Here is a 72,089-nt window from a genome sequence, read left to right on the forward strand (position 1 = left end):
TTACAGGTTTTGTTTGCCCATTCTTATACTAGCAAAGGAGACCACAATATCCAAGAAATCCTGGAAAGGAAACTGAAGATAGGAATAAATATATAAGCGACTAGAAAAAAGTGACTGAGAGTTGCATAATGGGCAGCGTTGGCAACATGTTCATATTTTAGCCATTGCTGAGCAGTGCTTGCACAGCATAAAGGTCACTTCCATTTTCCACTCAGTTGGCTTGTGGTGGGCAAGATTTTGGGACAGAACTCAGCCAGGACAGCTGACCCAAACCAGCCAAAGATATTCCATACCATAAAGCATCATGCTCAGCAGCAAAACCGGAGTTTTTCCAAAGCTCAGTTTTACCTCAATTTTCCTTTGTATGCTTCATCCATGTAGAGTGAACCTTGCCATCAAACTTAGTTAAGCCACACTTTTATAAATTCAAACTACTCTTGCTAATACATTTGATGTTTTTTCCTTGAGTGACACTAAACCGCTCATTTTGTGACAGATGGGGAGTGACTGAGTGTTCTAAGCAGCAGTTGTTTTTGTTCCTTTTATCATTACAGTTTTTATCTTGACCCAAGAGGTTTTTCTTGCTTTTGCCCTTCCCATTCTCTCTCCCATTCTATTGAGAGGGTGTGAGCAGCCAACTGGGTGGGGCGTAACTGCCAGCTGGAACCAACCCACCACACATCCAAAAACACCTTGAATAAATACAGTTTTATATCATTGTGATGTGATCTGCTGATGTAATCAGCTCCAGCCACTGCAGATCCTTTTATTAATTGAAATTATTTTAAGATATTATTTTAAGATAATTCTTGATTTTTTAAAGTATGTTTTAACACACCATCTCAGCTTTCTTTTAAAAGCTATTTTTAAAATACTCACTATAACAAAGATAACTGTAGATGTTAAACTTTCAAGTCACTTGTCTCCTTTTCAGACTCATACCTCTGTCTTTTATTGGAATTAAATTAATATTTATTGACTCAAACAATTTCAGGAAAAGAGGCATTACTTTCTTAGAAACCATTAAAGAGACAAGGCTTTCTCAAATAGACATGAAAGATTCTAAGAATATTTTAAGGCCATATTGTAAATACAAATTGACTCATTTTTTGAAAAGTAATATAATAGTTCATCTTAGTGGAAAATAGACTTCTTAACTCTGGGCAGATCCCCAGTGAAACTAAGGACAGACTGATAAGAAAGAAGAATTAAAACTTTCTGCTACAGCAGAAGTGAAAACAGATGAAAAAACTTCTGTACTAGTGTACACACATCTATCAGTAGATGTGTGGAGAAGGTTTACATTTGTAAACTGCCTGTAGAAATGACTGATAAAGGTCCTAATCAAATGAAAGAATAACAGCTGATTTCACATCCAGCTAAGACAGAAAACTGGACATTTTCCTCCTTTCATGAAATTAGGTGAAAGCAAAATCATAAAAATTTGGTGAATTAAGCTAGCAACACATTCTACTCCAACTGAACTTCAGAAGCACTTACGCAGGCTCACATCTCTTTTCAGCCTATTTCTTGAAACAGTGAAGAATTCATAGAGAAGTGTAAAAGAGCAGAACTACTTCAGATTATAACAGCTCAACATTTTAGGAAGATGAATCGCAAAGTACACCCTATGAATTAAATTAAAATTCTCTCCTTGTAAATGAAGTAGAGAAAGGATTCATTAAGATGGGTATTGTCCAAAGTTCCCTTCAGGTATTGACTTTAATAGGCAAACATGCCTAATCTTTGTTGCTCTTGCTGCCACCACCAAACAATAGAAATGATGGTAGCAGAGTCAGCCTAGAAGTAGTCCAGAGAGAGGGAAGTTGAAAGTAGAAGGTTTCCCCACATTCAAAAATATTTTTGCTACAGTAATGTACACGGTAACCTCAGAAGTTTTTAAGGTCTATTTCACCTTCCCATGCTAAAGCAGCGTCAAACATAATTAGCAGGATTTTTTACTTACTGGGTTGTAAACCTCTGGTGACTTGTTTTAGGTGACACCTTCTCATGCTTGCCAGTCTTGTAATATGTTGGGGTTTTTTAATAAACAAATGAAATCACCTTTATTTCAAATGAAGCCTATTATGATTTATCTTCTGCCAGATGAGACAAACCTGCTATTGCCATTTGTAACCATTTTGCACAATGGAAAAACATTACACCTTGGTTGTCTCTGTTCTGAACAGGGCCAGTTATTTAATCTTGGTGGGAAGCTTCAAAACATCCCTGTTTCCTCTTCATTTACCTTGCTTTTTGCGAGTAGTTATTCAAGTTGTGAGCTTGGTAAGCTCAGGTTATGAAATTAATCATTGTTGAAAATTGCTTTAGACAGACCAATGCAAAGCAAGAGTGGTCACAGTCCAGCGTTCAACTTTAAGAATTTTAATTATGTTTAACTGGTAAAATTTAAGAAATAAAAACCTAATCTAAAATTTAATACAGATCTAAAATCCAGTAGTTATTTGTTAGGGAAATTACAATAAATGCTTAATTATAGCAATGACAAAATATTGTTTAGCAGATGCATTTGATTTTAAAACTGAGTAATAACTTTATTAGCATAACACAAGAATTAAAAAAATACCCATGCCAGTTAGAGTATTTTGAAGTTTTTTCCTGTTTTACATGCTGACAAATACTGACAAAACAGCATTTTTCAGCAAAAACGTTGCACTGACTTCTTTCAACCATCTTAACATGATTGTGACAGATTGCACAATATAAAAAGCAGTTCTATCAACAAAACAAACTTTGCACATTACACCTACTATTTTTCCTCTTCCAAGTCATCTGCCACTGCTTTTAAAGGTCACATATTTCATATTTCAATGTGCGTGTGTGTGGGGGAAATAACACTTAACTTGAGAGATCAGCAAGGATGCTATACCAGCTTTATTGTTCATTGGATAATTTCATTTATTACTCTTACTGTGGATAGCGCCTGGAATTCATTATTATGTAAAGAAAGATTTCCATGTGTAAAATGCCTATACAGCAATAATGGAAACAAAACACAGTAATTAAATGAATGAGGTCTGATGTTTTGTTTCCACTAATTAAAATACCTTCCTCCTCTTCCTTATGGTACTACTGTGAAGCAAATATGGTATGATAAAAAGATGAAACCCTGTTTCTAATATTGTGAGAAAAATGCCTATGCCCACTGTCAAGCATTTCAGAATTCATTCAGTTCTTGTATTACAGGCCAAAAAAAGAAAGCCCAAGCAAACAATGTAAACAAGGACAAAAGAAAGGAAAATATATGGAAACAGCATAGGGATTACAGGTCATCATATTATTCAAAGCTCTGTTTATGGTCAGTGGAGAGAAATAGGCATTTTTAGGGGTGCTATAAATGCTGATTAATTTGGACAGTGTTACTCTTAAGATCTTCAGCTTTAAAGAATTCCAGGAAAGGAATCACTGCTGGAAGGTGAGGGAGACACAAGTGCTTTCTTTTCCTCTTAGGTGTATATGTTTAATACATAATCCCAGTTTTCAGGAAAACTGAGTTCAAAAATCAGAGTTCAAGAAATAAATGTATTTCTCAGTATATTTATGGAGCTAATGATTGTGAAAATGTTACATGACATTTGACTGGAAAGGCATAAAATTAAGCATCTGGTGTCCTCTTAAGGCTGTTAAGGAAACTACCTTTCTGCCACTAGTCCAGAACAAACCAGGTACCAGAACCTAGTTGTTTCCTTTTGTACATCAAGCACTATCAAAGCTGATTGTTTTTGTTTGTTTTTTTTTTTCCATAAAGGTTTTTGCTCTGGTTTATGTAAGTGTGCCTGAACTACTTGAGCAGTTTTTCCCCAGAATTCATAGAATCATAGAATTGTTAAGATTGGAAAGGACCTCAAGATCATTGAGTTCCAACCTCCCTGTCATGGGCAGGGACACCTGACACTAAACCATGTCATCCAAGGCTCTGTCCAGCCTGGTCTTGAACACTGCTAGGGATGAAGCATTCACAACTTCCCTGGGCAACCCATTCCAGTGCCTCACCACCCTAACAGTAAAGAACTTCTTCCTTATGTCCAATCTAAACTTCCCCTGTTTAAGTTTTAACCCATTACCCCTTGTCCTACCACTACAGTCCCTAATAAACAGTCCCTCCCCAGCAACTCTATAGCCCCCCTTCAGGTACTGGAAGGCTGCTATGAGAGCAACCCATTCCACTGCTGTACCACCCTTAGAGTAAACTTCTTCCTTGCATCTGAACATCCCCTCTTGAAGTTTAAACCCATTACCCCTCGTCCTATCACTACAGTCCCTGATGGAGAGTCCCTCTCTGGCATCTTTGTAGACCCCCCTTCAGATACTGGAAGGCTGCTATGAGGTCTCCATGCAGCCTTCTCTTCTCCAGGCTGAACAAACCCAACTTTCTCAGCCTATCTTCATATGGGAGGTGCTCCAGTCCCCTGATCATCCTTGTGGCCCTCATCTGGACTTTTTCCAACAGTTCCATGTCCTTTTTATGTTGAGACACCAGAACTGTACACAATACTCCAGGTGAGGTCTCACAAGAGCAGAGTAGAGGGGCAGGATCACCTCCTTCGACCTGCTGATCACGCTCCTTTTGATGCAGCTCAGGATACGGTTGGCTTTCTGACCTGTGAGTGCACACTGCTGGTTCATGTTAAGTTTCTCATTGACCAACATCCCCAAGTCCTTCTCCACAGGGCTGCTCTGAATCTCTTCTATGCCCAGCCTGTAGCTGTGTCTGGGATTGCTCCGACCCAGCTGTAGGACCTTGCATTTGTCATGGTTAAACTTCATCAGGTTGGCATCAGCCCACCTCACAAGTGTGCCAAGGTCCCTCTGGATGACATTCCTTTCCTCAAGCGTATCAACCAAACCACACAGCTTGGTATCATCGGGGTGCACTTAATGCCACTGTCTGGCATTGGGTGCACTGAGGGTGCACTTAATGCCACTGTCCATGTCACTGGTGAAGACATTGAACAGGATTGGTCCTGACACAAACTCCTGAGGGACACCACTCATTACCCTTCTCCAGTTGGACACTGAACTGTATTAATTCAATATAAAGAAATTCGAAATAAAGAGATCAGGTTAAGTTTAAGCAACATATTTTAAATGCTGCACATACAAATCAACTCTGCTCTTTAAGAGAGTACTATTTTCAGATTTCTCAACTCCAGATGTGTTTCATAATCCACTCCCCTCCCCTCTAAACTTTTACCCTTTTGATGCTTTCATGTTGAGGTCCCCAAGGCTCTTCACTGACAAATCAGAAACGCGACGATCACATATGAATCTTAAAACAAAGCAGCACTTACGATGAAAAGTTGGTTTACATGGATATCAAGTTGAAGACTATAAGCTTTAAGCGTCTAGTTTATTTGAACCTGTGTTAGGTCAGATGGGCACCCAGCCACTCTCTCACGGCTTTTCCTCAACAAGAAGGGTGCAGGAAATAATGTGACAAAACTCATGAGTTGGCACAGATACAGGGAGATCCTTTACCAATTACCATCACAGGCAAAACATATAAGATTTGGGAAAACTTACTTTATTTTATCTATTACCAATTAAACCCAGAGTTGAACGGTATGAAAAAAAGACAAATTACACCAGACCGGGGGGGGGGGCCCCCCCCCGCACACCCTTTATTCCCAGGATCACCTTTACTTTTATTGCTGCCTCTTTTACCTCTTCCCCACGTGGTGCAGGTGGATGGGGAATGGGGGACTCTGCCGCTCCTTCTTCCTCACACTTTGCTCTGCTCCAGCCTGGGGCCTTCCCAGGAGCTGCAGGGAAACCCCTGCCCCACCGGGGTCCCTCCTGGTGCCGCAGGGGCATCTCTGCCGGGCACCCGGAGCCCCTCCTGCCCTCCTCCCGCTCTGCCCTCGGGGCTCGCAGGGCTGTTTCTCACCCGGCTCCCCTCAGCCCTGGCTGCCGGGGACCGTTTGCCCTTCCTTACCCAGGCTTTCCCCGAGGCGCCCGCCCGTGGCTGAGGGGCTCAGCTCTGCCCTGCGGTGGGGCTGCTGGAGCCGACTGGGACCGGCTGTGTCCGTCACTGGGCAGCACCGGCCTCTCCGCACAGGGGACACAGACGCAGTGCCTCAGGGCTGGTGGTGATGACAGTACATGGGCACCTGCACCCGGTACAGAACCTATCTGTGAAACAAGGTACCAGTCACAGGTCAAAAGATAGTTTCAGAAAGACCTGGCATCTATAAATCTACTCTTTTTAATGTTTCATGAGCTTTGCTCTCTTAAAATTTCATTTAATTTGCTTCATTTACCTGCTATTAAAACCCATTCAGTATGCTTATACCATATTAAAAGCCCACCATTGGGAAAATATTCTGTGCATTCCGGAAGTCCAAATGAAGCAGTGAGGCCACCCAGGTTTCAATGTCTATTTTTAAACAGTCTGTCTCTCTCAGCCTGAAGAATTTACTGTCAATCTAAGATGCATTACCTTCTTTTTCTCCCTTGGTAAATTCACCATGTTCATAGTTGCAAGCCTCAGCATTGAGACAGAAAGTTCGTCACATGAGCATTTTATTTTATGAGCGCTGTGGTCAGAATGTCCTCATCTCGAACTCAGCCAATACAAACTCATTGCCTAGAATACAGCAGTGCTTTAATCTCTGATGCATGCCTTTGCTAGTTTAATTTTTCCTTTAACTTAATTTGTCTGGCTACTTCAAAATGTTTTATGTCTCATTCTCAGTCTGAAATATTATTTCTTTTTAATCTGAAAAAGATGGAGGGGCAGGATTTTTTGAACTGTAAAAATTATGCAGGGCTTGCAAGATTTGGGGGTTGATATAGAAATGTTAAGCATGGGACATTTTAATAGAATGGACTTACCTTATCAGGAAAGAGGTTTACCTGGAAGAATTACTTGTCTTCACTCTATTCCCTTACCTTTCTGTAATGCTGCTACAGTACAACTGGGGTATTAGGTTATAGACATGCTTACTGACATGCAGCTGCCAGTAATGAACTTCCTTCAGACAGTGAAGCTGCAGGTCTCAGAGTAGAAATCTCCAATGCAACTACAGCCAGAGGCATCTTCCTGGCAAAATTTGGTATATATTGCTTATTCTTGTCCTCTGCAGAGAACATTGAAGACTTATTTGCCTGCAAGAGCTATGCAATTACAACAATATTTCCTATCCCAAATGATCAGAACAGTAAGAAAGGGGAGCTGGGGGGGGGAGGGGGGGGGGAAGAGGGGCTGGGGTTTCCATCTTAATATTTCTTTCACAAAACCAGAATTAGTTTCAATGTCTTTTTTGTAAGCGTAGCTTTTGCTTACACGTTATAGCTCTTGAATAACACACAGATTGTCCTCAGCTGCCTAACATAAGTTTAACCTCCAGTTTTACTCACCTACTTCTACCACAAATGAGAGCTAAGCGTAGATTTATGTGATTGTAACAAGTCATTATTTGCTTTCTTATTAGCCATCTCTAATTTTTGCTTTATGGTTAAACAGTTCGTCTTCTGTCATCAGAATAGCTATCTCATTACCCTTTGTTTATTTTAGAGCTCTTGCCAGACATTCTTATATTTGTTTCTAAAATACATAAAGATATTTTACATTCACCTTGTAAAACTTCCCATGCATCTTAGTTACAGAGTTATAAGCATTCTACTTTCAGCTAGATGTAGATGGAAACCACAAGATCCCTTAATCTTATTTTTACTACATTCCCTCACTGAGTTGCCTTTGCTTGTCTTTAACAGATCCCTTTTATTTACCTGTTATATCAAGCTGGAACACATATTTATATCTCTGTGCTTCAGGCTTACCTGAAGAAAGCTGATGTTTTGTGTCAGCCTCCTTTCCCTTCAGCTTCTCCCACTCTCCTACACCCTACACAGCCACTCCGCAATGCTGAGGTGGAGCTTTGCACTGTCCTGGTGGCCTGCCTTTCCAAGAAAGCAGCTTGTTTACAATCATTTTATTGCAATTACAAAATTTCACCATATTCTTTAGCTCAAAATATTGGTGCGAAAGAGGTGAACAGCCTACTGACAGTGCAGTTAAATTATATATTCCCTGTGGAAAAGAAATAATCCTCTTTGTATTTGTTGTATGTCAATAAATGGAAGTCATCTTCTGTCTCTACCTTGTGTGTGCTGTCGAGCATTGTAGCAGGGCCCTGTAATCAGCATATGTTCAGACTGCTGTACCATGGCCTTAAAAATGTGTTTGCAGCAGTGAGGAGTTGAATATTTAAGGGATGGATGTCACAGCCAGGGACTAAATTTGTACCAAGCAGTGGGGGGGCACACATGTGCATCAAACCTCCTTATCCTGTGGTTCCAGCCAGCCCTGAGGGGATGGCATCACTGCTGGAGATAGCCTGCCAGGTGCCATGGAGTCTATCTGCTCCAAGAAGGGGGCACTCATTTCCATGGAGGAGTCAGAACTCCTTGGGAAGCTGCTCAACAAGTCAGGCCTCAACACCCTGCTGGTGCAGGGTCTGCTGGAGAAGGGACAAGGGCCATTGTTCTGGTAGAAACATAACGAGTGTGTCGTTGTCATGTAGCCATGCCAAAGAACAGTGATGAAAAAATCTGAGAGCAATTTCTTCTAAAGAAATTTTAGCTAATTATCAATCAGTCTGTGCTTCTTTTCACCTCCTTTCTTTCTCATTTTTTTGCCTCTTAGAGCTCCCCAAAATCATTTGAGGTAGGTTTTTAAGATCAATACTTGCTTAACTATAGAAACAGTCAGGTACTTTAAAAAAACGCATGCAAACAACAAAACTGAAGAATTGTAAATGGGGGAGGAGAGGTAGGAACCTGCACAATGTCCTGTCATCCTAAGATAAAAGACACTATTTGCTAAGAGGCTGAAATAGCTTTGTACCAAGCAAACTGTTGAAATAAAAGCAAGTCTATGCGGTCTAGTATACTTTTAGTGGTCTTCCACTGATATGCCAGGCTTTAGCATAGTGAAAGCAACTTAAATCTTTCAAGAGCGTTTTGTACTCAAGGATACACAAGCAATGATATTCCTCAGAAATTTAAGAAAGCTATATGAGTGATTCTGGCCAACTCATGTTTTATCTTTATGCATATTCTGCCACACACTATCAAAAACATGTGTCCTCCTTTTCTGGAACTTCTGCTGAACCACAGTATATTACAAGAAATAAAAAGTATGCTATCAAAATAGCATTCTCCTTAATCTTATTTATCAGCCATAGAAAAAGATTCCCTGCAGTACATGTTCTTATATAAAAAATAACACTAAAACTGGGTAAAATACATTTTTTAGTGGTTCTTTCCTGATCTTCCCTATACTATGAATATTGAGTGTATAGCTCATGATGAAGTCTATGGTAGTGCTTTTTAACTGTGAAAGCAAGAAATGTACCCACAGTACAATCATACTCTTATTTTGTTATCAGAGGGAATGTTTCTTTTCTTGTCTCCTGACACAAAATTGAAGTTCCTGGTATAAGACAGGTTATCAAAACACTGCCTGAGAATTTAGAAGTCCCTTCCAACTTCTTTTATTTTGAAATAGCCCAAATAGGTGGCTTCATGGCAAGATACTGTTTATTAGTATCTGTGAGAAGAATTATAATGTGTTTCTGTTTACTCATATCTAACAGCACCTTTAGGCCAGAATAGACGTTGCTGAGAGAAACCCACAGATTTATCAGATGCTATCTATTTGCAATTGGAAGTAAGACTCTATAAAATGCTTACAATGTAAGCACTGGAACTCTACCTCTCCAGTGGGAATTAGGGCTATAAGGAGGTGATCATGGACAACAATATTTGCTGAGAAATATCTTGTGTTTAAATGTAATTATACAGTGGTATCTTTAACAAATAAAAAATTTAAAGTTACAGAATAAGGAGAATTTTATCCTTCCACAGGAGAAGCAAAGGCAATAATACCTTAATTTGAAGGACATTTGCTACTTAGCAGCATACAGTTACTAGAATGTAACAACATAATTCTTATTCTAGGTGCTAGAGGACAATGATACTTTCCCGAACATTAGTTCATTAAGGCATTCCTATGGCATTCAAAGATTCTTATCTGAAAAGTATTAATACATATGGAAAATGATAATATAGAAACAAGACCAAACATTTAATTTAGGGTCTTTTATTCAGTTATAGAATACCATTTGGCTGGAATTCCAGTACTATAGTAATGGGAAACATTTCAAAGCTAACTTGTCTTAATTGCTATACCAAGAGATATTGCTCTCCTCTATTTGCCTTCCTCTCCCCAATATACTTTGTCTTCCATTTAAAGCAGCCATCTGCTAAAATTAGTGATTATATTACTTAATTATGCAGCTTTTGAACACATTTTTATTGTTATGCTGTCTTCCATTAAATGTGGCTAATGGCATCTTTTTCTTATGTGTCAACAGCTCATTTTATCAGATTTATTGTGCAATAACTCAGTATCTTACTAATAATGAATCTCTACTACTAAGATTAATAATTCTTGTAGAAAGCTGTTTACAGAAACATAGAAAAATGCCAGTGTTAATAATATCAAACTCTTAGTTACAGAAGCATCCTAATTATATTTAGTTTCATTTAACTATGAATAAATTACATATACAGGGTGTATCTGAGTTCAAATATGGCATGAAATTGATTTTCTATTCTAGAACAATGAGCTTAGCACTTACAAAGTTCATGCACAGAACTGTTCCTCTGAAAGCAGCAGTAAGAAAACATAAATGTTTTTGTGGGAGTTCACATGTGAATTTGTTCATCTGGAGTGCAGACAAGTCATCTGATAAAAGTCCCTTTCTTTCACTAAATAAATAATACTTATGACTCATATGCAGTTCTTTCCTCTACATATTCAAGCATTTCTAAAATCTTTGAAGCATTTAAAATGACAGCACATTAGTGTAGTGGCAAAGTACTGCCATCAGGTCGTTGGTTTTTTTTTTTTTTTCCTTAATAGGTAAAAAAGCTTGTGGGAGTGAAGGGTCCCTGGGCTACAGAAACATGAGTCTTAGGTACCAGCATCCAGGATGGAAGCCTGAAGCATGTGTTAACACAGAGATAGATGTCTCAGCATGGATTTCACAAGAAGCAAGAGCCAGCTAAGTAATCATTGTTCAGCTCTTTGTAGCTAATACAGAAATTCTGAAGGTTTATCAGGATTCATCTTTTGTATTTTGTCTTTCATGCCTCACTAGACACCACAGGGATGTATCTGCCATGTGGGGTACAAGGCCTAACAGTTGTCTGCTGTTTTAATTTCTTCCATATAACACACCTGGGCTCATCCTTCTTCAAATATGACAAGGGAAGTTTTCCTTCCCATTTTTTTAACACTGTGTTGGTCAGAGACTTGGCCAGACGGTAAGAGATTGAGGTTTAAATTCCTGCCTGCCTAAGGAACTTCAAACACATTCTGTTATTTCCCAGGAAAGACACTTACCTTACAAACTGTTCAGCCCTGCTGAGGCTGTGTAGCTAGGCAGAAGAGAATGAAAAATTAATTAGGCCAGAGAGAAAAATGTTCATGATGCTCTAGAGTGCTGGTTTGGGCATGCAAAATTAATCTATCCGATGAATGTGAGGAAAGACTTGCATGCAGCTTTCTATTGTGTAAAGTAGCCATAGTATATACAGTCGGAAATTACATGCTCCCCAAAATTTGAGCTGGTGACAGAACTGTATTCTTATACTGGCTGTATAAGAAGATGCATGCTAACATTTTTTCTACCTTTTAACAAACTGTCATCTGTGCTATTCTAAATTCTTCTGTTCCTGTGTGCTCCCAACTATTACAAGAAAGCAGAGGTTTTCATAGGTAAAGATGGCCAGAGAGAAAAATAAGTTCTCTCCCACTCTTGTATTACCAGTTCTCCAGTTTGCTTTCTGGATAGGTGGAAATGTATCTGTTTACCATTACAATGTTCTGGAGAAAATTACCCAGTCAGTAAAGTGAGTAGTCAAAAAAGTTACGAAGGTTTTGTAAAGATCCAAGTAGTGAAATTGAAAGAAAGGCACGCTTAAACTGTTTATATTAAGATCAAATCCAAATAATTTCTCTTTCTTTTTCAGTCCAGATAACAAGCTTATTTTTCAACATGGTCGGAGACTCAGTACTGTGCTTAGTCTCTGCAGGAGAGAATCCTGGGTTAGAGAGGCATATTAGATTTTGTATTCAGTCTTTTTCTTGCATCATACACTGTTCAATTCTACCTTTCTACATAGCTTATTGATTACTAAGGTGGCACCAGTAGTCTCACTCACCAATTTTTATCCATCCTCTCCTCTTTAAATGGTAGCATTACTTTGGCAGGCCAGGTGCTATTGCTGGCTCAGTATTAAAGTCAGAGGTAAAGAATGCATTAAATGTCTCTTCTTTGTCTATATCTTTATTTGTGAGGTGACAGAATTAATTAAATAAGAGTCCATTGTTATCTCTGATCTGTCTTTTGCTGCTAGCATATTTTAAAAAGCCCTTTTACCCTTCACAGTGCAATGTTCATTTGTGATCAGGGAGGAAACAAAAGCAATGAAACCAAAATGTCTACTTTTTAGAGTGAAAAAGTCCAAGCTGTGATTCTTAACATCATGCTTAGATCTTTTCTCATCTCTTTAAGCCTAACCTAATAATTTTTAAAGGTGTTAATGGTGGGTATCACAGAAAATAAAACCTCTAAGGAGTATTTTCAGTTTCCTGTTAGAACACCAGGAAAATAGAACTTTTGGGGATTTTTTTTTTTTTCTATGAGATTTCATATCAATAAACCACAAAAAGATCTGAGTTTAGCTTGCCTTAGTAGTAAAGCCAGCTATGCCTAAGCATTTCAGAAGAACCAAGTGCTGGGGAATATGATATTTGAAAGTGAATGAACTTCTATGTTGTGAAGACTCTGTATGGCTTCACAAAGTACTAAAGAACCATAATACTGTGCACAGGACATTCATGGTGCAAGGATATTATCAATGGCTAACTTCTGTTATGACCCACATCCTTGTTCTTCCCCAGCTTTTTATCTTCTTCTCCATAACTGAAGAGCCCTAGTATACACAATGAGAAGGGAAACATGACTAACAATACAGAGCTACTTTTCTCCCTTTGCATTTCTATACCTATGGTTTCCCCATAGATGCCTCTAGTTTTGTCATAGCTATTATTTATTCATGAAAGACAGCTCAGCTTTGTTTCATTTTATGGGAGGAATCTCAAGCAGTTTTCATTATCTCAGGGCTGACAAAGATAACTGTAAAAAATTCCTGCAAAAATATTCTTTGGTGTTCTGCAATCCTTGCACAAGAAGAACGTGAATCTTATGGGACAGTCACTTTCAAACCTTTAGATTCAAAATATCATCAAGGAAATAAAAAAATATTATTTTTTCAAGAAAATGAATACTTTTATAAATTTTGAAAGTGCTTTCATGCAAAACTCATCTTCGTAATGCTAGAGGCAGTTTTAAATGGTTGTGTTTCTGTAGCTCCCTGAAAAAATTGCTGGTAATGAATGCTGTGATTGGGAAGCAAAAATTGGCTACTGTTCCTACTGTGAGACTCCAGAGGTTACACATAGTAATATAATCTGCTACAGCAGCCTATTTTAAAGTCTGTAGAACCATCCCATAAGCACTCCATCCTATTTATACACAATGGATATTTTGTGATTGTCAACACCTCTAGTTGAAACATTCTGCTTATAACTTCTGAAGTATTTTTGTACACCTCATTGTGAATACATTCTTTACCCTACAGCAATTGTTGTTGAACATTATGTGGCAATTGAAGCAAAAATGCACCTGAAATAGACAGTTAGAATTGTTTTTAAGATACCAGGAGAAAAAGAAAGTGTTAACATTTCATTTCCGTATCAGTCAGGTAATGCAATATAGTTTAGATTTGTTTTTCGTCTTTGTTTATTACTTTAGAGTTGCTTTGTAAGTTGGAAGTCTATCTTCAACTATTCAGTTTTCATTTAAATAGTAATGTTGAAATTAATTTAATATGAAATGGGAACATGAGCACCTGACTAGGCAAGTTGAAAACCAGCCAATGCTGTCTTATATTTTGATCTCGAATTTGAAACTAGAAATTCAGACAGCAGCATGAGAAATGCTAACTTTTGAAATTTAGGTATTTAATGTATTGAGGTGATAAGTCCCAGGCTCAAATCGAGGTATGGAATGGAACAGGTGCTGACTTACATTATAGAAGGAAGATTCAAGTGAAATATGCATCAAGTGAAATGTGACAATTGTTTTAAAGCATGACGAGCAAAATGCAAACTTCCTGAGGACACTACAGTGACACCTATTGAATCTTTTCTTGCTTGATATCTTCATTAATGATCTGGAAGAGGGAATAAACAACATTTTCATCTACCTCCTTGTTGAATGATCTAAATACTGATAAAAATAGACGAATATCCAGAAGGTAAATTGAGAATAAACAAGAATATAACATCTGGGGGCTTGAAAAACAAATAGTGGTAGTTTCAATAATATGAAGCATTTTCCACAGAAGTGAGGACCAGGAGGCTGACTAGAAATGATAATGAAGTTTAAGGTAGCAGTAGACACTTTGATAAAGGTGGTTTCACATATGTGGAAAGAAATCTGAAGTTGTTTTGTGGTTCTTGTTTCCTTCATATGCATGAAGACACAGTAATAATTCCATTTATGTGGCTTTGATACAAACACACCTGGAATATACTGTTTGTTTGAGTTTTTTGTTGGGTTTTTTCTTTGCAAGAGAGGTATTGAGAGATAAGCATCTAAATGGAATAGCGACAAGTTTTTAAATAAGGGAGCTGGAAGCATTATCTTATAATGTGTTGATATTGTAAGCAATGCCTGAAGGCAGGAAAGGGAAAAGGAGAGATGGGAGTAGATGGGAAGGGACAAAACAGTATTATGTAAACTCTGATAATTAAAAGTAGTGTCTTTAAAAAGTAAAGAAAAGAACTGGTTGGATAATAAACACATTTTTGTGAGGCTGAAAGCAGTCAGACATCAAAATAATTTCTTCAGTGAAGTGGTGGGCTTTGTGGACCATGAAGTGTGTTGTGGGAAAAATAAAAATCTGTATTAGAATTGCAGAATCTAATATTTTCCCTTGAATTCCTGATTTTTATGATTTATTTCTGTTGCTATTAGTGAATGTGCCATTTTTTTTCACTTATAATTTGAATTAGTATGATGCATGAAACAGTGCTGTTAAATGAAAAGCAAACAATGTCTTACGGGGAAAATCACCAAAATTTATTTTAAAACAGAATTTTCTGCCAGTTAGATCCATATCACCATAACTCAGTGATGGAGTAGATTGTAATTGTCATTATTGTGGGCTTTTGAATACTTCAGTCATTTTCAGAACTTCTTTAGCATACATTTCTTCAGCACTAAAGTGGCAGTCTTTATTGTGTTGTTTGAGATATTTGTATAAAGTATTTTAATACTATTCACCTTGAAGGTCACTGGGGAAGAAAATGGCATTTCTTGATGAGAACTTGAAAAATTAACCATAAAGCATGTTGGGTTTGATTCTTAGGCACTTATTTATACACTAGAATTGTACAAATTCATTTCTTGATGCTATTAATACCACTAAAGTGGTGCAACCACTTCTAGAATGGACACAATTTTATTGGTTTACAGTTCCTTAGAGAGTAGCAATTATTTTCCTATGGAAAACCAATAATGCACTAGACAAAAAATTAAATGTGATTAATGGAGCCATAGCAAGGTTCTGAAGCTACAGGCAATTCAGTGTTGCACAAGATGAATCCAAACCTTCAGGTACGTTGCATTTCCTGGAAGAACATGGAGATTGATTATGAACATGAACAGAATGACTAAATGCTTCACACTGCGTGTGCTCACAAAACAGTCTATGTGCCAAAAATGAGTGAGAAAATGGATGGATGGATGGGTGGGTGGGTGGATGGATGGATGGATGGATGGATGGGTGGATGGATGGAGGGACAGACGGATTTCTAACCTGGATTTGGAGAAGGCTGAGGTTCTTAGTGACTTCTTGGCCTCAGTTTTCACTGGCAAAGGCAAAGACCACACAACCCAGGTCTTGGAAGGCAGACACAGGGACTGTGAGAATGAAGATCTTAGCCCACTGTAGGAGAGGATCTGGTTTGAGACCATCTTAAGAACTGAATGTGCACAAGTCCATGGGACCTGATGAAATCCATCTGCGGGTCCTGAAGGAGCTGGCAAATGAAGTTGCTAAACCACTGACCATCATATTTGAAAAATATCATATTGAAAAATCATGGTAGTCAGGTGAAGTTCCCAAAGACTGGAAAAAGGGAAATATAACCCCTATTTCCAAGAAAGGGAAAATGGATGACCCAGGGAATTGCAGACCAGTCTGTCTCACCTCTGTACCTGGCAAAATCTTGGAGCAGATTCTCCTGCAAGGCATGCTAAGGCACGTGAAAAACAACAAGGTGCTTGGTGACAGCCAGCATGGCTCCACTGAGGGGAAATCCTGCCTGACCAGTTTGGTGGCCTTTTATGATGGGGCTACAGAACTGATGGACAAGGGGAGAGCAGTTGACGTCATCTACCTGGACTTGTGCAAAGTGTTTGACACTGTCCCACATGACATCTTTGTCTCTAAATTGGAGAGACATCAATTTGATAAATGAACCACTCAGTGGCCCTCCTCGGCTGGAGGGCCGCACAAAGACTTGTGGTCAATGGCTCAATGTCCAGCTGGAGACCAATAATGAGTGGTGTCCCTCAGGGATCAGTGTTGGGACTGGTCTTGTTCAAAATCTTCATTGCTGACATGGACAGTGGGATTGAGTGCGCCCTCAGCAAGTTTGCTGATGACACCAAGCTGTGTGGTTTGGTTGATACGCTGGAGGGAAGGAATGCCATCCAGAGGGACCTTGACACGCTTGTGAGGTGGGCTGATGCCAACCTGATGAAGTTTAACCATGACAAATGCAAGGTCCTACACCTGGGTCGGAGCAATCCCAGGCACACCTACAGGCTGGGCAGAGAAGAGATTCAGAGCAGCCCTGCGGAGAAGGACTTGGGGGTGCTGGTCAATGAGAAAATGAACATGAGCTGGCAGTGTGCACTTGCAGCCCAGAAAGCCAACTGTATCCTGGGCTGCATCAAAAGGAGCGTGACCAGAAGGTCCAAGGAGGTGATCCTGCCCCTCTACACTGCTCTTGTGTGACCTCACTTGGAGTATTGTGTGCAGTTCTTGTGCCCTCAACATAAAAAGGACATGGAACTGTTGTAACAAGTCCAGAGGAGGGCTACGAGAATGATCAGGGGACTGGAGCACCTCCCATATGAAGATAGGCTGAGAAAGTTGGGTCTGTTCAGCCTGGAAAAGAGAAGGCTGCGTGGAGACCACATAGCAGACTTCCATATATGAAGGAGGCCTATAAAGATGCCAGAGAGGGATTCTTCATTAGGTACTGTAGTGATAGAACAAGGGGTAATGGGTTCAAACTTAAACAGAAGTTGAGATTGGATATAAACAGGAAGTTTAAACTTCAAGAGGGGATGTTGAGGTTAGATGCAAGGAAGAAGTTCTTCATTGTGATTGTGGTGAGGCACTTGCATGCGTTACCCAAGGAAGTGATAAATTCTCCATCCCTGGCGGAGTTCAAGGCCAGGCTGCACAAAGCATTGTTTGACATGGTTTAGTGTGAGGTGTCCCTACTCTTGGCAGGGGGGTTGGAACTAGATGATCTTAAGGTCTTTTCCGACTCTAACTATTCTATGATTCTGTGGTTCTATGGTGAAGACAGGAAGCTGCAGTTAATGAGGATTTACAGCCAATGAAGAAGAGAGATGTTCCATGTCAGAAAGATAGTGAAAAGTCCAAAAACACATACCTTGTATGTGTAGAAAAATGAAATACTTTTACATTGTGGATGAGTATGACTGAATCAGGCAGAACTTCTTCCCAGAATATTTCTTAAGCTATGAAAACTCACTGATCTTTAGCCACAAGTTGTTGTCCCCATTCTGTCCTGTGTGTTGTGCATAGCTGTAGGAAAAGACGAAAGGATTTGATCAAACTGAGAAAATAACTTTCTTTTTTTTTTTTCCTGATGACAAGTAGGATTACATTTTTTTCTCCAGTAAACAGTAAGTAAACTGAAAAAGAAAGTTATGGGGGACTATGATATATAGACTCATTTCAAGCCATCAGTCCAAGAAAAAAGAAATAAAACAGAATTTTTTTTACTCTTGACTTTTGTTAATTTTTACTTTAGAATACAGGAGTACTGGTGTGTTTATAGTCATTATCATTCAAGCAAAGTACTTTAAAAATATATGTAAAATGAAAAAAGGTTTACTAAGGCTAGTAAAAAAAAATTCCTTTTCTAGTCTTTTCAGAGCAGTCCTTAGTAATGTAAGATTTTATTAAACTTTGAGTGTAGAGTTCACCCAAAGATTTTATTATTTTTTTTAGAAAAAAAAAAAAAAACAAGCACAAGGAAGAAATACTGCTGTCTGCAACGCTGAAAGAATATATTGAGTTGCACACCTGAACTGAAAACAGGTATGTAACTGCTTGCAGTTCTGCCTGTTAAAACATGTTATTAACTCAGGCTTTTGCTTTTGCAGTTATTATTCTGCTAAGAAAAGGTCCTATGAGGAATCAAAATATTTTTAAATATTTAAAAATTATTGTATAAATTTTATATATTTGTCATATATGGACACTAGTAAAGTTTATTGGAAGAATTCAGTGTAGGCTCTTAGGCCTTGGGACTTGGTATGAAGCCAGCTCTTTCATGCAAGGTTTGAGATTGTCTGCAGACATACTTACCAGGTAGGCTTCAAAGTTTTAAGTCCAGGCTCTGTTAAGGCATTTTTGTACTTCTGGTGTATGTCACGAGAGTGACATAGAAAGAGTTCAACAACCTATTGCATAGATTTGGAAAGATAAAAGGTTTTCTTCGTATCTCCAGGGACAAAAATAAGGTGAAGCTGTCAACAGAGTACTCATATGAAAAGGTTTTTAAGGAGTGAAGACTGATCATTTCCAAGACTGGCACTTCTGACTTACGACCCTGCTTGAAATAGGAGTTGAATATATTTCAGCCCTCTACCCCCACAAAGGACTCCTAGGTAGCTAAAATTAACTAAATAAGTAAAGTTAATGGCCTTCAGGAAAGAGCTCAGGCATACTGTTTTTTTTCACATCAAGTCTTTCATACTTCAGTCCCTGCAAATATACTTTATATTTACGAAGCACCTTTAAAAATAAATCTCTAATTTTCCTTCCAGACTTTAGATAGAAATTACTTCAATTATCACTAAACTTGTATAAAATTATTTTAATATATACTTGAAAAATATCTTTACTATTCTACCTGCCTGAAAGGTCTCCTACTAGGTTTCATACATATGCATATACATATACATATACATACATATAAATGAGTAATAATATATATATATGAAATGTATATAAAATGACCTTTGAATTCCAAAGATCACTTTAATCAATAACTTTCACAATAGGCTGATTTATGGCTAAAATATAACTCGGTGTCTGGGAACTATTGTCCAAACTTGCTGAGACTTCATAGTTCACAGCCTATCATGGTCTAACAAGACTTGCCTGTGCAGTTTTTAGTTTTGTTAAGTTACACCTTCAGGGTACATTGTGACTGTGACAGTGTCTGTGAAACATTCCATCATGAGGCCAAGGTACACACCCTAAAAAAGCTTCTGATCTGTGTGAGTAGAAAACTGATTTTTATTGAGTTAGTAAGGGTAAGAGTTAGCACTGAAGTTTACTGTAGTTTTGATAGGTTTTCAGTTTCTTGTGGCTGTGTGAAGTAAGTAAGCATGTACATTTAAAAAGATCAGAAAATAATTCTATAATTCATATTCATATGAATACAATTCATAGGCAGAAAGTTTTGATGATTTTTTTTTCAGTAAAGTCTATGAAGCTACATGAAACAGCAACATAACTGCTGCAGAGGTATCAGAAATGTGGATAATAATTCATGTGGATCATTTGATTGTCTCAGTAAAAGCTGTAGATGTTTTCTTTCTCAAAGGCTGCCATAGCTCCCTACATCTGATTATTTAGTAGGTTTTGGCTGAGAAAGCAATTAAAAATCAGTTGAAACATCCAGTTTATATCTCAAAGGTCAGTGATGACTTGAACCACAGAATTGCTATGTTTCTGAGAAAGATTATGACACAGATTAAAAAGAAATAATACATTGTTTTCTAACTATTTTCAAGTCACCAATAAAACTGCTGTTTTAAATGTAGAGTTATTGTTGATAATTGTTCAATATTTGCCAATATTGACCTTGGGAAACAGCATTGTATCTAGAAATCAGTGAAAACTAGGATATTTTATTCCACTTTTGCACTCAATTTTGAAAAGAGGCTTGTCAGTCATTACACTGCTTTGTAGGTGTTCAAGGCCTAGCTTCAGGAGAAAGATGGGAGGTGTAATCTTACAGAGGCAGAAATACCTTTTTGCAGTTAAGGAAAAAAGTTTCTTCTTTTTTGCTCCTGTAAGAAAAGAAAGATTTAAAATACACCTCTTTGTATCCTACTTTCTGTTGTCAGGGAGCTAAAAATATTTTAGTAAATCTTATTCTCTGATATGTAACTGTTTTAAGTTTCAGGGATATTTTGCCAAGGAAGTCATGGTATTAAATTAAGGTTTACCACTTCCATTATAATGGCAAGGTAGGTAAGAGTTAGTTACTGCAGTTCTGAATGTTGAAAGATTTATGGTCTTTCATCTATGTAGTTCATGTCCATTTCTTTAAATAAACAGGGCTGGAGTTTATAAGAAAATGATTCACTGTAAGATAATACCTCAGTCCATGTTTGTTTCTTATCCAAACGGAAAACAGCCCTGCAGGGAAAAGCCCCAGAATTCTGTATAGCAAACGGATAACTCAGAAAATGACATTATCGCTTGCTACTTAGACTGTGTCTAACCCATGTGCTACAGAAATTTAGATGAATGCTTGCACATCTATAATAGGCTAATTTGATTTTGCTATGTGTTTAAAATACTAATCTCAATGAAAGCGATTTTATCCTGCCTGACTGAAAAAAAAGAGGAAGCACTGGCAGGAGGACAGGCAACTAGAGTGTATCAGAGGTGCCTTATTAAACTTAGTGACACTAATGCTCTCCCATGAGTACAATTAAAGGTAAAGTGAAATGGTGGGACACTATATACAGAAGCAAAGAACTGGCTAATAGGCAAGAAATCATTTCAGTGAAATAATGAGAAACTTGTTCCTTTGAGATGTGATGTGGACCTAACGTGCATAATTTTTCATCTATCTCAGAAATTTTGCAATACTAATAGACTATACAGGAAAAGAAAATCAAGTGTCCGTGAATGAATCCTTGCCTATTTAGCAGTGGTATGAACTGAAAATAATCCTCTTAAACTGTCTCATGTTTATTCTGTTACACTGCTAGTCTTATTAGTATGTTAATCTTAAAGAATGTTATTTTATATTCTGTTTATTGTGAAATTGTGAATTCTAGTTTACTTACTACAGTTTTAAAACCAAATTAAATTAGATTAGGAAATAAAATTAGAATATGCTTTAATACTCAGCTGCAGGTATAACTCACTCTAAAGAGTTTCTGTGTGGGACAGCCAAATTAGGTCATGATTTCTATGCAAAAAAATGATTTAAAGAGGAATATTGATAAATTATCTATGTTCTGTATCTCACCCCACTTCCCTTCCTTACAGATTTGCTTGTATATTCTAGATTTGTTAATAGATCTGCATATGTACACATACATATGTTTATAAAAAAAATCTATAAACATGATACAAATTAATAAATTCTGAGAAGAAATTCTTCTATAGCATTGTAAAAACTGAGTTGTGAAATGAGAGTGAAGCAGTGCTTCTTTTTTACATTTACACTGGAATTAGTCCAAATTTATACCATATAACTCACTGGTAAGTATTTCCTTCAGTCCATATTTGGCAAAAAGCTCAGTGACTGTAAATGAATGTCTGCTTTTAGGTTATTCTGTAATAATTTTCTGAAACAGCAATTGTTCTGGTGGATCTAATATTTCCCTTACTCTCTCTTCTTTTTAAGGAATGTTCAGCTACTGTTACATGGGAAAGCATCTGAACTTCTGCTGGATAGCTCTTTCTCACAGTCCTTTCCTTTTTCTGGCCCAAGTCTTTCAAATTTTCGGTGTCAAGAAAATGTCAGGTTGAAAGTCTGAGTAGCATCTGGCACTTCTCAATAGCATCAGTCAGCTTTTAGTAAAGATGGAATAGAGTGAGATAGCAACACAAATTAAGCTTTCAGAAAGGTACTACATTTCACATTCAGAATTAGTTATGCACTTGTTTGCATACTTCTAATATTTGGTAGCATTAGGCACAGTAAAGTAAGGAGTTCTGTGAAGGTGGCTAGAATATTCAGTTGCTACATGATGTGCAGAGTGCATCACAATGTGAAGATCTGTTTGGAATTATGCATGGAATAATCAAATTTGTTCCAGACATAAGGAAAGCAGAAAATTAGTTATGCTTGATATTTCAGCTGCATTCAGGTGATTTTTTCAGAGACTGTAGGTATGTATAAATATTCGTACCCGATCACTTCTGAAACATGGGAGGATAGTTAGTCCCTTCTATCCTTATTTCTTGCAAACAGAGGATTATGAAGTATGCAAATTTCATGAGACAGCTCATTTTCAGGATTCAGATAAACTTAGGGGATTGTTCTCTGCAGAAGAGCTGTTATAGGCTCTAAAAATAGTGATTGAGCCTTTTTTCCAATATTTGAATCCTAACAGTACCACAACCAAAAGCTTCCAGATTTCACAAGCCAGCAAGACCTATACACAGACAAACTCCCTTTTGAAAATGCATTGCTTCTGCAACAAAGAATTCCCATTATTCCTTGCAATCATATAACCAAAACTGACATTCCTGGTCACTGCTAACTGTGTTTGTTAACCTCACAGGAAGATCAGTGTCACCAAGCAGCAGCCGGGACTCCAGGATATGAGCCTCCAAGAGGCCTTCTTGTACCAGAATTGCCATGGTGGCCCTGTATCTGTGTAGCCGTCCTTTTTTCAGCATCACTGGGCTGTTTGGTTCACTCTGTCTTGTGAAATCACAGCCTCAGAAGTTACTGAAAACATTTCCAAGGCATTCTTTTTTTCCGCTGAAAAACTGTAGTTTCATTAAAATGTGTTGCTGTTATCAACTTGCCAGTTTTAGTGGAGTATGAATAGGGAATGTTTGTCAGAGAGAGAAGGGAAGGAAGATGGGCAAGTAAGAAAAAACTAGCGCAGCATAGTGAAATCTGAAACTCTCACAGGAGTTCCGTGAGAGTTTTATTAAACTCCTGGCTCTTTTGAGTTTGAGCTTCAGGTAAAGCTATTTAATAATTACTGTTACAAAGGGGAAAAAAGCAAAGCACTTGCAAAGAGGTTTGTCCTATAACCTAGGACAGTATTCAAGCAGATTGTCCATTCTAACTGGATAGAAGTAAGACTTGAACATCAAAATTCTTCTGCTAGGAAAGTGCCATGATTTGTTCTCAGTTGCTCTTTTCTCATATACAATGCTCTTGTGCTTTTGGTGGAGAGGACAGGACAGCAAAAAATTCACATCTGTTTTGCACACTCATTTTTTAATGTTATAAATCTGTCATAAATAGGAATGTTTTTTCTCTGGCACATGTCTTTTCTTTCAATACGTTTGGTTTGTGTTTTCTTTCAATATGTGTTTATATTATTATTGTTAGTGGTAGTAGTATTCCACACTGTTTCTCCATTCCATATTCTCTCTACCGTTTTTTCCTATTCCTACACTATTCTTAGTTCTCTGCATTTTTCAAAATCCGTCTTTTTTCCTTCTTTTCCTTTTTCTCCTTTTTCTCCTTTTTCTCCATTCTCCTCCTTTTACGTATCTCCACGTTCTGAAGGAAAGAAGCAATAAAGTAAGCGCAAGTAAAAACATACTGACACATCCATGTGGGACTTTGTAGAAGTAAATGAAATGAGTTTGTGATCTTTGGAAATATAATCAATTACAATTAAAATGCCAACCAGACATTTTTCAATATTGTAACTCAAATATTTATTCAAAATGAACAAGTGATTGCAGTTTATTCCCTTGCCTCTGTCTAGCTTTCAACTGTTACAAAATCCATTCAGTTTCTTTTAATAAAAGATGGATTATATATAGTATTTCATTACTGAAATTCATTATTTTGTGAAATAGTTTTACTTATTTGTAAGCTAGTTTCCTAACTAGAACTACTTTTAAACACTATTAGACTAAGACATGTCTGAAAAACATGTAGAAACGACAACATACTGCTCCAGGTAGTCTTGGAGGGAAGATCCAGTGTGACTTATATTACACTGAGAGATATAATTCTTTGGAATCATTTACATATCAGGATTTTTTACATGGATGTTATTGTTCCTTGGAATAGTTCCAGTCAGACAGGGACTATATTTATCAGCAAGCCAATCAGTTGGTTTAAAATAGAGGTTGGAATAAGGTACAATGGGGTATAAAACCGCTTCTCCAGATGTGGAGTCAATATCTCTCTTGCCTTTATTAACTCTTATTAGCTAAGTACTTGATTAGTAGCTAATAGGCTTGGAGGAAGAGGTTTGGGTTTTGTTTTGTTTTGTTTTTTTTTTTTCCCCAATATTTTCTTTCTTTTGCATAGTAACTTTTTGGTTAGATTTGTCGATAAACCAGCTACAAGAGCAGTCACATGAGTATGAATGCAAGGAAGGGGTAAGAACATGCCAGATGAAGGGTGCCTGAGATTTGGGTAGTTTGTAAAATGTTTTGTCTTAATCGTTACACACTGTCTCTCATCTTTAGGTAAAGGGCTCCTCAAGCCGTTCCTTCCCCTGCTCCAGCACGTGGTCCCTCCCACAGGAGACAGTTTTCCAATAAATTATCCAATATGACTCCTTCACACAGACTGCAGTTCTTCATCAACTGCTCCAGTGTGGATCCCTTCCATGGGGTGCAGTCCTTCAGGAACAGGATGCTCCATCGTGGGTCCTCTGTGGGGTCACAAGCCCTGTAGCAAACTTGCTCCAACGTGGGCTTCTCTCTCCTTGGGGCCACAGGTCCTGCAGCAAACTTGCTCCACTGTGGGCTTCCCACTGGGTCACAGCCTCCTTCGGGCATCCTTTCAGGGCAGCAGGTATACATATGCTCCATCGCGGACCTCCATGAGCTGCAGGCATACAGCCTGCCTCACTATGGGCTGCACCATGGGCTTCAGGGGACTCTGCTCTGGTGCCTGGAACCAGAGTTGCTGCTCTCACATATTCTCACTCCTCTTATGCTGCAATTGCTCCTGTGCAATAACTTTTCTCCTAGTTCTTAAATATCACAGAGGTGCTACCACCACCATTGATGGGCTCAGCAGAAGGTCCTCTTGGAGCTGTCTGGCAGGGGAAGATTCCAGTAGTAGTCTCCCATTACCAAAACCTTGCCATCCAAGACTTTTTAGAGCTAATTTAATTCACTCATTGGCAGGAAAATACAGATTCTTTGTCAATGAGCAGAAATTACTCCTGTAAAGTTTTGAGTAGGTTTAGAGCAGAGTAGGTTGTGTGATGGGAGTGAGTGGTTTGGAGGGTGAAAGGTAGGATGTTTCCATGGAGGCAAGTGAAGAGAAGCAACTTCTCAAGGTTATAGAAGAAGGTTTGATTGCAAAAGACAGTATTTACGTTAGTTCAGGCAGCCGTGAGACCAGAGCCGCCTTGAGTGTACTTCTTTGTGAAGTGTCTGTGTTTTGGGTCAATCTGTAAATTAAAAAACATGCCTAAGATATGATAATTACCTGTTTACTAGCTCCTGAAATAGAGTAATCCTGACATTAGCCAGCACTTGAAGAGACAGAGGATCTGGGGGGGCAGCTTTGTTCTCAGGTTACATCTTTACATTCTTTTTCTCAACAGGTCAAAATGAAACAAAATTTTATGTTTGATTCAAAATATTTTTTTTTTTTGTAGTTTTTTCCACCATAAGAAGTAAGGCATCTGACATTTGGTTTGAGTTAAACTTAAACCTTATTCACTAGTCTCCAAAACAAAAATTTCCCAGTTACTTCTGCTCCTTACCTTTTATTTCCTCTGCATTATAATGTCAAACATCTAAAGGGCAGAAGACTTCTTCTAGCTGTTTTAGCCCTGCTAAAGGCCAGAGAGATCTAGATTAAATATTTACTAAAAAAAAGAATAAAAACCATATTTTTATTTGGGTTTAGATTAAATTTAATTCTGCTAAGGAGTCTAGTGCCCTCTTCAGTATCCTGGCTTCCTATTTAGAACAGAAGAGCTCCTAGCTACTGAATTGTGTATTGCAGGAAAACAGGCTTCTGAAATGTTATGACAAATACAAAATACTGTTTCTTTTCATTATTTTTGTGCTGATAAAAAACAACAAAAGCAAACAAACAAAAAAACCCACAAACCCAGAAGCAAAATAAAAACCTAACACACCAACAAAAAAAAAATAAATCAAAACCCAAACCCTACTTGAGATGTATAATGATAAAGGCAGCAGCCTATGCAGCTGTCTTACTAGATTTCTTTGACCAAATTCAATACAGAATGAGTTATGTGAGCTCATGTCTCTGCTTTCCCCATTGAGATGCCAAAGTCAGGATGAGTGAGTGCATACTTTGAAAGCACGCATTTTAGGGATAAAAATAGCTGTTGCTGGTAAGTTTGCAGATAGATACATAGGCAGAACATGAGCAAACACATTAATGAAGTAAGATCAAGCTTGAATAGAAGAAGTAACCTTCTGTCTTAGGAGAGGCTTTATTTGCAGAGGAGCTGGCAGTTCCTGTGAAATAATGCAGTTACACTGACTTGCACTAATAGCCATGGTCAGAGGAATTTGCGATTGAAAAGTAACTGAAGCTGAAAAAAGTAAGTATGACAAAGGTGTTCCCAAGTTCCCTCCTTTCAAGCACAGAAGGATGTGTCAGTATAAGAATAATGTGTTCAGATCTGCTCAGCTATACCAGGAACACCAAACTTCAGTTTTGATCAGAGATAGAGAAATTCTCTTTACTGAGAGGTTTACTTCTTTATATAATTAAGGCTGAGGCAGGTGACTAGCTTTAGTTGAAGGCTTCTCAGGCTGTCTTGATTTTTAGACAGTTTCTGATAAAAGTTCCTGGATTGTAGCTAATGAAGTAACCTTGCTGAGGGCTTGGATTTTAGTTTCTCCACCAAAGGAAAGCCCAGCAAGGCCTCTGCAATCATCTCTGCACTTGACCCGGAAATTTTATCCCACAGAGAAGAAATAAAATGTTTTTTCTTGTTAAGCACAAGTGAAATCAGCCACCCGGAGAAGGCAGAATCGACAACCTTGTGGACAAAAGTCTTCCCAAGATGGATTTCTCCCCAGGATTCTTTCACATGCTGTATATGTTAGTCTGTAATGCTAAATCAACCCCAGTTGTCAGCAGCAGGATATAACCACAACTGACATTTTATACCAAACACCCAGGAAGTATGCAGAAAACTGAGCTTTAGTGACAATTCTAAGAAATATTGGTGACCCTTCTCATTTGCTATGTACTGTCTTTGTGTTGCCATTTAGTTCTTTTCCTTTGAAGAATGAGTTAAAAGTAAGTTACACAACCCTTGATAAAGAAAGGAGGGGTTGTTTTTTTTTTTGTTTGTTTGTTTTATTAGTATATTTGCTTTGAAACAAATGGTGCTGATGTTTACTCCATATATTACTCAAGGATTAAAACTGCATGTATATTATAATGCTGAAAAATAAGCTACCTCTGAATCAAGGAGATTCCCTGACATTCAGAAGTTTTCATCACTGTATTGCACTAGGAGGTGTTGGTTCATTATGATCCTAGTATGAAAGTCACTCAGACTCTGCAAAGCGTTCGTTAAAACAGTGTTTGTTAGAGCTAATGCTGTAAAGTAAAAGAGAGTAGTGGAGACAGCTTTATGTCTCTTCAAATGCTTGGGACCCCGAGGTGTGCAGCATTTAATGGGCCTCTAATCAGTGCTCAGAAAGCTGTGCAGACCTTGTTCAAAGTGTTTCCCTTATTTTAGTAATTTGAGGTGCCACAAGATTTTTCTCACAAGCAATCAGCTCTATTAATTATGTCAGCTGTCAACTAAAGAAAAAGGGCATTCATATGAACACTTATTGCTGAAATGATATGCCAGAAGGTCATACTGCCACTCAGAGGGACCTCGACAGGCTGCACAGATATTCTAACAGAAACTTTATGAAATCCAACCAGGATTGTTCAGCCAAGTCTAGTGGAAGCTGTCTCTGCCCATAGCAGGGAGGGTAGAACTAGATGATCTTTAAGGTCCCCAAACCATTCTGTAAGTACAAAGTCCTGCACCTCAGAAGGAACAACCTCATGCCCAAATATATGCCGGGGGTCACCCAGGGCTACCCAGCTGGAAAACAGCTTTTCAGAAAAAGACCTAAGGAGTCCTGATGGACATCAAGTTGAACAGAAGCCTTTTGGTAAAGGTGGCTAATGGTATCCTGGGCTGCATTAGGTAAAGTATCGCCAGCAGGTTGGGGAAGTGATCCTTCTTCTCTGCTCAGTCATAGTAAGGCCATACCTGGAGTCCTCTGTACAGTTCTGGGCTTCCCACGTCGAACGATATATGGACATAGCTGGAAAGAGTCCAGCAAAGGGTCACAAAGATGAGGAAGGAAATGGAGCATCTCTCCTATGAGGAAAGGCTGATTGATCTGTGAATGTTCAGCTTGGAGAAGAGAAAGCTCAGGAGAACCTTACCAAGTTGCTCAGAGGGGTTGTGGAGTCTCCATACTTGTAAACACTCAAAAACTGCCTGGACATGGTCCTGGGCAACATGCTTTAAATGGCCCTGCTTGAGGAGAGTTGGGCCAGATGACCTCCAGAGGTCCCTTCCAAGCTCAACCATTCTGTGATACTGTGTTTCTGAGCTGGCTGAGTTTATACTGCAGATGAGGTATTTGTGCAGCACAGGCCTGGAGTACTGTTCTTGCAAACTGTTATGTGTATCTCTTAACTCCTCACTGTACAACGGTCTTCGGGTCAAGATCTCTACAACATTTTAACCTTGTCAGATTCAGATACAATATTCTATGACTTGGAAGTTCTTCAAGAAACATTCGGTTGTGACCGTACATTTTTATTTGTAGGACTAATACCTTTTATATTCACCTTGTGAAGTGTAAAGATTTATATTGGGAACACATACGGCCTCTAGCAAAGCAAGATACCTTGTTCTAGTTGAACCTCTACATTCCTGAACAACACTTAATTTATAAGAATGTGGAACTTATTATAGCCAAACTTTCATAAATTACTGTCTTTTTCTTTTATCCTCAGAGGAAAGGAATACTGAGTAGCACGAAGAAAAGCAGATCTGGAGTAATATTTTATTCCTGTGAAGTCACTATTAATCTGATGTGATTTTTCATTTACTTTAATTTGTTCAGTGATCTGAAGAAGAATGTATTAATTTATCTTTTCTATTTTTCATGGAAAATCTGGTAAAAATTATTCTTTGGATTATGGGACAAGTAGTTCTTAACACATGTTTTTATGTATCCCATGAGTTGTTTGTTAACAAGAGAAAGAAGCCATAGATGTATTGTGTTTTGTTTGTTTATTTGTTTTTCTGAGTTCAAATATGAATACAAGAGTATTTGAGGGCTTTTGTCTTTTTGGAGCTTTTAACAGGGCGGTTACTCTATCATACTCAATCAGTGTTCTTTTCAGTAAGAAATGTGTAAGAACTTCAATTTTCTTCCCTGCAAAAGGAAAATGTTGAGACTTGGCATTGTCTTCACTTTTTTGTGTGTGTCTGTGCAAGAGATGAAGCTGTCATGCTCCATCCTGGCTTTTGTAGACTGCAATAGCTTTTCTTAATTTAGCTGTAAGGTATGCAGACATGATATTGGTGTTCAGTTTCCTTAACAAAAATTACAATTATTGTTGTTTCATCTGGGTTTTAAATACCTCTTGTGTTTCTTCAGGATTAGTTACTAAAACTTGAGAATTTGAGTCTCTACCTCTTGAGTTTTCTTCTACTTCCACGTGAAAGAATGAATACTCAAGTTTTTTATTGTTGTGCAGTAGAGTGGTGATTACCTTTCATTGATTTCCTTACTCTAAGAACTTTTGTGAAGCAAGAGTTGCTGTGCTAACAGGTCTTACTGGATCATTTGAATTTCTGGACACCAGTTTATCACAGCTTTCACTCTGTATCAGCAAAATACAAATGCCGTTTCAAACCCTGACTTGGGAAATCAGTGGTGAAACAGTGTTGCAAACAAAAGTCTCATACATTACCCAATGAATATTTCAGTGTTGTTTAGTATTGCCTACTGGTTGTATGTAGTTAACTAAAAAAAATAATAATACACAAATAATCCTAATACTCCAAGGGTAAACAGTTATAAAAATGACTAAGGAGCTGCTAGAATTAAACTCTATATGTAAGTCTGCATGCACAGAAGTTTTACTTTATAGAGTCATTTAGTCATTGACAGCCAAATATATGGGCAAAGCTATTCCTGAGTTTTACAGTCTTTTCGAAGTAATAAAATTATGCTTAAATATTTCTAGAGTTTCCTGAAAGTCAGTTAGTCTAGTTTTATTGCTTCTGGTATCCAAGTTAAAAATTACTATGTATGGACTAGAAACAAGGATTGGAGGTTTTTATTTACAATGTTCAGGGATTTTCTGGCACTCAAAGGATTAAAATGATTTGTGTAGATCTCTACAGATAAAGTGCACTATGTACCTGATGTCTTCTATGCAAATTCTATTTGTACTTTATAGCATTACACCTATAAAAAGGCAGAATTATTTATATTAACAGAGAACAGGAGCACACATTTCTTTCTAACAGTATGTTAACCTTTGTCTCAGGGATTTTTAAAAGGTATTATGTATATGCTTTGCAAATTTGTTTAAACATTTGTCAATGTGTTATCTTTTTTGCGGACATTTTAGAGCAAGGATAAATTCACTTAATAACTCTGTGTGCCTTCATTTTAAAAATCTTGACTATTTGTTTCCTGAATAATTGCTGTATGTGATTGCTTACAAAAAACATTCACTACTCTGAACAATGAACAGATTGGTAGGAAAAAAATATATACTAAATAATTTATTTTTTTCAATCTCCCAATCTATGGTAAATGATCTTGCTTTAAAAACAAACAGCAAACACAAATAGCAGAACACTATAAAATCAGTATCAAACTTTTTTCTATAATGAGTTTTTATAAATATAGCTACAGTGCCATGCTTACAGATCAGTAAGTTGATTTTTCAGAACACTCACTATGCCACAAGTGACAATAAAAGATAGCTCTACACAGTCAACCATGTGCATTGAACTAATGCTTATGACGTGATAGTTTGAAGAGAAATAGTATCGATGTAACTTGAAGGCATTATAAAACCTTTTGTAAGCATGTAAAATGTTTTCTATAGGGACTTGCCTAATAACTCTAATACAGTGCTTATCATCTACAGGATTTCTTTATAGAAACTACACTTCTAAAAAAGACCTTTAACTTCAGTTCTACAACTACAAATAGCACAAGAGTTTTGCTATGGTCTGGGATGTATGATTCAAAATCCTTCCTATATGTGGAGTCAGCAGGGACAGGAAGTTGTATTGCCATGCCTCACATGGGGCTCTGAGTGGATTAGAAGCCACGGTTTAAAACTGAGAAAGTGTGACTAGGAAAACTAGTGAGTTTATTCTAGTTATATGACTTGGATTGGCAGGGAAGGAAAGCTCTGTTAGCAGGTGGGATGCTGGACATTATGAACAGATTCAGAGTATTATGAGAACTGTACCAAATTGCTATAAATTGAAAGTAAATTTAGAGACAATTTTTTCAGATATTGTTGATAGCTGTCCTTCTTGGAATAATAATAATGTCCATTATTAATATTCATAATCATATTATGGCCAGCAAAAAGTGAATGACAGCAAAATTATTGATGACTGGATGTACTGGACAAATATTTTTAAAATTGCTTCATGGGACTTGTCATTGTCTTCTGTTTGCCTTTCATTCATCTTTGTGTGGCCTTTATCAACTTAGATGAGAGGGCACCTTCTTACAAAATTATATTAAATTACCCTTACAGCAACAAGGGCATAAACCTCATCTATTTAGCTTTTGTTTGTATGAACTGTTCATAGCTCATCATCCTTGCCGACCTTTACCCTCTGAGAGAAAAGGACTGGAAACACATATAATATTCAAGATTTGATAAGCCATGGGTTTACACAGTGATACAATGATGTTTACTTTTTCCCATTCTTTTTTTTTAAGAGCTTATAGCATTGAATATTTTTACCTCTACTGAACTTTTTCCTGATATTTCAGAAGCTCTGAACACATCATTGCACAGATAAAATGGAGGTAGTTTTTTCAGTGTGCATCACTTTATATTTTTCTACAATGAATTTTGTCTTCTCATTTTTTGCCTAGTTAGTATCATGAATGTCATTCCTGCAGTTCTTTGCAATCAGCTTTTGTCTTCTTAATCATGATTGATTTGAATTGCTAACAACCTTTGCTACCTCTCTGATATTTCCATATCAATTATGAAGATAATACAGAGTACACCTTATCGTGATTCCACTGGTGACTTTTCTGTGTCACAGAAAATTATCATTTGTTCTGTGGCTTTTATTTGTCAATCGCCGTTTAGACATTGCTAAGGCTTGTTGTTCCTTGGCCATTTAGCTTCTTCAAGAATTATTTACGATAAATCATGTTGAAAACTCCTTGGAAAACCAAGTAGACTATAACAAATAGATTTCCTTTATCCATGCACTGACTTTTTAAAGGAACTCCACTAGGTCTTTTATGACTTTAATGTGTCTTATAAAAACATGCTAACTCTTTCTCAGTGTATCATACACATCCATTAAATTCTTCTCCTTATTATAGCTTCTATCAGGTTTCCTGGTGCAGGCAATGGTCAGTAGTTCCATAGAACTCCTCAGAAAAAGCTTATCAAATGTGTTACATTAGCCATCTTCTAGCTTCTGGTGCTTGGAAATGATCAAGAAAGACATTTTACACAAAAGCAATAGCTCGTTGATTTAAACTCATTTTTCTGGAAGTGTCAGATAGATAGATTACAAATAAGCAGTTATCAGTCTCTATAATTCTACTCTTCTTCTATAAATTCTGTTTGACTCTTCCTTTTTTTTTTCCCTAACCTTTTTACTCCTTGCCATATTGTTAACATGCCTGTTACAAGTTCTTCAAAGTAACAAGACCAACTTGCTTTCTAATGTTTCACTGAAAGCAAGCAAAAATCTTAAAAGTTAAAAATATATGAATCCAAGCAAAAATATAGAAACTCACAATTCTGATGAACCACAGAAGTGTGAAGATGGAAATCAGCAATTTTTGTGTCCCTAATTTGAAACTAGTTCTGGTAAAATACAGTATCTTATGGGCAATACTAAATAAACTTTCAAATAACAGCTGTCACCTCCATCACTCTGGGGGAGCTCATGTGAGACATGTCACCTTCTCTATAATATTCCAGGAAGATATCATGAGAAAAACATGAAGGGTCTGGCTGATACATTGAACTGCTGCTAGCTAAAGCTTAAGGTCATGTGCTGAATATGTAGCCTCTCCTGTCTAACTCTTGTCTTCTCACAACATTTTATAAACCTTACCATATTTTTCTTCTTTCCTATTTCTTTGTTTTCTGTTTCAGAGGAACTGATCTATTCAGTAAAAACTGTTGTGGGTTGTGACCACAAAAATAACTGCACACACTGTCATAAAAAACCTGACAGAGATATGATTTTGCTTATGGTTCTTGAAGTGAGAAGAAGCTAATGGCTGCCTCTCAAAAGCAGCAAGGTTACAAACAGCAGTAAGCATCACAGACACAAATGGCATTTTGCTTCTCTATTTATTTTGCTTTTTGCACTTCCCTGTGCATTTGTCTTCAAAGCAGCAGGATTCTTTTTCAGCAGCAGTGCACCTCATCTCACCTTACTTCTTTGCATCAAAAAGGACAGTTGTTTTCATCTTTAGCTCTAATACACCACCAAACTGTTTTTCCCTCTACAGCTTTACTGAAGTAGTGAGGAAAATAAAGTGAAAGACACTGTCAAAATAAACACCAAAGAATTTTGTATTGCAAGATTTAACAGTTTTTCCCATCTTTCATGGTACCTATAACCAGAACTTAGCCAGCTGAGACCTATATTCAAAACTCTGAATCCTGTTTAACAGTTCAGTGTTGTTCAATTGTCTTTGCATGTTTTGTTTGCCACCCCGAGCCTAGATGTTCCATCAAAGTCTATACAGTTCCTCACATGCTCCTTTATTCTGGGCAGGCATCCAGTTCATTGACAAGAAACAAACATTTAGAGGTCAACTGCCTTCAGTAGCTGCTGCTGATTTAGATTTGACTCTGTCACCAATTTAGAACAGAAGCTGTGAAAATAGTAAGTAATACTTTATGAAGAAAATGTGCCCTTAAAGTGGCCTAGATTTTACATCCCGAAGCATACTCTGATAGGAAATTTAATAAATAAGTTGAAAAGTAAACCAAGACTTCAGTCTGACACCTGTTTCTAGAACATGTGTGTGGGATAGGAGAATATTTCTAGGAAAGGGCATGTTTTAATGTTGTTAAAGTTGCATTTTGACTGGTGAGAATAGCCAGCCTTTATCATATTTATCCTTTATATTCCCCATATGCCAGATTAGTGTTAGACCACAATTTTGTGGCTATTGTGGAAAAGTTTCTTAGTGAACCTACAACCTAATTAAGGAAAGGCAAGTGAGAATCATAGATACAGCAAACAGAAACAGGAGGAGACAGAGGATCAAAGAAACTACAGAAAGAGCAAGGGTTTTGTACCACAAGACTTATTTAAATTCTGAGATAAATGACAGCTTATGTGCCAGAGTGAGTATAAGCAGCTGCCTGCTAATTGTACTTCTTCCCATGTGTGCTAGTGCTGAAAGTATTTCATTAGAAACACAAAAGGTAGAAGCAGGAATGTCAGAGAAAATACTTTTTTTCAGTTCTTTCATCCCTTTTAAAGAAAAATCTACCATAGAGTCACAAAGTGCTGTGCCATTTCCTTCAGTGACAGAAAGAAAGACAGGTTCTAAACCTAAATGGTCAATGAAGATGTGCTATTGTTTTCTTGAATGATTTTCACTACTCAGTATTTATATGTTATAGGAATACGGAGAGTTTAAAATTTTACAAGGCTTTCTTTTTCCTCTGCAGTTGGGATTTTTGTAGGCCTGTACTGATCTGTATCATGATAGTAATTAACAACTACAAATGTATTTCTATGATTCTATTTGGTTTTAAAGTGCTGTGATACAGAAAAGAACCTCTTTTTTATGACTGGAGAGCAGATAAAGACAGTGGACAAAAGGGCTGTTCAGTCGCAGAGGAAATCTGGATGTGCAGTAAAGAATACATTAAGACCCTTATTCTTAAACTTGCTGCCCCAACTGCTTGCTCACTGGCATTTTTTGTGTGCAAATGATGAATACAAGCATAAACATGGCTGAACTGGGTCAAACCCCTGTTTGGTTGCCTTTTCAGTATGAAGCAGTAAGCAGTATGTAGTTGTGTCTCCTGAACACTTTCAGTTTTGGGCTCTTTGTGGCTCAAGTTATTTGTGGTTTTGAGCCAGAGCAGAGTTTTCTTCCAAATGGTAGTCTAATCAACCTTGAAACATTTGAAATCCCCGGTGCAGATGAAATACAAATATAAATGTATATTTCTGTTTTGGATTAGATACATTTAGTTTTATCTGATACTCACTACTTCTTGCTCTGGAAAACACTGTGAACAAAAATTTCATATTCAACTTTTCTAAGTCAGTTACAATACTATTAATAGCCATAATATGCCTCCTTGGTTAATCTTTTTCCAATTAGAGTTCTTGTCTTTGTAACTGTATATAAGCCATTCTGTTTCTCTTCTCTGTTCCTGCGCCACTGTTCAACTATATTCTTTGTGAGATAGGGAGACCAGAACTGCTTTCAATATGGATGATGTGGCCACATGAGGGGTTTATATTGTTAATTTATGCTTGTTTATGCTCCATTTTCTTCCTAATAATCCGTATTAGTCTGCCTGCTTTTGCTTTTTTTATATAGCAGATAGAAGCAAGCAAGCAAACAACTCCTCTCCCCAGGTTTTTTGATTCCTTTGTCATTCATGATACTTTGAACATCTGGTACCTTTTATACCTTTTTTTTTTTTCCTTGAAGAGCTATGTAGGAATTGGAATTTTCTGATCAACAAAAATTAAGGTTTGTTTATTTTTCTAATTTAAGCAATGAACTATGTAGGGCAATTTCCTAAAATAGAGAAGTCTCAAAGTATTCATTTCTTCCTAGAATCTCTCATCCATCCTCCTGCATAGTCACGGAGGTGAACCAGCCTGTAGCTTAGACCAGGCAAGTTTTCAGAGCATTAAAAGGGTAGAAAATCAGATTGGCATGCATTAGAAACCTCCATTGGCTTGTTCTGGTAAAGCATTTCCCTTTTACCATTCTTTATTTTCTGAAATAAAATATTTGTAGGGAAAATACTGCACTAAGTATTTTTTTTTTTCAAAGTACTGTAAAAGTATTTAAGTACATTTTCTAGCACTCTGTTTGCCAGGAGAAACCTCACAACAATGTGTAATATAGCAGAGAATCTAATAGAATAGAATAGTTGAAAGGGACTCTTCAGGGCTGACCAAAAGTTAAAGCATGATATTAAAGGCATTGTCCAAATGCCTTTTCAACACTGGCAGGCTTGGGGCATTTACTACCTCTCCAGAAAACCTGTTCCAGTATTTTACCACCCTCTGTAAAGAGTTGCTTCTTAATGTCAGGTCTGAGCCTCCCCTGATGTGACTTTGAACCATCCCTACATGTCCTATCACTGGATACCAGGCAGAAGAGATCAGCACCCTCTCCTCTTCTACTCCTCAGAAAGCCGTAGAGAGCAATGAGTTTGCCCCTCAGCCTCCTTTTTACCAAACTGGACAAACCCAGAGTCCTCAGATGCTTCTTATAGGCAGTCCTTCCAGCCCTTTCACCAGCTTTATAGCCTTCCTCCAGATGCAGTCAAGTACATTGGCATCCTTTTTAAATTGTGGGGCTCAGAACTGCACATGGTAGTGACAGTGAGGCTGCATCAACACAAAATACATGTCAGTGCTAAAAACATGTCAACACTGAGTTCAGAAAGCCCCATAAACCTCAAAGACCTTGTCCCTCTAGTGCAATACAGGAAATACTAAAGCTAATGCCAGAAGAGCTGGTTCAGGAACCAGAGTGGAGCTGCTCCTAATCAGTTTTGTTAAACATATGTTGCCCTTACCTATACCTACTGTAAGGCAGCAACTAGTATCTGTGCTAAAGGCCAGCTTTACACCAGGCTACATCATGATGCATCATGATCCTACACCAGGCTTCGTCATGATGCATTGTATCTTTCTGAACTTCCAAAACAAGGGCTGAGAACTCGTATATTCATTTGGTTGCTTGGTTTTCATTTGTTGCTATTCCTCTTGTTCATTCAGCTCCTTGGTCTGTTATGTATTCAAGAAAGAATTTCTGGTATTGTTCAATTTTTATTTACATTTTTAGTCACAAGTATAAATAATGAAAGAAAGAGCAAACCTTTGTATCTGTATAGCATCTGGCACTGGGGAAATTTCCAGGGAACAGAGCAGCATACTGCAATTAATACAATTGCTCCTGCTATTTACTCACTGTGTGCCCATTAAAGCCTTTGTTTTTCCCCCTCATCTGCATCATTCCCTATATAAAGTGCGTAAAAATGGCTGCCCCCACCGTTAGTGGCTTAGAATCAGTTTGAGATAATCTGATGAAAGGTGAAACTGAAGAAGAAAGGAGCGGTATTATTAGCAGTAATGTTTCAATTAGTTCAATATCATTACTATGAAAGGGAGCTTTAAATTGCTCTTGTAGTAGGAACTGAACTTCCATACAAATACAAATGAAGTGCAGCTATTCTGGTCTGTGGCAATTGTGCATATTACATCAGCTGAAGAGAAGAAACACAATAAACATGATCTGAATGCTACTTTCGGAAAGTGCTCACTTTCTCAAACAGCAGATAATTACCAAGTTATTACCTACTATAACTATTTTTTGAAACAATTTTTTGCAAAGACTTTCAGTAAAAGTTAACCATGTTCTGCAGCTCATTACACTGAGATAATTGTTACCAAGTTATGAAGACTAATTGATCTTAAAACAAACATGCCCACATTCTATGCAAATTTGATTCTTGTTCATTTATACATGTATATAACTTGGTAAATCCTATTATGAACTAAAGTTACAACATACTAATCATTAACAATTATTAGTTTTCATTTTAAGGTTATGGTATACTTTTATTCTACACATCTTGCATGCATTAATATTAATATAGCTAGTATGAATGACTAACTTTTGTCAAGCACCACGTCACAGAAAATATGAGTCAAAGAGTCATGCAATCACAGAATCATAGATTCATAGAACCACAGAATCATAGAATGATAGTTGCTTAAAGCCACATCCAACACTTCCAGGGATGGGGCAGCCACAACTTCTCTGGGCAATCTGTGCCAGTGTCTCACCACCCTCATAGTGAATAATTTTTTCCTAGTATCTGATCTAAATCTACCCTCTTTCAGTTTAAAGCCATTCCCCCTTGCCCTGTCACTACATGCCCTTGTAAAAAGGTCCTCACCAGCTTTCTTGTAGGCCTCCTTTAAGTACTGGAAGAGTGCTATAAGGTCTCCCTGGAGCCTTCTCCTCTCCAGGCTGAACAGCACCAACTTTCTCAGCCAATCTTCATACAGGAAGTACTCCAGCACTCTGATCATCCTTGTGGCCCTCCTCTGTACTCACTCCAACAGGTCCATGTCCCTCTTGTGTTGGGAACCCCAGAGCCAAACACAGTACCACAGGCTGGGTCTCATGACAGCAAAGGGGCAGGATCACCTCCTTTGACCTGCTGGTCATGCTCCTTTTGACGCAGCCCAGTACAAGGTTGGCTTTCTGGGCTGCAAGCGCACACTGCCAGTTCATGTTCAACTTCTTACAAAGCATCCCCAAGCACTTCTCCTCAGGGCTGCTCTCAATCCATTCTCTGCCCAGCCTCTATTTGTGCTTGGGATTGCCCTGACCCAAGTGAAGGACCTTACACTTGGCCTTGTTGAACTTCATGAGTTTGGCACTGGCCCACCTCTCAAGCCTTCCAAGGTCCCTGTGCATGGCATCTGTTCCCTCCAGTGTGTTGACCACACCACACAGCTTGGTGTTGCTGGCACACTTGCTGAAGGTGCACTCAATCCCACTGTCCATGTGGGAATATATAATTAATAGAAATATTTTTCTTTACACTTGGTCTTGATAAAACCTTTTTGTGACACAGATGATCAGCCCAGCTGCAATTAATGATGGGAGACTCTAATAACATCATCTATGCTCCCAAAACTTGTTGAAATTTATAAATATTTTTGATAATTGTTAATCTAACTAGCAAAGATAAAGTAAGAAAAAAAACACAACAACAACCCACAAACAGAAAACTATGTATCTCCTGGGGCATTTCAACCTGATCTTCTACTGCAGCCTTCTGCTCAAACAGTATCACTGCATGGAAATATGTTCAATGCTTATATATTTTGCTGAATTGTAATATTAGAGTTAACAAATGCTGTTACATGACTGTTACATTCCTGTTAAGGAAAAATCAGAAATCAATATATTTTTTGTAGACTTGTTCAGCTGATAGCAAGCATATCAGGAACTATTAGCAGCACATGAAATTTGCAGTGATGAGTTGAATAGAGTGAATTATTTAAATTAAAGCCCTAAAATAAAAAAAATAAAAAAAAGTCTTGAATTACTGGAAAATATCTCTAATGCTGTGTAATAGTCTTTCTTCAAGGTGCTTGATGACATTTGCTTTCTCTATTAGTAACACTGGATCCATCCTTAATACTGACTTCAGATTCTAGTCTTTGGCAATCGTTACCAAGTCACAGCCCAGGAAGGCATCTGGAAACTTATTTCAGGCTACCACTAAGCAATTTAAGTGCAGTAATACCGAGTTGAGTGTGAGCTTCACAAACCCTCCCAGTCCTGCTACATAGTTAAAAGTATGACTGAGGTTCATACTTTTACAGGAATATTAACAATAGCGATCAAAGGTTGAAAGGTTTTTAACCTACAGTAATTATTTGCCAAGTCCACAAAAAAGCCTCTGCGACTTTTTGTTTGTGGGACTGTGCTGAAAGAGGGAAAGGCTATAACTGTGAAGGGAATAGTCAGTTAATAATTGAATATGTATCAGTAGTTTACATAGACCATACAAGAAGCTGCTGATTGGCTTATTCTGTGTACCTCATCCACCTCCATCTTCCCAGTAGTCTTGGACCATGAGTGGTTGATTGTATCTCCCCTGGGTTCTGGCCAGCCTTGTTTTCCAGCATGTGATGAGTTGTCAGTGAGTCATTGCTAGTCAAGGTCAAAAAAACATCCAGATGATGATTTCCAAAACTATCATAACATATGCTACTTTTGAAAATCAGCCATATCAACAGTGACAAATGAGAACCCATCACTTTTCCTGGCTGAAGTGTCTTCTGTCAGACCTCATACTTCATTTTGTGGTCAAAGCACATTTCCATCTATGTAAGACAATCTGTTTCTGAAATAAATGTAATCAGCTCTCCAACAAACTCAGTGAAGAAAACAAACTTCATCGTAGTTCAGTCACAGAATAGAAATTTTCTTGGATTCTGTCATCCTGTCAAACAAGCATAATGAATACAGCCACTCTGTCACTTTGTGTTCATGAAACAGACTGAGGTATTATACCATAAACATAGTTCAGAAACTGGAAGATTTTTTCTTTTCTGACATGGTAAAAATTAATGAAGGTCATTCTAGGGATAATGTGTGAATCTGACAAGTAGCATTCAGAAAGACATTTTTTTTCTAATTGATCACAGAGTATAAATAAGCAGTGTAGTATAGAACTTTAGGTTAGCAGCTTACATAACATTGTACCTAAACTCAGTATGTTTCCCCCAAATTCCCAAATATTGATTTTGGCATGTATATAAAATACCAGCTTAGTCAGAGTTGCAGGTATGATTTTGAATGGATTATAGGAAACCTTTGCTTCCTATAATTCCTCAAAGTTCTTTGAGCTTCCTATGTCATAACTTGACATAGCAAGCTCAACATAAATACTTTGAGTGGGCTGAACTTTTATCAAAGAATGGTATTCACTCTGCTGCTTCTGAAAGCTGAAACATTTTAGAAAAATATTAATACAAATTCTGTAAATTATTTTGAAATGTGAGCCATTTGAAGGAGACTTTGAAAGTTGAGTTGAATTTTACTGAAAATTTTAAAACTAAAATCTCCATTGGAATTAAAAGAAAGAAATAAAGTTCCCTGGAAATCAGCTTCAAGTTTTGAGAAGCCATGTTTAGTTACAAACAAGTCATGTGAAGGATATTGTTGTAGACATCTACATTGAGTCTGGCTGAGATAGTCAATTTTCCCTACAGCAGACCTGATGGTGCTCTGCTTTGTATTGGTAGCTAGAAAGTTGCTGATAACACACAGCGTTTGGCTACTGCTGAGTAGTGCTCGTACAACATCATGGCTGTCTCTCCAACCACCGCCTCACCAGTAGGTTGGGGATGGGCAAGATGTGGGGAGGGGACACAGCCAGGACAGCTGACCCAAACTGGACAAAGAGATATTCCATACGATACGACATCTGCTCAGCAATGAAAGCTAAGATAAAACAGGGGGGAATTCATTATTTACAACCTTTGTCTTCTGGAGCAACTGCTACACATACTCTTCCTGAAAGATGGCCAGACATCACCTGCTGATGGGAAGTAGAGAATAAAAGCTTTTCGGTTTTCTTTGTTTCGATGCACAACATTTTACTTCATTAAACTGTCTTTATCTTGACCCACAATGAGGATTTTTTTTCCATATTGTTTCCTCCCTGTCCTGCAGAGGAGGTGTGATGGTCAACAGCTGTTTTTTGTGCGTGTCTCAAAACAACTCAACAGACAGAAGGAGCTGAGGGAGGCTGAGCATCTGTTCATGATGCACATTGTGTTGGTGGTCAGGGGCAGAGCAGAGACTGCGCTCCACAAAGGCAGTGGATGGTTTTCCGTTGTTGCCTGTCCTGAGACCGTGAGCATCAACTGCCCCAGCAAGAACCTTCCCAGAGACAGAAGCACAGCCCTTGCAGCTGCCTGGCACCATGCTGCAGCTCTCAGGGCACAGCAGGAACTGGGGCTGGGGCTTACCAGAGACCCCTGGCACCAGCTGAAACCTTCCAGAACATCTCCTGGTGTGTTTGCAGGCAGGAAATGGGTCTGTGCCGGTGGGAGAGATCCAAGAGACCCTGATTCTATAAACAGGCAACTGGCATTCAGCTAAGTGCTCATTCACCAGGGACCCTGTTGTCCCTCCCCAGCATCCCTATAGGCCCCCTTCACATACTGGAAGGCTGCTATGAGGTCTCCACACAGCCTTCTCTTCTCCAGGCTGAACAGCCACATTTTTTTTTTTTTTTCTCCTCTTGACCCAGTTTCAGGGAAGTTTACAACAAAATCAGTTGTTGTTCATCCAACCTCTGGAGAGCCTGTGGTTTCTCCCATGAACAGCACAACGTGGTAAAAGATGAGCTCCACACACTGCTGCTGAGGGGGATGAGACAGGAACAACTTGGTGGGCACCTCGCATCCAGCTCAGGTCAGCCTAGCACAACACCTTTATAAAATGAAGCCCCAGGTATTTTCTAGTTGCCTCTGAAACTGGGATTGTATTTCTGCAACTAAATCTTAGAATAGCATCACAATCTTACTGCATAAAATCCTAAGGACAGTTTTTTCTGTGTTTTTTAACACTAACCAATGAAGCAGTCATGTACGTTAAGTTCAGACAGTAGAATTTTTAAGTAATACATTTAGAATAAGCCTAGTAATCAGAACTGAAAAAAAAAACCCAAAACCCTGAGGTATTTGTTTTTAACTTAGCTGTAAAAAATGTGAGAAAATGACAATTCAAGAATCTAAAAGGAATTTTTTGGAATAAGATCAATTGTATTAGTACTGGGGAGAGGGATACATTACTTGCACAGAAAACTGCGAAATGTTCCTCTGCAAAATGCTAAAAGGCTTACTAGCTCCTCTGGCTTGGTGCACATAAGCCTCAGAATTAGGATTATGTTTTCCAGTGGAAATCTAAAAGCGTGCGCTGTAACTAAGAGTAACTGATACATTTTCCTACTAGTTTAACTAAAGCTTTGCTAGCATGATCAAAAGAATTAATTTTAATTAACTTAGGATTCAGAAGGATTTGAGGATTTTCAGCATTAGTCTACCTCCCTGTTCCTGTAGAAACAGCATTTCTTACTGTGCTCATTCTGTAAAGAGGAAGATTTAATCCCCCTAGAATTTCTTCCTTGCTTATCATGCGTATTAACATGTTCTTTAGAATTATATGACTCCATTTCACTTTCAGAGACATGTTGAAAGCAGGTAAGAAAATTATGGCCTTTCACTGCTTATACAGATGGTTATACTGTTACAATTACATATTAGTAATACTAATTTGTGTTACAGAACACCTAGAGGCCCTTTCTGAAATTAGTTCCTTTTTGTGCTAACCATGGGACTAACATATAAAAGACAGATCTTTCCCTTAGGTGCTTGCGGTCTCAGCACAAAAGACTGACAAAGACTAGAAGAAATGAAGGACTCACTAAATTTCACAGATGGAAAACTGTAGCACAGAGAGGTTTCAGTCTGTCAGGGTTTTTTTTTTTTTTTTTTGGTCGTGTTGTAGTGTTTTTTTAACTCATGAAGTTTTGCTGCTGTGATTTAAGGTACAAATTTAAACTGAGGTAGCGTGACCAAAAACCAGTATAATATCTATGAACAGGCACAATAAAACAACTTTCTTATTTCAGTTTAGTGTAAGTCATTTGGGATTAGATTTACCTAAACCCAAATAAGCCACTTTTATGCCTAAAGCATTACGTCCACACAAGCTTTTACATTCACTTAAAATCCATTTTAATGATACAGTTCCCATGAATGCATGTGTTCATAAACTTAAAGTTTATCATAAATAAGCTGAAAGCACAGCTATAATTTTGACCTAGGAAGTCCTGTTGTGTTTAATATGTTGGTCAGAGGCCTGTTTTCTTTATGTATCCCCACTTCAGTATCAAGATAACTTTGTGAATTTAAATCCAAATCTCTTCTTAAGCTCTAACAGTGTCAGAAAAGACTGCCCAATGCACTAATATGTCCATTGCTTAGCATCTTGCATGACATTTTTCTAGACTGTCACCTGAACTGCCAATTAACTTATTTCAACTTCTCTTTAACTTTTTAAGGGTAAGCTTAATAGGATTGAGTTCAGTGGAACTGCTGGCATAGTAAATGCTCATGCAACTTAAGCATAAGTAAAGATTTGTTCAAAGTCTAGAGTAAAACTTAGAATTGAATGGAAATTACATCTTTCTAGGGAGGACTGCAATAATTTAAAGCTTTTTCTTTAATCTAAGCAGAAAAAAAAAAATTAAAACCCAACCAAATGACTAAAAAAAAAGCCAGCACCAGCAAAATGCTTCTGAGGGATCAGAAATTCTGTGCATTTGCTTGATTTTATGACACAATTTCAATTGTCTCTTTCTTTAAATACGGGACCAGTAGTCTTGTGAGACACCCCAGATGCGAGAAGCACTGAGGCAACTCTGCAGGTGCTAAAGTCTAAATGACACAGTGGGCCACAAGAGAAAAAAATTGTCTTTAAAATGTCATTAACACAAAAGGTATTTGATGTTTAGACAAAGCAAAAATTACCAATTTTCTCAACTGGAAGTTGACAATCCTCATTAAAAACAAGGTCTTCATCAAAAATATTTTAATTGTACATAACCTCTGTTTTCTACCAGAGAAAAAAACTAAGACGAGAGTTATAATGCTGTTGAAAGCACATTAATAATCTTGGCAGCAGTATATAACATGTTGAACTTGTATCAGCTACTGATTAGAAATTTGACATTTGATTTGAGGGTTAGTTTATGTGATATATGACCAAGATTTTGTAAGTAACTACTGCTTTTGCATGCCTCCAAACAGAAGGACAGCTTCTGTTCAGGGTCTCTCTCTTCAAGATATTCTCTGATATTCTCAAGATATATTCTGTTAGCTAAGTAGATATTGATATGTGTAATCAAATAAGTGTAACTTGCAGTTTTAAAAGTGCACTCATATTTATCTTCAGAGGCATTTTGTACTCTAAATCTAGTTGTGTGGGATTCAGGCTGCACATGACCTCACTAAAATTTGATTTCACTAGCACTTTCAAGCTGTTGCTGATTTAGGAAAATCTCTGATCTTCTTGCAGTATGTATAGATGCCATCAAGAGCTGCACACAAAAAAAAAAAAAAAAAAAAAAGAAAGATTTCAAAAGCTTTAAAAACAATTTAGCTTATAATTTGGACAAAAAAACAAGACAGTTACTTACTATAGGTCTTGACATACTTTAAAAAATGTGGTCCTTAAACTGTAATACAGAGATTGAATACAAAAGAGGCGCATAGTAGAGTCCAAGGACGTTCTGCAAAATCACCAAAAAGAAAGCTGCTCAAACTTCAGTGAACTAACTCTGGAATGATTCAAAGATTTTTACATGATACGCAGTTACAGTTTCAGTCCTCCTCCTGATAACTGTTGCTTGTCCATCTCTGATTCTAGCTGAAGTGTCTTTCCTGGTCTTTTCAGTTTCTTCTCTATTTGCACTACTTGGGGTTTATCTATCCTTTTTATCCAGGTATTTGTTCCCAACTGGCCAAAAAGAAGAGGAAAGGGAAAAAATATTATTTCTTCCTACTTACTTTTTGGTACTTGAAAGGTACTGCTTTTTTTTTTTAGGATTTCCAAAAAGTAATGTATATTCATATGTAAATCTTTTTACTTGCAAATTTTTATTGCATTCTAAATATCCTCTCTCTTGCTACACTTTCTTTTCTGTCTCCCACTTTCTCAGTAGTTGCTTTGTATTCCCCTTCATATTTCCATGCTTTACATTCTGAACAATGTGATTTTTCTCTTACATGATATATATCCATATGAATTACCTATGTATTTAAGGAACCTTTTAAACTTCTGTTTCAGAAAGAATTATAGTTACACTAAATAAGTACCTACGAGTACATTCAATGTTTGAATGGCTGTGTTGTGATGAACTGAAAATGTATTCTAAAAAAGGAAAGTTGTGCTTTCATTGTTTGTTGTTGGTGGATAGTTTATATTGGTTGCCAATCACCATGTGGTCTCCAAACAACTCATCTGTGCAATTGTGTGTTCAGGCAAAATGCACATATAGTTTAGTAAGAGCTTTAAAGGCATCTGGGTTGGAGGATATAGACCCGTGATATTAACAATACTTACTGGAATATGTAGAAGTCCTGTATTTCTTTCATCTGCTACATACAGGGATAGATATGTAAGGAAATAAGAGACAAGTCATGGACAAGAAAGTGTATCAACATGTGTCAGATCTTTCTTAGAAGACTGACTTAAAACTGGTAGTGGATAAGAATCATGCCTTCTTCACATCAAAAGTTCTAGAAATTGTAGCAGTCACTTAGAAGCACTGTCCTGGGAAAACTACTTCACATCTCATGGGAATTTTGGGGCTGTGAAATTGTGTGTGTTTGGACGGGAGTGGTTTACTGTCATGTCTTTTTCTCAACAAGGAAATACATGTAGAGAACAAAGCAACAGACCTGCATCCCCCACTCAATAACACTTTCTTGACTTGGCATTGTGTGTACAGTACAGCCAACAGATGGAACCAGCAGTGCCTTATCTCTCTGCTAAGCTCACCCACAGTGTTTGAAGAAGTGCACTCAACAAGAAAAAACAACGAAGATAGTGATAAAATCCTTCCACCCTTTAAGCTTTGCAGTTCCTTTGCCATGGAACTGTGGAAACTGAAAAGAGAAACCCCCTCTCCCTCTTTCCTTTTGTGTTTTAGTGCAAGACATTTTCACTTCCCTGTGGAAAAGAAGGATAGTTTTATATCTGGATCCAATGTGAAATATTTTACTAATTTTAAAATTAAAGGTTTCTGCGTTGGCAAGTCCAGAAAACTTTATACCTGTACCTCATTAAAATAATAGAGCAAACTCAATGAATTTAAGATGCTGATAGTTCTTAAAACAGCCTGTAAATGTTTCTTATCAAACATGCATATACAGTGGTGCCAGGTGTAGGATGAAAGGCGGTGTTGCTGCTTGATCTTGGCAGTCAGCATTAGAATAATGTACAGCCCATTAACATTTTCAAAGACTGTGATTTTGATTTCTTTTCATAACAAAAAATCCCAAAGCATAAAGAAACATAACAAAGGAAGACAAAGTGCAGAAAGAGTACTAGTAAATTTATCAGCCACTTGAAATGCTAAGTGGAGCTGAGTTAAACTTTCAGAAACATAAATCAAATCTGTCAGACTTAAGTAAATCTCTGTAAACATTTGTTTTCCTTCAAGCTTCAATTTTAATTTAAAAAATGTTTCTAGTGGTGATCATCTTTTTCATGGATGATGTGAGGCATGATTTGTAAATACATTTTGCATTGATCTGAATATTTGTACTTAAGATATGCAGCACAGGTAAAAGTGAGGTAGAGCAAAGAGCACTAATATTACCTGTATTCTCTGTCAAAGCTGTCATCATTTGGCACTGGTGCTTGCACCGTTCTTCCATCATGGGCAGCTGCTGTTTGTAACACAACTGTAGCTGAAAAGATTGATACCAACCTTCTTTCAAATAAAATAACTTTATGAAAAATAGTTGGAACATTCTTAATCATGGAAGGGGAAGCATCAACACTGTGTGTCATGCTCATGATGTTGAAAAATGGTCCATATTGTGCAAAAGCTATATGAATGCTCTTTATGGTTTTTTTGTTGTTTTGTTTTTTTGTTTCCCCCAGTTGGATCTGATGTAGAAGCCAGGGTTGTGTATCAGGCCTTTCAGTCATACTTCTAAGCATTAAGTTCGACTGTGGTCCAAAAGAATTTCAGGAATTCATTAAATTATTTCTGTGAAATAAAATTGCTTGGAACTAAGTCAAGTGGAAAGTGAAGCAAGTGAGACAGTAACCCACATGTTCCATATTATGTTTCCTACCAGTAAATACTGTTAATATATCCTAATGTATTTTGTTGGGTAAATAATAATATTGGTAAATTATTTACTTCCAATAATGTAAAAGAATGAGATTTTCATTAGTGGGAGAGAGTTAATAAAGATGTTAGTAATAAGATTATTAAAAAAAAAAACAGAAAAAGTTGGAATGTATAACTGAATATCCAGCAGATGGAGCCTTACCTCTAAAATGTTTCATTTTATCTGAGCAAATTTAAGAAGGTTGTTAAGATTCGGTCCAAAACTAAATCTAAAAATTACATCAAAGATGTATCAAAGCCAGTTAAGACAGTGTCATGATTAAAAAGCTTAAGCTGCTTTTAAAAGCACTTGTTACCTGCTGTCTTTCCTTTAGTAAGGCAGAGAATGCAACAATAAGTGTATTCAATTAGGGAGTACTAGACAAATAGACCTATAACTTCTCCATGGTTTTGAGTTGTTGGTTTTTGTTGTTGTTGTGGTGGTGGGTTTTTTTCATATCCAGATGTGTTCATTCAAAGGACAAGCAGTAATTATTACTCATTTCTGCAGATTTTAGTACCAGAGAGCACCAAGTCATATGTTTTGAGATTTCAGAAAGACACAATGAATACCAAGTTGAACATAAGTTAGAGAAATGTTTTCAGAGATTCTGCATGGAACTAATTAGCCTTGATTTCTAGTGAAGAGATATTGAGAGAAAGGAGGCTATGGCAATGGAATTTTTAAGAAGGGTGATATAATTTAGTATTTTTTTTGAGTAATTTTGAGGCAGACTTGAGGTGACGTGAGGTGACTTGAGTATAGGCTAATTTGTCTGCATTCCTACTGAAGAATGGTATTTGAACTAGCCTTTAGCGTCAGTGAAGGATGACACCTTGTTTGTTTTATATAGACAGCTTGTCCAGAAAGCTTGAACAGTGATGTTATGGAAGAAAGCTTTCTTGGAGGAGAAATAAATATGTTCTGAAAGATGGGCTTTGCAAACCAAGAGGAGGCAGTTATTGCACCTTCTTATTTAAATTCTAGGAGCACATTCAATCGTTTCCTCTGCAGTAATTTGGATTCGGTTTGTGATGGTTGAAAATATACCTAAACCACAGCACATATTACCAGAATTCCACCTGGGGTAGGCATAAGGCTGAAAACTTTGTGTCAAGTATCTGTCAGCCAGACCTAGACATTGATAGGTATTAAAGACCTCTTACACAACAGCAGAGTTCATTAGGAGTGACTAGAACTGATAAGACTCTGCCTGTCATCTGAAAAGTAAAGGTTAGGTTTGATTTTGGTGGCAGTTGAAAGAAAAAGCAGTGGAAAAGAATATGATATCTGTTGCTGCTGTAAGTGATTTTGCATTAATATTACACAAGTATCTATGAAATCGAGTACTTTTGGAATAGCAGAATACACAATTCAAGGTCTAATTGCAGTAGATCTTTAGTACTTTAGGAGTCCTGCATAGATAAGCCAGATTTCATTATGTTTCACCCAAAGATACAAGTCACAGGACAGTTCTTGAAACCCTTATTAACAACCCAGATTTGTGCTAGGAAACTGGAGAGAGGCAGGAGGTATTAGCTTGCATGTGGCATGCCTTTGAATTTTGTAAAACAGAAGATTCAGTTCAATTCAAATTAGCAAAGCGACTTTCAGACTGTCTGTGTCTATCAGTGTAGATGTATTCTAACCAGTTTCTGGCTTTTAAGCCATTTATTGCTTATTTACAGGGTGGGAGCACAGAGAATAGGGGGAGACATCTCATTTGGAGATGACTTATGACTGATTTCAATAAACAATGATAAATAATCTGTGATTTTGCCCCCCTCCCCTAAGTTTGTTGTGAACTTGTTCATCCCTTGCAAATGCAGTTTGTTTTCACCCAGGAGCACAAAACTGGTACAGATTTAAAAATGCATTACAATGCAGATTTTCTTTTTTTGGACTCCATTTCATGAGCATGCTTCTGTTTGCATTAATTATTACTGATTACATCTGATCATCACAGCCTTTAATATTTATTCCTTTTTTGACATCTAAACTCCCCCTCAAGAAATGTGAATTTCTCTTGACCCTTAAAGCCATATCTTCCTTCCCAGAAAGCTGTTCTTCCTTTATCTTTGCTTTCTCTATAGACAAATGTTGCTGCATTGGTGGAAACCCTATGTTTCAATAGATTCCCACAGGGAAGACTAGCACCTTGAGGAAATACCCTGTGGGTTTCCGTTCTCTGTGCAAGGTCAGGGAAAAGCAAAGGAGGCTGTGCTTCCTGATCCTACCTCCCAGCAGAGGCCAGAAGAAGAAGCTGCAAAGTCTTCCTTGTTCTGGTGGTACTGGACACACAAGTAATGGGACACAGTGAACAGCATAGGAATTAGGTTCAGCAAAAAAGTCAGGGATACTGAAGGGAATATTCTGTTTCAGTCTCTTGAGGTGAGTGACAGAGGAACAGATGTTCATGCCAACAGACATGAGCCCTCTTCTAATTCCTATTCCTTTGTGGCCCTTTATTTTAGAGTGTTGGAAGAAATCAACAAAGTGGCTTTGAAGTTTGCAGAGAAAGATGCAGGCTAGAAAGAAAAGAGAGCTGGACCTGTCATTTGGAACTGCAAATTCTGTACATGCTTTCAGGGGTCCCGGAGGCCTCTGCTTTCAGATGAGAGAAAGAACAGTTCTGTGTGAAAGATTAGGGTCTGGTTGTACTCCAGAGTGGAAGAATGGGTTCCTAAGGCTCTGCAGAATGCAAGGTAAAATAAAAAGGAGGGATTGCTCCTCAGAAGCATGACTTTGTGTACTGTGGAGTTTAGCTGTCCCCTACCAGTTCAGAGTGGAGGATTGTAGCATGACATGAGGGAGGTTAAGGTGAGACCAGAGGGCAAAATGCATAGCCATAAGCATAAAAGTTTCTGCCTAAATGCTTTGCCCAGAACCCTCCAACACTAGATTCTCAATGATGGTGGTAGTAGGAGGATGGCTATTCATGCTGTATTGCTGAATGGGGTAGGATGTTTTCAAAAATGTCTCTCAATGCGTTAGTAGAGAAAGGATGTGCAAAGCTGATGATATTAATAAAAGTCCTGTTTGCAGAAAGCATAGCAAGATGCAAGGGATAGACAAGAAGGAGAGATGGATGTTAAAGGAACCATTTATTCATATTACTGTCTCATAAAACAGCATAAATGTAATTGCTTAGAAGGTATCTGACATTTATTCCCCACATTCTCACCTTGCATAAATCATCATTACTTGGTTCAACATTAAATGTTCTAGATGTTTTGAAAACAATGCAGCAAACCCACAAGAGAAAATTTAAGCCTTATGGTGCATGTACTTCAGACACTATCATTTTACTACCAACATATGAAAAACAAAATGCAGAAATGGGTCAGCAACCCATTTAAATGACCTTACGGCACACTCAATAGTGTACTTAGATGAAAGCAATGCAATTAACCTGACTGCTGAAGTTAACTGCAGTAAGACATTTCTTACATGACTGGAATCCATGCACTATAGCTAGCAGTATTTTAGTGATACAGTAGCATTAGGTAACTTTCATTTTATGGAATGGATCTTCATTTTATTTGGTTTGGTTTGGGTCTTGGAAACCTGCAACTGAAAATACTTAATTATTTCTTAGTCTGACTCCAGGTGATATTTAGCTGAAGGCAACTCACAGAAAAAAAAAGTCTGTGGAGCTATAAAGGGATCAGAACAATCCAGATATGGTAGTTAAGGTTTAGTGCAGAAACAGTTCAAAGAAAGTGGATTGCAATTTAAAATAACATCTCATTAGTTGGTTTAATTACTAACTGTCAAATATAATTGATTTTTAAGGCTGGAAACAGAAACACTGAACTTAGGAAAAAGAAAGGATTTGTACCTCTGGTATGTTAGACCCAAGATAAAGGTTCTCTTGGCAGAGTATGAGATTCTGATTAGATTTTGTAGCTACTTTGAATTATACCACTTATTCTGTATTCAGAAATTAAGTGAAACAGTTATTGACTGTCTCTTTCTATAGCATTTCATTAATTTTTCCTTATTAGTAGCAAAAATAATTTAAAAGTAACTATTCTTAAAGCTCCTACTTAGATAAGCAGTTTACTAGGTGATGATTTAATGTGTAATATGCTGCTTTCTCTCCTCACAAACATTCTGATAGAAGGTTGTCATCAATCCTGTCATGTGGTGGCATGTATACATGGCACTTCTATTAAGCTTGCTGCTTGGTAACGCAGAACAGAAAGACCAGTTTCCTAAAATGAGATGTCCAACCCACCTAGAAGATGAGTAATAATGAGAAAACCATTTACTTTTGAGGTTTATTATTCCAATCTTGAATCGGGTTTAGGGACTGAAAGTCCTGATCGATCTGAATAGGGAACTGCCTGGATTGTTAAGTTAAAACTGCTCTGTGGAAGAACTCAGCCCTCCCCTCTACTGGTGTAGACTGGTCCAGTCACACTCTGAGATGGTCTGTTGTGTTTGGACCTGTCAAGCTATGGCATGGTGAGACGCTACTACCTCAGTACTGCAGCAGATTTGAGCATCAGCAGAGGTAATGTTCTGGGCATCTTGGGATTCTTAAATCCAATAAGGAAGATGTTAGATTTTTTTATTTTATTTTATTTCTACAAGACTTCAGTTCAAATGTTTAGTTATCTTCTGATGTGAAAGTAGTGTTTGATTTAAAAACAAGCAGTGTAAGCCAAGACTGAAGATACAAAGGGATCAAGGGGGGGGGGGTAGAGGTCTTGTTTTGAAGACAGAAATAAAGATTCTTGTCAGCTTCCTGTTCTTCTCCAGAAGTCACTAAAACATATATTTAAATGAGGCCTTTTTTCATCTGAACAAAGCACAAGAATGTGTATTTCTCCTGTCACATCATCGCTTGTGCTATTTTTAAATAATACTCATACCTAGACAAAACAACAACAGACAGACTACTTTGAGTTAAAGCTGTCAGTCATTACATAGTGAGATATTAGGGGTTTCTCAGGTATACTGCAGCCTTCATGATTTGTAACAGACATACTGCAGTGACTTACGGTGGTCTGCACCAAGTTTAGTAATTCTTCGCAGTTAAAGATGGGATTTGTAAATCTAGTTATTTTGATAGAAATACTAATTTTTCATGTTCAAATACTCTTCAAAGAAATTAAGAGAAATTGCATCTTTGTATGGTAATGCATACAGAATAAAATCTTTTTCATGTCAAAATGAAATCTATTTACAGCTTCTGCTTTTTATTGTTTGTAATAATTCAGCATATACTGAATTTTAGAAAGGTTTGACAGGCTTTAAATGCTTGATTTTTTCAAGTGGTGGGCATGCATAAGCATTCAGACAGTCCCAGGTTTCATATAAACATTTCTGAATTGTCATCATGATGTATAAACTCAGTACATCATTTAAAGACAGCTGTGATTGTGCCTCAAGTGGCAACTGTACTAATGCACATAGGTGTATGCTGGGGTTTCTGTTTCTTTACCCTCAGATTTCTCTGCTTCTGTGTCTGTTGGACTAGACGATCCCCAGAGGTCCCATCTAACTCTGGCAGTTCTGTGATTCTAGAGATGACCAATTAAAAAAAAACACTGAACCCCTGCCCCAACAAATCCTCCACCACTTTACTAAGAGAGCTTCTGGCATTTAGGCCTGATGCATAACTGTGTATGCTAAGTTTGGTTTTGAATAGGCATTATTAACTAATTTCTTCCCCCTTGTTCCAGAAATTAACAGCATCTTGAAACATTAGTTCTTTTAAATGAAACCTTATACATTCTTTTCATTTCAGATGCTGCAGCTTTTGTAAGAATAACAAATATGCTAAGAGAGCATGTGAAACCACAAGAATGAAAGCAACAATCTGTCATAAGAAAATCTCCCATATTGTGTCAAACCATGAAACAGTGCTTTACCAGCTCATTAGTTTGAATATCTTAAATTATGGAAGCAATCTTTAAAGAGGCTTCTTGGAAAATTAAGGATTTTTATTTTTATTTTTTTATTCAGAACTTGTCTAGTCCTGCAGTGGTAGGTGCTTTTTTTCCAGCTGTTTCAGTTACAGTCAGAGTGTCTCACTTTTGACACTGACCCCAGTCAACTTTCTTATACTTCTCCTGAACCAGACAGATCACCTTTGAAGACTTTCTTCCTGAGTGTTCCCACAAGATAAAGTATTTCTCTTAAGGTAATTTTTTTTCTGTTAATTTTTACAGTGTTTTCTTGGTCTGTCCTGCTTTAGACTGCATACATGAAGCTGTCAAGAGATTTTCTGAGGATCTGGGACTCTGCTGTACTCATGCAGTTCAGTTCTTTATCTCATTCTTGTGGTAGCCTTCATTAGGGGCTGGAGAGCACAAAGGCATTCATATTGCTCAAATCACTGAGGCACAACAGCACTCCTGAACACATTTTATTACTTGGGTTTGTAAGGTAGGGTTTTGATTAATGAAGTAGTGTAAAGGGTACTCAAAATGTTTTTGGCAACCATCTTTGCATAAAACACCTGTTTAAAAAATAATATAAATGTGTGTGGCTCATTTGAGTTAACATTTTCCTCATGTACTTTGTAAAACAACATCAGAATTCATGGTTTTTCTTAATGCGTAAGTTTGCACTAGATTTTCCAAAATTGAAAGTATGAGACCATGAGGATACTAAGATTTGAAAATCAGCCTTTTCTAATGTTTGTAAGTGTTCATTGGTTTTAAGCTTCAAATCTCTAGCTGATTTTGGTTTACTCCTTTCAAGAATCTGGCTTTTTGCACATTCTAAGTGCTGTAAGTGCAACTGTAGTTAGTGGAGAAGCTCAGTCTGGAGTCCTCAATTTTAATGGATCAGACACTTTCCAGGAGCAGACTTGATCATGAAATTAGCTCTTCCCTGGGCCTCCAAACCCTTTGAAAATTTCAAGATGCAGGTATTTTCATATGCCTGTGGTGTGAACATGGGATCATTCCCTATTTTCCTTAATTTTTGTTGCATCAGTCTTGGCTGGTAACTGCAGCGTTGCCGTTAAGTATTACTGCAGTTAAGTATTGGTAAGGTATATAATTGTCAGACCTGCCTATATGTCGTAAATGGTGTTTAAAATGTAGTATAGATATCCAATTAAGGCAATAGGATAATAGAACACTCAGTTAAAATTACATTTATGTTTCATATAATTGAAAAAAACCCAATATTCTTAAGCTGTATTTGTAATTAAGATACATTTACAGTTTTGCATATAATCTTCCTGGTATTTTTTTTTTTCTGAATCAAAAGAGAAAATAAAAGAAAAAAACTGAAAAGGAAACTAATTACAGTTGTTTCCTTGAATTTTTTAGATTCTCTGAGGCACCTTTATGACCAATCATGACCCCTCCTCATTTCAGAGCTAATGAGCCAAAAAGATGAAAGTTGCTTGTTCTACTTCCACCATTGTAACTGTTCCTATTCTTCAAGTCTTCTAAAAGGATGAATTAAATAATGTATATTTGGCTGCCGAATTCTCAAAACAATATTCATATGGCAGCTGATTGCTTTCTTACTAATGGCAGCCCTTTATGTAGTTGCTTATATGTGTGAATTATGTGGAAAAGAAAAGCAATGAAAAAGGCTGGTTACAAACTGATTCAGACATCCCAATTCTTGAAGATTAACTTGCAGGAAATATACAGATACATATATATATATAAAACCTTAGGTATCAGATAATGCCCTCGTAGGTAATTTTAGGCAAAATACCTACTAGGGGTATCAGCCAAGTATTAGTAAATCTTTCCAAAAGATGCACCATGTTATTTCGCTACCCATTTAAGTGAGCCTGAAATAGATACAGTGTATGGAATATTAGAAGCCAGAAATGGAAAAATAATTAAAAATTAAAACCACATTTGAAGTCCCTGAGTAAAACAGTATCGAATGAAGTGGGAAGAGATAATTTCTTCCATATCTCTTGTTCTTCACTTATGTTAGAATATGTGCTGTGACCTGTTTCTGCCCTGGATGTCAGTATCATTCTGCCTCAACATTTTTTTGCACTCTGTCAGCCCAAATGGCACAATTTTGCAGAGCTGAAAGAATGAAAGCAGTAGTAGTTAGCCAGAAACCAGGCTGCAACCTCAAAGATTGTTTTAGGGTGGTAATAGAAAAAGGAGTAGTGGTGTTTGGTATTTTTACACTAGCCTTATTTTTATCCAAACTCTGATCTTCTACTTCATCTGTAGCCAAGGCACATGATTGTTCTGTTGTATATACCTAATCTGCTAAACATAGGCTTCCATTTAAGACCTCTCTCACAGCTAAAATTAAGCATTATTTGGGAGACCCAAGACACCTTTAGCAGAAGAGATGACTTTTTTTAATCTTGAGTGTTGTAAAGAAATCTTATGAAGGGGTTTTGGAGCAGGACTCTACTGTGAAAACAGACCAAACAAAGCCCCGGTACCTATTGCTTCAAACCACTTTTTAACTTCCAGCATCACGTTCCTGTATTTCCCTGTACCTTCCATGCAGCAATGACCCAAAATAAATAATGGGATCAAGTTTTTCCAGCTGTGCACTATGGAGCAGGTTTAGGCCAGAAATTGGTTATACTTCATTTAAAAACCAGAATACTCAGAAGCAAAGAAGATTATATGTCAACAAGAAAGAAGGAAAAGACTGACAGTGGCTGCAGTAAAGTGTGCAGCATCCATTTAAATAATTTAAATTATTCCTTCTCCTTCCCCCCCATCATATATAACAATTGTCCCGAAGAGCAACTTTGATCATCCTTTTATTTCCCCCCCCAGCAAGCAGTTACTGTATGCCATTTGTTTTCTAAGTGATCTGAGCTGCTTTCTAGACAAATATATCTTGTACCTTAAATGGAACTTTTGCTTTGGGGTTAAAAATAAAAGGCAAATCCATGTGAATTATTTAAAACCCATTATATTGGCTGCAATAAAACCTCATACAGTTTTTCTGGGGTGACTTCTTTTCTTGATATGGATAATCAACCTAATTTACTTTTTAGCTTTGGTAACATTTTCTTAAAATATTCTCATTTTTTGTGAATCTCAAGATGATTGTAAAATGAGAATTATGAAGCATAATGCATAAAGGTGCTATGCCTTTTGTAGGACTAAGGGACATTTGCTTATATGAACGAATATGTGATTTGCTTCCAGTTGAGTATAAAAATAACATCTCATGAGACAGCAGACATATTATGATGGGGGTTTTGGCTGCCTTAAAGAAACATAATAAGTCAATTTGGATTTTGCAATCTACTGAGAGAAACAATGGATCATTAAGTTCTTCTGAATTCCACCTGGTGGAGCATGTAGAGGGGTTCCCTACAATATCATATAGTGACACTTTCATTATGTGGAACTATTTCTGTATGCAGACCAAACTATTGGTGTAACATTGTGTCTCACTGTGTACATGGAAGACTGATTTGCATTGTTATTCTTGGTTCAGCAAGGGTTGATGAAGTCATGTGCATACACTGTGGACCTTAGTGCACTGTGTTATTGCTGTGATACTATTTAGTTTATCAATGTGTAAAGACAATAACAATTTTTGTATTCCATAACTTTCTGTATATTTGTGACAGAATTGTAATATGGTACAACAACTAAAGGAGCTTTTATGATCACATTTTAAAATAAGTGACCAAGATTAGAATTTAAATCAACTCAAACTTCCTGTATCAGAAATAGTTTGGCCAGCAGGGCCAGGGCAGTGATCATCCCGCTGTACTCGGCAATGGTGAGGCTGCACCTCAAACCCTGTGTTCAGCTCTGGGCCCCTCACTACAAGAGAGATATTGAGGTGCTGGAGTGTGTCTAAGACCAGCAACAAAGCTGGTGAAGTGTCTGGAGCACAAGTCTTGTGACAAGTAACTGAGGGAACTGAGGCTGTTTAGTCTGAAAAACAGAAGGCTCGGGGGACCTTATTGTCCTCTACAACTGCCTGAAAGGAGGTTGCAGTGTGGTGGTGGCTGGTCTCTTCTCCTAAGTAACAAACAATAGGACAAGAGATAATGGCTTCAAGCTGTGCCAGGGGAGGTTTTGATTGGATATTAGGAAAAATTTCTTTACTGAGACTGATCAGGCATTGGAACAGGCTTCCCAGGGAAGTAGTGGAATCATTGTCCCTGGAAGCATACAAAAAGCATTTAGATGAGGCCCTCCCTCAGTGATAGAATTTAGTGGTGGTCTTGGCAGTGCTGGGGTAATGGTTGGACTTGGTAATCTTAAAGTTCTTTTCTAACCTAGCTGATTCTAAGATTCGAAACAATTACTGTTTGTTATTATATATTATCACAAATTGTAAATTATACAAAAAGCAGAATATTACATGCCTTTAAGTGTAGTTTTGTATGTAACAGAAAGACTGCTAGATAAAAAACCACACATAATCTTCCTTTTTTCCTCTTGCCCAAAAAGAAACATGAGCTCTTAAAATATAATTCTACCTTTTATTTGTTTCATGTTTTATTTTTGAAGGGTTATTATGGATCTATTTATCTTTCTTAACTTTGTTTCTCGTTCTTATTTATTGGTGTGACTGCAGCTATATTGAACCATAGTATTCAGGTGATATTTGCAGTTACTTTCACTTGGACTTTTTTCTGAGCTAAAAATGATGCTCAGAAATTTTAATGAGGTTCACTCATGTCCTTATTAGAAGTTTCAAAACATAGTTTTCTGTGATTCCATTCTAAAATAAATGAGGCGGGAAAAGAGTGCTTTTTTACTTCAATCCCTCAGACACAGCAAAAAATATCTGCTGCTTGAAAAAACAACCAAACAACAAAATAAGAAAGAATCAAAGCCTCAGAACTAAGCCTCAAGCATGAGTGGGTTTAGTTAGCAAAACACAAGAGACAGTTACATGTTTTTTTAATCTGAGGTCACATTCTCTGTTTGTCCCTTTAATTCACAACTGATTTCCAAAAACAGTATGGAAATTTTAAATGCGATACCTTGTGATGCCTTGTAAAATCCACCTGCGTGTTGATGAATATAATACTAACTGTTAAAGATCAATAACTAGAAAGACTTACTCTTTGTCTCGCCTCCTTACTCAGTGTTGTATTAAAATTGTTATTCAAAGAGTCTGTGGCATTCTGTTTCCATATTGTTTGACCTTTCAAGTCTGCAGCTAGCTTTTTTTATCATACTGATGACTGAGTTAATGACTTTATTTCTTTTTTGTCAAATGTACTTGAGTTTTGCATTTGTTACTAATTAGAAATCAAATGAATCTCATTAAAAGGGTCTTGTAACCTTTTTCTACCATGAGAAAGGGCCAGGACTTCTCATCTGAAAAACTGTATAACTGTCAGCACCTAATGGCTTTGTCAATGTTATTAGAAGTAAATAATAAACATAGAAAATGACTTGACATGAACTTTAGCAAGGTTCTACAGTGAGCTTCACACACAGATCAATATATTTCCAAGAAAGTGGCTATTTTTTGAAGGCGCTAAAAGCTTTGGTGAGAGAACAGGAACATTTTCCTGTTCAGTTAGCCCTTTCCAAAATGTGAAAATGATGGCAGATACACAGAATAAGCTAAATATGATACATTTTGGTAAAGTGTGTTTTTATTCTCTCTTGCTTAAATAGTAAAGAATACGGGGTTTTATTGGATTTGCATGCCAAGTTTTGGTAGTGAGGGGCTATAGGGGTGGCTTCTGTGAGAAACTACTGGAAGCTTCTCCTACGTCTGATAGAACCAATACCAGCTGGCTCCAATACAGACCTGCACCAGAGCAGAATCCCTGACAGCCCATGGTGCAGTGCACAGTGAGACAGTCTGCTATCTGCAGAACATGGAGGTCCATGATGGAGGAGATATCCACCTGCAGCCCTGGAAGGACCACATGCTGGAGCAGGGGGATGCCTGAAGGAGATTGTGACTCCGTGGGAAGCCAACACTGGAGCAGGCTCCTGGCGTGTCCTGTGGCCCCATGAAGAGAGGAGCCCAGGCTGGATCAGATTAGCTGGGAGGAATTGTGACCCGGTGTCCTGAAGGACAGCACACTGTGGAAGGGACCCGTGCTGGAGCAGGAAAGAGTGTGAGGGACAAGTAAAGCCTGGGAAGAAGAGAGGGGTGGGGGAAGGTGTTTTTAAGTTCTGGGTTAATTTCCCCTTATCCTACTCTGATTTGATTGGTAATAAACTAATCTCCCCAGGTCCAGTCTGGTTGCCTGTGACAGTAACTGGTGAGTGATTTCTCCCTGTTTTTGTCTCAACCTACAAGCCTTTTGTTATATTTTCTCCCCACCCTGTCCAGCTGAGGAGGGGAGCAACAGAACTGCTTTGGTGTCCAGCCAGGGTCAACCCACCAAAAGTGTCAGTCAATTATAGTATGATTGCCTCCTCTTATATATGATGATGTAATCATTATTCATGTATTTTTACACATTAAGAGTAAGGTACAGAAAATGAATGTACATTCATGTTGCAATAAAGTTTGCAAATAGTAAGCCAGTTAAAAGTTCCTGGTTTTTCCACCTCTCTACAGTTAATAACATATATCTTGATAGCTTCAAGCAGTCTATTCTTCTAAAACAGGCTAGAAGCAGCTGTTTTGCTTTTGTGGGAAGCTGCTAGAACTTTTGGCAAAATCTAGCTCACAGCTTCAGTGGTGATATTGCAGATTACTTTTGTAATACTTTTCTTCCTGTTGTCCTTGATCAAAGAACAGATGACTTCAGACTTGGCTCTCAGTATATAAAAAAAAACATCACCATTTTCTGGAAGTTGTTTTGAAGATTTAAAGTGTCATATAACTGGTAAGACTAAAATTATTAAGATGATACAGGGTTTAAAGGAAATCAAGGGAAGATCAAAGAAAAATTTGTGTTCTACATATATTACAGGATCTGTTAGTCTTGTTTTTAAAAACATACACACACAGCATATGTGATATATAAATCATACACATATATAATTATATAGTAACTGCCTGTAAGCAAGACAAAACAAGGCTACTTTATTAGAAAAGTTTTCAGTTGTTTATAAACTGTTTATAAGACTGCCAAAATGTAATTGCTTGGGAGGAATTTGAAGGTTGATTTGCTTCCTCAGGCTAGCTTTTTAGAAAGTTTCTGCAAGATGATCAAAAGGCTTTTTCTAATTAGTTTAAGGAAATCACACTGTTTTTCATCAAAAGAAGAACAAGAATATTCTGTACCATTTTAAAAAAAGCATCAGCTTTGTGCCATGGGCATGAAAATCAGCAAGCTGTTTTGTTCTGGGGCGAGGGGTGAATTCTGCCATTCTACAAAATTTGTACGTAAGTTGCTATCTCTGAAAACTTCATTTTGTATATGCCCAGTAGTGGCCTAGATACTGTATTTAGGGCATGCAGATACCCTGTAGAGAGATAAAACGGGAGTATGACCCATCCCTAAAAATGGGAACAAACCAAAATTTGCATAGCAGCTGCTCTCCTCAGGAAACTTACAGAGGAATGGGTTATGGAAGTGGCCACAATGGTGCTGAAGTAGGAAACCAGAGGATTTTCTTTGTTCTTGGTCTTTCCTTCAGTGGTCCTTGACCATAAGAAGAGAAAATCCTAAACATCAATGATGACGAGAATGAAGAGGTGCAATCTCACACTGGTAAAGGAAAGGAGATACACAGGCAGTCTGTGATGACTGGACACGAGGTGAAGGCTGATAACACTAGTGGGCATGAACCAAATCTGGATATGCTGTGAAGTACTTCACAGAAGAAGCTAAAATGGGACTTGGAGGATGGACAAAGATGGACATCTAAATAATGATGAAAAAAATCTTAATTGTGACAATGTCAAATAATTTCATTCTTCACTAGCATCCTTGTTGGATTTCCTTTCTGTGTTTGTTTTCTATGGGGTACCCAGCTGCATTTTAATGGATGAAAAAAAAAACTAAGTTTAGAGAAAATTTTCTAGTTAAATTTCAATTTGTGCTTCATACTTAAGCTTTGGCTTAGAAATGTTTTCCCTAAAAGCAAAAAAGTACAGCACCAAATTTACACAATATCAACTTAAAAAGACAGCTCTATTTATTGCATTTGTGGTTAGATCCTGAACAACGAGGAAAACTAGTCCTGCTGGCATTCGTATCTTTTGAGAATGTAGCTATTCAATGACATATGTGCACAACAAACTCCATGCACAGGAAAATTTAAACATGGGCACTATGTTTAGTAGATTTAGAAGAAATAATAGAAATTAATAGAAATTAAAGTAATACTATGTATAGGATCATGATATATACATAGTATAGGATGTGAGGAAACAGGAATCAGAACACCTCTCTAAACTGCTAATACAGGAACAAATAATGATAGTAATGTTGTCCAAAACAGGAAACTATTGTGTCTTCATTAAAAGACAAATTATTCAGTTATGAAATCTAATGCACCCTTGTTTTCTTTAGAATATTGCATGTGCAAAGACAATATAGAAAATATATCAAAATTGCACGCTTGAATTTTTTTTGAACAAAATAATTTTCAGTTATACACAATCTTGCTGAATTGACATTCTTTTGTCACATTACCCTAATTAAGGGAATGCTTTCCTTGTTCATGTTTGAAGCTATGAGAAATTGCTTCAATTAAAAGTTAATATATGCTAATATCAGAAAAAAAGAAGGAATATATTCAGTCTTCTAGAATTTATATTATTTTATTAATGACTATTTATGGAAAGTGAGAATTTCAGGCTTTCCATTATTGTTTAGGTTTTACTGATATAATTCTGTGTTAAACCAGTGCCCTTATTAAATTTGAGGAGTTCAGATCTTTCTAAAACATATCCAGATAGTTGTGGATCTTAGAGTTCATTCAATAGTGTTTCTTCCATATATTTTCAAACTGTAAAGGTTTCTTAACCTTATTTTGCATGAAACAGGACTAATAACATCTGATGTAAGTGGCAGTCACTACTGGCTGGAAAGTTCAAATGTTGAAAAAAAAAGAAAATAACAACAACAACAACAACAAAAAAAAAAAAAAAAACCAAAACCCAAACATGCTATTTACAAAGAAGTAATAAATTACATTGAAGCAGGGGAAATATGTCTAGATATCAGCAACTCAGTTCTTAAAAACAGGACATTCTAAAAAGAAAGTATGATGGCAAGATAAAAGGTTTGGTTTAGGAATGAGAGTACTATTTGAAATAAACTGGAGGGAATTATAGTTATTTATTTTTTATTGTCTTTTAGGAATTACCATGAAGCAAGTGTTAAGCTATGTTTTTTATTGAAAAGTGGGCAAGTTTCCCAGGATTCCTAGGTTCAGTACAGGCTTAACTGATAGTTTATGATGGGATTAATGAAATGGAGAACAATTTAATGAAGGTATTCCCCTACCCATTCCCAAAGGGTTGTGAATATTTTCACTTACTGAGCTTCAGTTAATATCAGTACTGTAGAAAATCAATTTATGTTTAAAATCCCTTAGTTGGCTCCACTTTTCTGTAGCTACTGAATCTCTGGGTAGGGGAACATATCTGTTTTCTAAAGATGTAAAGATGTAAATCTTTTGTAAAGTTCTGACACAGAGTTATATATACTTTATGATTTTTCTTTTAAATCACATTTTTGGGGGGTTTGGTTTTGGGGGGGTTTTTAAGATTATTTCTTGGAAAGAGTTATTAAAACCCTAATGTCTTCATTAAAAGTTAACTTAGCCAACAACTCGGCTGAATAAGCTATTACCTAGATAAAGAACTTTGCTCACCTGCTTTACATTATACAGTATCAGACTGTATTGGTGCTTTGGCTAAGCACAAGAGAGATTAGTGACATGAAACAACCCCACAGCCAGCCTAGTAGCAATAAGCAGCACTGTCACAGTGTCTGGGACACTGGTGGCATTTATCTGTGATACCTGCACTTTTTGGGGTGCAGAGAAGAGCAAGCTTTTCTGTCAGTTACAAGAAAGCTTAGTAGGGACTAAAACTTCTAAGGAAGCTTTTACAATAAGTAAAAGAGGACCATAGGTGTCTACTTCAATTATATACAGATGTGAATGAAGAAGGAGAAGAAGTGCTTTCTGAGGATTTAAAGTCACTTGCTATTGGCTTGGAAGCTTTCAATTTTAAGTTTGAAAAGCTTAATGAAGAGGACTTATTTTCTTACTTTGATTAAACTTTCTAAAATGTTCTATAAAAGTTCTTTAGTGCTGCAGGTTAGAACTGTTGAAATTTACAGGTAGCAAAAATCCTCTAAACTTAACCCAATCCCCTTAAACAACAAGCTGAAGGGCCTGTGAGCACTGAAGATCTATCAGATGTTATTCCATTACACAATTCAGCCTGATGACACCCCAGTGATTGGTTTTAGTAACATGGTGATTATGAAGCATATTTCCAAGATTAGGTCATGATTTGGGTGTAGCATGTAACAAGGCTATGTTACATCTATGGGTAGCTATTCAACAGTACTGCAGCTCACTGTCTGAGGACTACTTTGTTGTAACCCTAATCGCTGAACATAAAGGTAAAACCATAGAGACCTTATTTATCCATAAGCAGAAAGACACATGATGAGCTGTTAACTGTATTTTTCTTTTTAATATGTAACACACTAATAGTAAATCCTGTTGTATGTAGGGAAAATTATGATTGCTTTTATATTTTTTTAATTACATTGGTGTTTTTACACAGCAATATAACTGTGCCAGCATTTTAATAAATGTAGTGTTAGACACATTATGTCTTGAGATTTAATAAAATAATCAGGCTGCATAGAAATATCAGCAGTACTTGGAAAAAGGAGAAAAACATGAAAAAGCAGGAATGGCATGTCTCTCTAATGGACCAGGTCTAGAGAACACAAACTTTGACGGGGGACACCATAGCGCAAAGGTAGTGAGTGAAGTGCTAAAAGACTTCATGACTCATGGTAAATCTTTCAGACTTGGGCAAGGAAACCTGAAAGACAGATGGAAAGATTATAAAGCTATAAAAGAAGAAGCAGCAAATGTGAATGAACAGAACATAAAAATACATCACAGCATTTCTGGTCTCCTCTATTTTCCTTAAACCAGGGCAGGGCTGTAAGTATCAAGCAATATAAAAGATAAATAAGAAAAGGAACCTCTGTTAACAGGTGAGAGTTCACATTATAAATAAAGGCTGCTGAGGTGAAGTATGAGAAAATGCATCTTAGAAACACTGATCAGCTGCTATAATTCCACCTGAAAAGATGAATAATAAATGCAAGGATTTTGGGTAGCTTCCAGTTTTAAAGAATTCTGACCTTTTAAATAGCATTTGAAAATAAGGAGGACAATACCTCCAGGAACAGCCCAAAGATTTATAAAAAGAAATTTTCCATTCAATTGAGTAACTATTATAAACTACCCAATTAGAAACCTGAGTGTCAGAAAATCCTGAAGCCCTGTACCACAGAGATGCCATGGAACACTCTGTATTGGCATAGAGTATGAAGACTCTCTTTTTTTTTTTTTTTTTTTTTTAATAAAATAATGGCTGTATCATTCTTGTAAGTTAAGATAACAAATAGGAGCTATCTTGAAAAATATGACCAAATTTTACTCCCAAGTGCAAGCTGGGCATTTTTTACCTTCTCTAATGTGTACCAAGACATGCATTTCCATAAAAATCCTACCATAAGCAAACCCTCTTTTCCATTCTTTTTTTACTCTGAGGAGTGAGAGGAAAAAAACCCTAAACCATCACATGTTTTCAACACATGTTCAAGTTTCAAAAAGCAAAGCATGTCAGTCTAGGCAAAACTCAGCAGAAGCCCAGGAAAGAGTAGAGGTGTTGCTAAAAAAATTCCTAGAACAAACTGAACAGATTAATAGAATTTGTTACTTTAAGAACAACACTACAACAGATCACCTTTTTAATAGTAAATCAGTAAATTCTCACCCACTGAGAAGTACAATAGATCTCCCTAGGATTCTGCGCTTAGCCCAAGACTGCTGAGTATTGATTTATTGCTTCATGATTAGAACAGGGTATAACTTTTGACTCATTAGGAGATCAAAATGTGTTATATATACTTTTTTTTATTTTCATTGTATTCTTCAGTGTTGTTTAATTACAGCAGTGGCAGGCTGAACTACATATTGTTGGAGTTCAAAAATATAGCACAACTTTCTGCTGGATTTCATGGGAATTTTCCACTGGGGTAAAAAAATCAAGGTCTTAATACTGATGCTGTAATTGTTGCTTTTGAATTTGTAGTAAAATGAGTTAGGATAACCATGCTAACAAACAAAGCCTGGAGTCCTCCCAAAAGAAAAATAAAAATAAAAGAAAAATTAAAGAAAAATAATCTGCTAAATATCTATATATGTATATACAGATATAGGTATGGAAGGAAAATCCAGTTCATTAAAATCAAGTGTAAGAATTCTGATTTAACATAGGGTGACATTTGCGTATTACAGAGCTTTTTTGGCTTAATTTGGCCCTTTATTCAGAAAAATAAATACCCATGATACACTCCTATCTATCAATGTTGTTTAATTCTATGAACTACAATAAATACCAGTATGGGTAAGCAACTTGTGCCATAAGTAAAAAATCCCAACCCTACAACTAAACAAAAAGAGACTGATGTAACATTAATTTCTTTTTTACTGTCTTCCATAGTTTTCTTTTTTTCTATACTGTAAACTTATGTAGGACAGTTGAAGGATTCACTTTTGGCATAATTGTTTGTCAAATTCTGGTTGTCCTATTTGTTTAACATGTGCGATATCCTAGAAACTTGATTTTGAGGCTGTTAGAAAGATGCAGTGGATCAAACTTGGATTAATGTAAAAGTAATATGTGGAATACAAGTGTGTAATCTGAGAACTTCCAAATAGATACTTATGATAGCGTATTTTAAACATTCATGCTACTTTGCATGGAAATTACATTTGCAGTATACCATCATAGGAGCAATCTTATACAACTGTTTTGAAAAAAAGTAGATTAAAAGTTCAAACCCCATGGGTTCTCTGACTCCAGTTCAGTAAGGACATGCCATTGCTTTTTGTGGGCTTGTTCACACATATTTCGGCGTTCTGTGAACACACTCATGCTTACCTTTAGATGCATTTCTAAGTACATGACTATGTAAGAAACACAAAGAACAAATAATGCACTTTTAATTGAGAATGATCTAACTTTGTTATTTTGGGGATTAAGCTTCATCAACTTTTACAGACAAGAGGAATCACAGTGTGAAAATGTGTTGGTGTAAAGCCCTTTTTTGACTAAGTAAATTCAGATCAGTGATCTGTTCTCTTGACTTAAATACAAGCCATGCGTTCTCATATATTAATAACAGAAGAAATCTAAGAGACTTATGTTACAATTTAAGAATGAGTTACAATATCTTTGTTTTGTCAGGAAGCATTATTTTACATGCTTACTTTGACATTACATTTCCCTCAAGTAATATAACAATATAACTATATAAGTGGTCATTTAAATCACTGTAATATGGACAACTCAGTGAGGTTTTGCACTGCATAAGAATGGGAGATTTCTTTCATATTTTTTTTAATTATTCTTTGTATTTGCTTGTTATGATGACACTCTCATTTGTGTTGTCAGTGAGATTCCTGATGCAGTCCTGTATTAGGTCTACATCTTCATTTTATAATGTTAACAGTAACAACAGAAACTAATATGCTACTTAAGGGGGAAGAAGAAACTGTATCCATTCTTAAATGAGAAAAAAAAATCATAACAGGAATAGTAACATTAACTTTTTACCATTTTATCATGACCAAATTAAGACTTTGGATAAAACACAAAGTACAGAGAAATGTGAGCTAGTTGTAATTTGCAGAAACCATGAACATTTTTCAAGATACTTTATTGTATAAAAAGACTGGTTGATCCCTTTGAAAATCATGTGTTTTACTTGCAATATAAAACCCACAGTGATTTGCATCTAAACAAATATTCATGTGTTGGTTAAGTTAGGGTACTATACCTGAATAAAAGTAATCAAAGCTTCTGCACAACTGTGAATGAATATTCCTTACTTTTCTGCCTCATATCAAGATAAAATTTGATAGGCAAAGGCTCTAAAACTAAGACATTATCTGGCTGTCTTTGTGAAATCACTGAGTATGAAGAAATGCATATACTAAGAATAAATCTAATTCTGCTATCTCACATGACTCTAACAATGACAGTTTGCATTTATGTGATACTTTTTATCTAAAAAACAATATAGGCGAAACCACTGTTGGTATTTTTTTACAGCTGGTGAAAGCTATTTTTTTCCTTCTCAAGAAGCCATACCAAATATATGATACTAAAGTGATCCTACAATGCACCCTCAACATTAAACACGCATTTAACATTTATTTGGTCATAGTTTTGTTCCTGACATAAGCTTAGATTATGTTTTAGAGGCTGTCTGCTTTCTTTGCAGCATTAGCAGGGCACAGAGTAGGTGGGGAGACAATAGAGTGTGGTTTTCACATCTTCTGTCTATTCATAATTATGATATCTTAATTAGAGTCCCATAAAACAGATATACATGTAGTCTACTTTTAAAAAATCCTAATGGAAATCTGATGGATTATTACAATTGTAATCTCTGTTTTAACAGCAGTAGAAATTTTTACCAACTTTCTATTCAGTATTTGCATCTTACAGCGCTGTTCCAAGTAAGTATGATATATAATCTACTTTATCCTTGATCAAACATTTAAAAGGTTCTGAAAAATGCATTAGTGGTGTTCGTTAAATCAAAAAGGTAAGTCAATAGTCATCATAAGCTACTGACATCAGAGAAGACAGCTTCCATGGCCTTAGTTTGAGACATCCCATCAATAATATTGAATGTTTCTTTATTCATTAATTTCTGACTACCAGTCTTCAAGATACACTCAGTTGTACTACCTTCCTTAAGGTACACTGCTGTGGTGTTATTGTTTTGATATCCAAGATGTGAAAGAAATTCCTAGGGGGTAGTTCCAACTTCCCATAAGGCGTTACTGCCTTTGCATGGTGATGATAAAATTGTATTTGGAAGTAGTTACTATGCATACACCCAGGCAGTTTCAGAGTATTCCTACCTCAGCTCAAATGTGTTCACCTAACAATGCATGCACAGTGAAAGTGTTTTCTGTAAATGATATGTCTTTTTTAAGCAATTCTGTTACCGATGTCATGCTGTCCTGGATCTCTGATGATGCGCAGTTTTAGGAAAATCTCCCAATTTGAAAAATGATGTGTCAGTATCTTTCATACTCTGAATTTAAGGTCATTAGCTTTGAAAGGTTGAAGTCATAGCAAAATCCATTGCAATTTAGAATCTAGAAATTCATTTGGTCTAATCAGAGCAACCAAAGTATGAGACATAGTAGCAGAAAGTTTCTGGAGCTATTTCATAGATCATAGCTGTTAGCCATATAGGAATTTCTAAATGGTGAGCAAACACGGTATATTGCCAGACTGATCATTTAGACCATTCATGCATGGAATTACTATTAAAGTCAAAGGTAATCTTCCTGAATTGATTTACTAGCTACTTCTGGGGTTGAGTAATTTTTAGTTATGAATCAATAGATAATTTCCTGAATAGAATACCTGATGAAGTATCTTGTAGATCTTGTGTTTGTGAGTTTTTTCACAAAGAACTCCATGAAAATTAAGCAGCTTTAAGAATATTTTGAACAGAAGTCAGTCTGACATTCTCTTTAGTTATAACTTGAGAAACACTTACCCAAAACTCACTACTCAGGTTGTTCCAGTTATTTTAGTATACACTGTTAAATATAATTTAATACATATCTGTGCAATGAAATATGTTCCACAGACAAACCCAAATAGGTTATAACTTACATTACTTATTCAGTAAATGTCCAAGCCCTGAGTGAATTCTTCTGTTATCCTGGGGACTGGGCAGTGACGGTTCAAGGGCAGCTGTAATAGAGCAGCTACCTGGCATTGATGTTGTTTGATAGAGGGATGTTTGAGAAGCCCTGGCAGGGGCTTGCTCCCTCTGATTCAGGAGTTGCAGTTATCCTGAGCCTCTCCACTGTAGTCCCTGCCTGAGCCACATTGCACCCATGCCTCTGCTTGCCGTGTACCTTGCTGATGTGGAGACCCCTGGCTTGATTTCAGACCTCACTCATCACCGTGAATTTGCCAGGCAATCCCTGGCCAGTCATCTGGCCCTGATTACTGCTCTGCTCCCATGTTGTCTGGGTGCTTTGGTGATGTGCCCTTGTCAGCCTGTCATGCTGTCACTCTTGGCTCCCAGTTTCCTTCCTTATGAAGCAGAAAGCTGTTGGTGCTCCCTAAATCTTTGCTCTTGTATTGTAGTCTAATAATTTAAGATTCTGAACAGAGGACAGTCATGCAATTGCATATTGTATACATATGCACAGTAGCAAATGCTTCATTTTATCTCTAAAGAAGTATTCTTTGTCTTTTCCCAGATTACTGAAACCTAAAACACATGGCATGGAATATTAAGACTTTATTTTAAGTATGGCATGTATGAATACACAGGAAATATATAGATCATGAGACAGAGATTAATAATTAATAAAGCTTCAGTATGTAAATAGTGATCTCACAGATGGAGAAAAATTAAGCACAGAAGCATAGGTTTTCAATGTCCACTGCAGAGGTAGGAATGATCTCTAGATATCTTGAGTGTCAGTCTACAGCTGTGCCCACTAAACATGGAACCTCCCTTCCTGCACATGATTTGCTTATTGTTCAGTTATATAGGCAGAATAATACCTTTCCAGGGTAGGCAGAAATAGTTGAAATACTGAAGAATAGAAGACAAGCAAAGAGAAGCGATGAATTTTAGCTAACATGACTCCACTGCTGAAGTACAGCCAGCTGGAGGTAAGAAAAACCACGCTGAAGACAGGGATGAGACAGTGATTGATAGCCTTGTTTGAGAGATGGATGAGATCAGTCTGACAGTTTCTGGCACAAACTGTATTTCCTGCTGTTCAGGCAACTTAATTTCATTTATGTTCATTTATGCCAGCTGGATGTATCTTATTCTTCTCTTCCCCCTTCCATGTGCTGTAGTTTCACTTTTTTTTCCTAAATGGCAGCTCTACCTTTAGTAAAAAATGCAATTAAAAGACAGTTATTCACTTAATCCATCTAGCTGACATTTCTTTAGTTTTCCCTTTTGAGTGCTCAGTGAAAAAAGAAAGCTTTATATGCTCTCTATTACAATTCTACCTGGAGATACGCAATTCACACTACAGGCCAGTGTCAGTTTATTGACACTGACCTGTGAAATATTTCCTGTCCTGTTATCTATCTACTGTTCTCTAGCTTTCAAGGTCTGTGTTCCCTGTGACTGAAGTTATACATCAGCTAACCGTGGGAGTTTCGCCCCCTTTGCACTGTACAGTAATGCATCAAGTATGCCATCATTAAGATAAATTATGTCGTTTTGTGAACATCTGAGTCCGTATTTTTCAGTACAAAAAAGCAGCTGTGCTTCAATTAGGATTTAGAATGTCACTTAAATGTCAGAAATAAATTCATTATTTAGCACAATTTTGGCAAGGGAATTAAGAGGATTCAAGCCCTTATTTTTTGTAACATTGTATTTCTGTTGTAATAACGAAGTAGAAAATGACAGGAAAAGAAATAAGAAAAACTTCAAGGATAGGCAATGATTTATTTATTTATTTATTTCCATTCAGGTTTGAATTATAAAGTTAGAAGGTACTGGTCAATCTGCAGGCTTTCAGCAAACATGCTAAGTCTTGCCAAATGTTATTGGTCCTAAATCTGAGTGACAGAATGTAATGCTAAAAGTAC

The sequence above is a fragment of the Neopsephotus bourkii genome, unplaced genomic scaffold (assembly GCF_033783945.1).
Source record: "Neopsephotus bourkii isolate Nb327-2 ecotype Australia unplaced genomic scaffold, CSIRO-AGI_Nbou_v1 NB_272, whole genome shotgun sequence".
In the NCBI taxonomy this organism is placed as follows: domain Eukaryota; kingdom Metazoa; phylum Chordata; class Aves; order Psittaciformes; family Psittacidae; genus Neopsephotus; species Neopsephotus bourkii.